This window comes from Chionomys nivalis, chromosome 10 (assembly GCF_950005125.1).
Source record: "Chionomys nivalis chromosome 10, mChiNiv1.1, whole genome shotgun sequence".
In the NCBI taxonomy this organism is placed as follows: domain Eukaryota; kingdom Metazoa; phylum Chordata; class Mammalia; order Rodentia; family Cricetidae; genus Chionomys; species Chionomys nivalis.
The window spans coordinates 79,733,281-79,804,651 of NC_080095.1; the positions used below are offsets into that span (position 1 = coordinate 79,733,281).

A 71,371-nucleotide genomic window follows, 5' to 3' on the forward strand; every position below is an offset into this window, starting at 1 on the left:
AAAGGAATGAAAGTCTGAAATGTGACCATGTTTGCAGTGTATGCACATGGTAACACGACCTTATTTTTCTAGAAAATGAACTCCTTAGACCCATGTGGGTAGCATAAGGAGATGGACCAATGCTCTGACTTGAAATCTGTTATAGACAGCACTGTGCTTACCCTTCAGCCAATGGCTTATTCACTGCAGAGAGGTGCATGGGATTGTGGAGACTTCTAAGTTTGGCCAAAGACATTCTGTTGGCCTTGGTAGTCATTCATTCTCTGTGCCAGTCACACGACACCATAGACTGGGTGAGTTTTAGCAGACAAGTTTACTTTGATAATTTCATGTATGTACGTAAAGTATATAATGCATTCTGGTTATCCCCTTCCCTGTACTGTCTCCCTCCCAGCCCGCCGTTCCCACTTCTGCTGAGCCCCTCATTTCTTTAAATAAGCCCCTCCTACATTCATGTCTTTTTTGTTGCTGAAGTTGTGCCCACTGGGTTCATTTTATTTGTTATTATTTGTTTTGTTTCAGTTGCCTTTAATTTAGAGTTGCTTGCACAAGCATGAGTAGTGTGTGCATGTGTTTACGGATCAAAGCATTTGCCATTGAATATTATGATTTTCCCTCCCCCAGCAACTATTAACTGCCAATAGCTCCATAGGGAGTCCTCCCCCACCCTTGGAGGAATGTTGATGGGGCCCCAGCTTGAGCAGGTCACAGCTGCTGTTGCGAGTGAGTGCCACAGCCGTATTATATACAGATATCAGTGTTTTGCAGTACCACCCACCATCTTCTGGCTCTTACATTCTTTCTGCCCCCTCTTCTGTCACATTCTCTCAGCCTAGAAGTGGGTGATATGTTTTCCTTTAGGGCTAAGAACTCAACCGTCACTTCTTTTCACACCTTTGACCAGTTATCAATCTCTGCAGTAACTGTCAAGTGCGGCAGAAAGCAGCTTCTCTGACCAACCTTAGAGTGGTGTGCTCTATGGGTATGAACTGAGAAGGCATTGGATCTCGTGTCCATTTCACGAAGCTACAGCTGCAGGGCATCTCCCCTTCAGGGCCTATGATCTCCACAGCCTCGGGTATATAACACGAGGCACATATTCCCTCCTATGGAGAGCGGCCCCAAATCCAGACAGAAAGCCGTTGTTTTCCTCCACAACAGTCATGCCACTATTACACCTGTGGATACACGGACCATCTTGCCTGGGAGATTGGTCACATAGCTCACAGCATTCACAGTTGTGTAAGATCGCCGATGCCCTTTCTTCCCTAGGAACCAGCAGAGCACTTTCTGGCTCCATGGAAGCTATCCAGCAGAAAGATTCCTGGTCCATTGAACTTGAGTTCTTTATGTCCTGCAACCAAAGTATCTCACTCTTTTAATAATACCATCAAGGTACAATCACGGGGGCTCCACCGCAATGATGCTATTTAATCTGAATCATATCCCAAAGGTGACGTCACATTATGTTTCTGTCTTCTTCATACCTCACAATGGAGAATCAGTTTAAATGCACAACATCTTGGGGAGACACGAAAGTGTATTCAAGCTGCAGCCGCCTTTGCAGATCTTCAAATTGTGTCACACTCAGACGTCTTTCTTTCTCTCTGGCCTTTCTGCCCCTCCCCCTCTCCTCTTCTCCCTGCTGTTGCACAGGCTTACTCGCATGGTGGTCGACAAGAATTTCCAGACTCCTCTGGCTTCCTGGGTCCCACGCTGAGGTTTTCTTCTCCCACGAACATCCTGAACGCTTAACTCACTCAGTCCTGGCATTTAGACTCTTAGGAGGTATGGAAAGAGTCACAAGACTTTGTCTTTGCCATGGCTTAGAATTATATCACAAACAGCTGGGTATTGTGGCCCATGTCTGCATTTGCAACACCTGGAAGCTGAGGCAGGCTGATCCAGCATGGAGTTAGCTTGGGCAATATGTGTGTGTGTGTGCTTATACACACAGGGAGATAAACAAACATACACCTCTCTCTCTCTCTCTCTCTCTCTCTCTCTCTATCTCCTCTCTATATATTCTGTTAGAAAAACAAAGAAAAATAATAACAATAATGACAAAAACTAGACAGGAAGGAAGAACAAAGAGGAGGTATATGACAAAGAAGAAAGTGAGGAAGGAAATGGGGCAGGAAGGAGGCAGAGGAGAGCAGAGAGAGAGTAGAAGTGAGTTTAGCAATCTCAGTTTTTTGTCTTCTTTTTATTCTGTTAACAAAATGGTTATCTTTTAAAAACACTTCCTACCAGTTCTGATTCTGTAAGAGACTAAGCTGAGCCATGCTACAGAAGGATGGCTGGGATCAGATCTACGGGACGGGGGCTCTGCTACCACAGGCTTTCACTGCTCTGCTGAGAGTGGCATATCCAGTTCTTCATGAAAGGCTCGTGTGCTTCCTACCAAGACACATTTTCAAAGCCTGCCTTCAGTTTCGCTTAACAACTCAGCTGACATAAAACATGCCAGTTTTAAACAGTGGCCAAACAATGACTTAAAACAGGGTTTCTTTTTTGTGTACGTGTACTTTGTGTGAGTGTGCATGCATGTGGACGCCAGAGGACAACCTCAGGTATACTCCTCGGTCACCATCCACCTCCTTGGCCTTAGTGACCTCATTTGCTATGCAGGCAGACTGGCTGACTCGTGAGCCCCAGGAATCCATCTGCCTGTCTTTACCTGCTCAGTGCCAAGTGAATTTCCTTTTAGTACACTTTTGTTTGATCTGTGTTATTTTTAGCTATGTGAATGTGTGTATGTATAAGTATGTGCACTTGAACGCAGGTGTCCACTGAAGCCAGAGGCAATGGATCCCTGGAGCTGGAGTTACAGGTGGTTATGAGTGCTGGGAACCGGATCCTGTCCTCTGCAAGAGTCTTACGCGCTCTTCACTGCTGTTCTTCAACCTCTCCACGTCTGTCTTCTTTCTTTTTGGCGATGGATTCGGTTACTTAGGGTAGTCTCCAAGTCATAATGCCCCTGATTTTGCTTCCCCAGAGTTGAGATTACAGATATGTACTACCAAGACTGGCTTCTAAATACAATGTTCTGGATCATACAAATGTTTCCGAATTTTTAAATTATGTGTGAAATATGTAGAGAAGATTGAGACTGAAGTAGATATTTACGCCTTGAAAATTGTTCACCCTTTATTTTGATTGGTGTCTCAGATTTTCTTGATACTTCTTTGCAAACTTCTGGATTCTATCTATCTATCTATCTATCTATCTATCTATCTATCTATCTATCATCTATCTATCTAACTTAAAACAGGGTCTCCCTAAACAGCTTTGACTGTCCTGGAACTCACTGAGATCTGCTTGCCTCTGCCTCAGGAGTCCTGAAATTTAAGACACATGCCACCATACAGATGCACACCACCACACAAGGCTTAAACTTCCAAATATTAAAAAAAGAAAGTGGAATTAAAAGTATAGTTTGGAGTTGAGGGTCACTTCCCATACTAATTAAAAAAAACATTTCTGGGAGTATATACAAGATTGAGAAGGATTACAGAAGACAAGGAACCCATGAGGTTTGTATGTGAGGCCAAAGGACGTGTAAAGATGCTAGAAGAGGGAGCAGAGGGAAGCTATTTTCATTAACTTGTTTAAATAAATATTTTTTGACCCATACATTCATGTAATAGTGTGAAGCTTTTCATTTTTTTATATTTGAGGATTTTATGTTTGAGTGTTTTGTCTGCATGTGTGTGTGTGTGTGTGTGTGTACCATGAGCACGCCTGATGCCCACTGAGGTCAAAAGAGGACATTGGATTCCCTGGGACTGGAGTTACAGCTGGGAGTGATATTTGGGTGCTGGGGTCCCTGCAAGAGCAGTAGGTGCTGCTCTTAACCGCTGAGCCAACTCTTAAGGCCCTTGAAAGTCTCTTTATGAAATCTTCAATTGGTAGAAAGCACTATGAAATAGCTAAGCCTTTACTACCAGCTAAGTTAACAGCAAGAACACAGCAGCGGTGCTTAAATCACATTAGCTGTGAACCGAGATTATCTGACGTGACATTTTATTCTGTGCAATGGTCTGTCAAAAAGTGCTTGCTATACTTCTAATATTCTAGTTAGAGGCAAGGAACCAGAATTCAAGATGCTGCAAATAACGTGAAAATAAACTAACTGCATCTGTTATTGAAAGCCTTCCCCAGCTCTTATTTATGCAAAACGCATTTTAAAATTCAGGACCCTACCACACGAATAAAGAATGATTCTTGATTGCTTTTGCAGATGTATTCATACGGCTTATTATGGTTTCTCAGATCCCTAGAAGAATAAGTCCTCTTGACCTGAAATCTGTCACAATTCTAGGCCACATTTCTTACCTACGTTGAGAGAAACAGGTTTCTGTTTGCTCCTTTTAGACTTCCACTCACTTTTTTCCTCTTATTGCTTCACCCTCATTCTCTGTAAATCTTTCATTCTTGCCGTCTTTTTTCATTCAAACGACGCCAGGTGCTTTTTTTTTTTTTTAATTATCTCATTCAAAATGGTGCCACGTCACCCACCGGGCAAGCGTGGAGAGAGGTGCTGTCATTTCTCCTGCCCGCGTGCCAGCGTGGAGCCCCGCCCTCTGCTGCTCACATGCTCCGGGGTGGAAATGACACAGAGGCCACTGTCACGAGCCCGGGGCCCGGTTCCCTTCAGGACGGTCCAGACCCCCTCCCCCTCCGCAGAGCTGCCCCGCCCCTCCCGGATCCGGGTCGGCCGAGCGCATTTATTTGCATATTTCTACCTTTGTTCCCTTGCTCTGGCCAATCAGAGTGTGGGACGAGGCGGGGCGGAGGGGCGGGGCGTACGCCCGGCGGAGCTGCTGCGGCCGCAGGTTGCAGAGTGGGTGGGAGCCGCTGCGGGCGCGGCACTGCAGCGCCAATCCTGAACCCCGAACCCCGAGCTCAGCACCCAGCCCCGGCCGCAGGCCCCGGAGGCTAGGATCCAGCGGGTACCTTCCCGGCCCAGCCGAGGACGTTTCGACCCCCAAGGCGCCCACCAACCCACGCGCCACGATGGTGTGCGGGGGCTTCTCGTGCTCCAAGAACTGCCTGTGCGCGCTCAACCTGCTGTACACCGTGAGTAGCCCCGCGCCCGGGGTGTCACCTGCGGGGGCCTCCAGCCTCCTCCCGGCGAGGCTGGCCAACTGCACCCCATCCCTCGCCCCTTGCTGGCTTCCCACGCCCACAGGCTCGCCCGCGGCCGCCCCCCCCTCCGCCCAGGACCCCGATCCCTGCTTGTCGCAGTCTCCGCCCGTCTTTCATTGTGTCGCTCGCCCCTCGCCCGACTCTCTGCAGCCCTTCCCGCTCACGCATCTCTTCCCAGGATCCCATCCCCATCCCTCCAACCGTACGCTCCCGGCTGGCTATGCCATCTGGAGCGTGATCGGAGGCTGAAGAACAGCCCAAGCTTGGAGGACAGTTTGGGGGGTGGGATAACGTGGCCTGGGGTGGAGCAGGCGGCCTGTGGATGGCGCCCTTCTGGCTCTGCTCTGAGCACTGTGGTTTGAATGGAGGCTGCCAAGGGGGTTCACAGGATGTCCGTGGCTTCCGAAGTTTGTTTCGTGCTTACATAAAGTCTCATTGTTGATGTTCCTGCCAGTGAGGTTCCAGCTTGATGCTTTTCCCATGCCTTCTTCCCTTCTCCCTCTTTATCAATATTCAAACTCCATTTCAGGCGAAGTCCTTCAGTACACACACACACACACACACACACACACACACGCGCGCGCGCGCGCGCGCACACTCACACTCCACCACATAAGTCGTTTGTTCGTTTTCTCTCCCTGCTTATCAGCTCATGCCTCCCAGTTTTCACGTTGAAAGCTCGTTTTGATTTTTGAGGCGTAATTCTGGCCGAACAGGAGGAAGACGAGGTGACGTTTATTGACACCCGTCTACACCCCAGCCTTCTCCATGTACATTTGTCATTCTGTTATTTTTCTGTGTCTACATTTTCTAACGGTAAAGACCAAAATATATTTTCGTAGCTGGTAGTCAGTGGGTCTGGAGTGGAACCGAGCTGTGGAATCTCGATTTTCCCATAAGCTGTCTCCACTGTGTGGACGAAACTTCCTCTTGGCCATCTCACGCCGTCGCAGACTTGCTGTTCCCTTCTATAAATACACCTGGTGCTTGCAGCACCCACCCTGAAAACAAACCCAGCTCCCCTGTGTTAGCTGAGCCAGGCCATCTGGGGCAGCTTAGGTTACATCCATGGGCGAGAGAGGCTGACTGCTCGGGGTTAAGGGCAGACACAACCGTTCATTTTTCCCTTTCTTCTTTTGGTGTGTGTCTGAACATGATGTCAGGGCTTTGAAGGTAGGCCAGAAATAGACATCAATGGCGTAAGCTTTTCTGGCTAGCTCTGAGGCATCTAGACAACATGTTCACAAATGGTAGACTCGGCAGAAAGAGACTAGAACACGGGGTGATATAGCTCCTTGTAATTGGAGCTTCATGTCAAGGCGTATATCGAAATCCACAAGTCTCACGTGAGGTATGCATACCATGTTGCTTATTAAGTAAATTCCCATCCATTCTTCCACCGTTTTCTCTGCTTAGCATGAACGATATGCGTCACATTCTATTTTGTGCCCCATCCCCCTCCTGCTTCGGTGATTCAGTCATGTGTTTACCTGATTCTCCATCTTCCTGTGCCTGCGTACACACAGTGCAATGGCCGCTTCAGTGCTGCCTTGGCTGCCTGTGTGCATCAATGGGCAGTATATCCATTTTTAAAAGCAGGAAGGGTTTTTCAATGCCAACTGCCATTGCTTTCAAGGTGCATTGTTTCTAGCTGTCATGTCATGAACACCAGGAAAAAGAGAAGCTGATTGGAAAGGGATATGTTACGATTATTTAATATATGTCTTAAGCTATTGACCTCCAAAATGTGTTTTATTGATTTTTAACAGGTGTACAGTGAAACTTAATTAATTGGAATTCATAGGACTATAAATGTGGTTAGCGTTTTAAAATCCTAACTATTTTAAACAAAGGGACAGTTCTTAATATAAATTATCTGCCTGTCTCGTAGACATTGCAAATAGGTTATAATACAGTAAGTTCCAGGGGAGGTGAATGAGAGGGAGAGTGGGACGAGACCTTAAACAGTAGAAAACCCTCCTGCAGCTATCGGTTAAGTTCTGTGTCCTCACTGCCTCCCTCCACATTTTAAGAAGTTTTAAAAAATGTGGTAGCCGGCAGAGTTGAGCTTGGTTCCTGGGAGGTGTTTTTTTTAGGGCAGGAATAAAAAGATCCTTTGTAGGTTCGCCTCCGGCCCTGGTAACTGCCTCTATGGTCTGCTCAATGCTGAGAGATTAAATATGAGGTCATTTCTCAAAGTGTTCGACCAGGCCTGCCGGTGGGAGTGGCAGGTGGAAGGTTCCTGGCTGAGTTAGATGTCACTGCTGTTCTGAAGCATTTCCTGAGGAACCTGGGGCTCTAGCAAAGCCGTGTGTATCCTCAAGGGATCCAGCTAGCCGGACCTCGGTCAGTATGGCCACTTCAGAAAGAGAAAGCAGGTCCCTAAAACAACTTGGAAGGAACATCGCCTCATTTGCCTCGGGAATTCAGTGACCCTCTGGAGGCTAATGGTGGGTTTTTGTGCTTTTCTGCCATGGTTCTTTAAACTAGGGGGGGGGGTTCCCCAGTGCTGGAACAACCTAGGGTTAATGTGGTGTATGTAAATAATCTGTAGTGTTGATGAAAGGGGAAGCCCAGCCGTGTTGTAAGGCGAGGGCCCCTTGCAGCAGGACTTCCTGTGTGTAGAGATGACGAGTTTCTGTATCCACAGTGTTGCTGTGTGCGCCTGCTGTGTGTTGTCATTAGCCCGGAAATGCGGTGCAAGCGAAATAGGGTCTCCAGTAAGGATGCTTTAGTGAAGACTGTTTCACTTTCTGCATGCGGTTGAGGACGGTATTCTGCCAGTCTCGCACTCCACTAAAACCCCTGGCAAATGGATCTAGAAGCCCTGTGTGAACACATACTTGCCCTCTATGAAGGCTCGATTTGGGCATATCACATGGTGTGTAAGAGCTGAGACACCTTAAACTTTAGGACCGAGTGAAGTCTTGCTGAGCTAGGAATCAAGAAGGGGTGTTTAAACTGAGGAAATGAAGGAGTAGCTTGGGAGTCTCTTTCATTTCTTCAGGACATACATATAAATTAAAATTAGTTTGGGAAATTAATTGCTTTATTTATTTATTTTGAGACAGAGTACTGACCAGTCTGGTCTTGATCTGTGTAGCTCAGGCTGCCATCAAACTTGGAGTCTTCCTGCCTCAGCTTCTTTTTCCTTTCAAATTATTTAGCCGTTTATGAAATAGTTAATCAAATACATAACCTCCTACTAATGCAGAATTCCAAAAGTTCAAGGGTGGCAGGGTAAGTTTTGCTTTCAGTTATGAAACAGTTATGAATCGCTTATTTTATCTCATTCAAATGACTGTCTCCAGGTTCCATTGCAAGACCAGGAAGGTTTTCAGATCTGTGCATGATGCCGGCCGTTCAGAATTCCAACTGAAAAGCACAATTTCAGATTCCCTAGAATCTACAGTTCCTGATGCTTCATTTTGGCAATGAATCTCACTTGAACCTCAATGAGACCCTCACTCCAATGCTTGTGTTCAAAGCCACTGACTCGGGTTCTGGAGTGCCAGGGTGAAAATCTATCGCCAGCTGCATTTTTACATTCATGTGTTTATTTATTTACCTTCATGTGTCTGAGTGTTTATGGACATGTATGTCTGTGTATCATGTATGTTCTCAGTGCCTGAAGAGGCATGGGGTCCCCTGGAACCACAGTTGCACATGGTTGGAGCCACCATGTTGGGTGCTGGGAATTGAACCTGGATCCTCTGCAAGAGGAGCCAGTGCCTTCAACCACTAAGCCATCTCTCTAGCCTCTAAATATGTTATAGCTGAAAATATTTTGATAAGTGTTGAAAAACAGTTTTTAAAACTACACATTGTTATTTGTGGGAAATTGTAAGAAATGTGAAGTGAATGTATTAAAATACATAACATATTGGAATTTTTTCTGCACGGTACTGGCAACTAATTCCAGGGCTTAAAACATTAAGTAACGGGCGATGGTGGTGCACGCCTTTAATCCCAGCACTCGGGAGGCAGAGGCAGGTGGATCTCTGTGAGTTCGAGACCAGCCTGGTCTACAGAGCTAGTTCCAGGACAGGCTCCAAAGCCACAGAGAAACCCTGTCTCGAAAAACCAAAAAAAAAAAAAAAAAAAAAAAAAAAACAAAAACAAAAACAAAAACAAAAACATTAAGTAATTGGATAGATGACTTTGTAAAATAGAATCAAACAGAAAAATATGACAAGAAGTGTTTTTATTATACTCGGGCCTTTTAGAGATGCCCTGCTGTGCTGACAAGATGCCTCAGCAGATAAAGGAAGGCATCTGACAGCCAGAGCTTGATACCCTGAACCCACGTGGTGGAAGGAGAGAAGGAACTCCTACAGTCTGTAGGAATGGTGTAGTATCGTTAATAATCATATTGTGATTTAAATTATAGGTAGCATGGTTTGATATATAATATAAATGGTTTAGTATATATGGATTTTAACTTCAGAAAGTAGCATAAAGTTAAAATCAGAAAGAAATTTTGTAAGTTGTGTGTGTGTGTGCACGCACGTGTGTGCGTGTGTGTTTTTCTAAAATCTTCCCAGGTTTTTCTCTTTCACCATTTCTTAATTTGTGAGTCTTGACTGCTTAGCTCAGGGTGGCCTTGCAACTGGTCACCATCCCCCTGCCTCAGCCTCCCGTGGGATTGCCACCGTTCCTTGCCATGTCCAGCTGAGTTCTTTTACTTACTTTCCTTGGTAAGTAACCCACTTCACAGTTTTCCCTTCTACATCTTTGCTTGTTTTGAGAAGAGTTCCCCTGACATATCAAACAGTATACTGATTGTTGTACCATGTCTAACATGAGTGCTGGCTTAGAAGAGCCCGAGGACCTGAGTGTGGTCCCTGGGACGCTTGCCGTGGAGCGAGAGAACCAATTCCTGCACATTGTCCTCCTCTGACCTCCATGTGTGCTCCGCGGCACATGTGCACTATGTCCACCCCACACAACGGATGGATGAATGAATAGATGTAATTAAGAAATAAAATTGAGATCTATTTTATAATAAAATGGAAAAAGTTCATAAACTGGTAGGAGAAAAGTGTCACCTGGTTTACTCAGGAAGCCAGCTCGTCCAGCACTACCCTAAACCACACAGCACACTTTTTTGTTTTATTTTTTGTTGTTTTATCTGTAGCCTCTTTATTTGCTAATTGATGATGATTTCATTCTTCCTTCACGGAACTGTGATGACAGTAAAATAACCTAGACCGTGTGAAACACTTCGGCGTGGTAAAGAAATAGAACTAAATCCTTACAGCTTCAAGAATGAAAGGTGAATTATTCAAAACTTTTGAACTATAAACTTGTGCGCTATAACGAAGGATTTTTCAAGGCATTGGGTTTTGACAGACACATAAGTCAGTGTGCTCCAGGGAAGCAATTCATAGCCTCAAATAAAAACAATGGTCTTTTACTTGTAAGAAGATAACGGCTGGTATGTGTTGGCTATAAACATAGAATTACACTTTGTAGATTATTTTCTATTTCTATTAAATGTGTATATGTGCGCCTCATGTACGCAAGGCAAGTATTCTACCAGCTGAGCTTTACCCCCAGCTTTTGGGGTTTATATTTAGCTATATTTAATTAAATATATATTTAAATATTTAATATAAATTTATATTTAATATAAAATATATGTAGATATCTTTACATTTAGTATAGGTTTTAGTACTATTCTAGTCATTAGAATTCTAGCAAATTGTAGTTTTTATTCCCAAGTAAAACTATTACTTCAGCTAAGGAGAGTCTTAACTGAAATTGCTTTGAAATGGTTGCATTTAGCATTTTTCAAAATTCCGATCATTTTAAAAATGACTCTAATTTGTTTATTTTGCTTTGCTTATTTATTCATTTATTTATTTAGAGACAAGGTCTCACTGTGCAGTCTTGGCTGGCTTACAGCTCACTATGTAGAGCAAGCTGGCTTCCAACTCATAGAGAGTCGCCTGCCTCTGACTCCCCAGTGCTGGGATTAAAGGTGTGAGCCACCATCATACCCAGCCTCATTTTCCATTTATGCATCAGGATCGTGCTATGTAGCTTGAGACATTCAAATTTAATTTTTTCTGGCTTCTGTCACTCATGCTGGTTTATAGGCATGTGCCACCATACCTGGCTCTTCAAATTACTCTGATATTTTGATTTATGATTAGATGTGTGTAGTAATACCCTGTTATTCAAGCCACTATAGGTCCACTTGGTCCTTGATACTCACCACTGAGTTCACAGTTCAGAGTGAAGCAAAGTTACTCTCTCCATTAAATTGCAAAGGCCAGATGTACTTGACAAGAGTCAAGTGTGAGTTAGGAGAGGGCTGTACCTAAGTGCATTGCCTGTACGTGGATTTGGGGCTTTGAAGCCACGGAGCCTGACACTAAGTTCAGTTTGTTCTTTTGGACTCATTTTCCTTACCCACAAATTCTTTTCTTGAGGGTTGTTGTTTTTTTTTTTTTTTTTTTTTTTTGGTATTTTGTTTAGGCTTACACACAAATGATCTAAGAAGATAGAACACTTATCCTTAGGTCACAAGGACATTGGACTTCAGGCATAGGCCATTAGTCATTGTAACCGTCTTGTTTGTGAAGTTTCTGAAAAAAGGAGTGCAATTCTTTTGTAGTATTCTGGTTAGTGATGCCAGAATTCCTGGCTGTCAGCCAGCCAGAAACAGCAGTCAGAATCAGGAGAGGAACAGAGAGGGTTTTTCTTTTCTCTTGGCCACCTGCTTCTGAACCAGTAGTCTCCTCAGTGTGAAGCAGGTTACAGATGTGCAGACAGAAGCACTGAGGGTCTCCTCAGAGTGAAAAGCTTACAGTTGTGCCTGCAGAAGCACCGAGGGTCTCCTCAGAGTGAAACAGGGTACAGATGTGCAGACAGAATCACCCAGGGTCTCCTCAGAGTGAAACAGGGTACAGATGTGCACACAGAAGCACCAAGGGTCTCCTCAGTGTGAAACAGGGTACAGATGTGCACGCAGAAGCACCAAGGGTCTCCTCAGTGTGAAACAGGGTACAGATGTGCACGCAGAAGCACCCAGGGTCTCCTCAGTGTGAAACAGGGTACAGATGTGCACGCAGAAGCACCCAGGGTCTCCTCAGTGTGAAACAGGGTACAGATGTGCACGCAGAAGCACCCAGGGTCTCCTCAGTGTGAAACAGGGTACAGATGTGCACACAGAAGCACGGAGGAAATTCATAAAGCTATTGCTGAAACAGCAGCTTAGGATAAACGTGTTTTCAGCCAAAGTGAAAGAACAAATTCTGGGCATGCTTTGAGGGTGGGGCCAAGATGATTTCTCATGGATTGACAATGGGGTACCAGAGAAAGAGGCAAGTGACAGAGGCCAAGTGGTTGTGGCCCAGACCCTGCCAAGATGGCATTGGGTTGGCAGGACCAGAGAAGGTTCAGTATTAGGTGTGAGGTCAGAGATTCTCAGGCAGTTGTTAGCGAGCCTTTGAGACTCAGCACTGGACTCAGCGGAGAGGGCTACCAGGAGGTACCCCTTAAGGTACCATGAGCATCAGGGTGGCCGTAGCAGAGCCACAATGGGATGAAGGCAGTCAGTGCATGGACTCTGGGAAGGAGTTGGGGGAGGAAGAGCTGGAAGAGATTGTGATGGAGTTGGTTGCTGGAGCGGCTGAAAGGAGCAGTGCCGAGGAGAGGGGCTTGAGCCTGTGTGTCAGGTGGTGCTGACAAAGGAACTAAAACTAAATTAGCTGTCATTTTGTGCCTTCCTGCCAGCCTTGGATGACTTGGCACCGGGGATTGAGCCCGGGGCTGGCTGTGTATGAACCGCCGTGCATGCTAGACAGCTCCTCTTCCAACTGTGCTCCACCCCAGGCACTAATTATTGTATTTAACACAAAGAAGTCATCGAAAAGCACTGTCCATCCTCTCCTTTTCTTACAATAACAACAGTAAGCCCACGTCTCCACCATTTCTTAGCTGACCACACAGTGCAGCCCAGCATTAGTTCCTGAGCACAGAGGTCAACAAGGGGCTGTTTTGCCAGTATCCCCACCTCTGTTTTGTAACCGCTGTAGAAGAAACAAAGGGGATGGAGTTTCATTGGCAGCTGAGGGTGCCATTTCAAAATAATTGGCCTTGGAAAATGATTAAGCCAGGGTCCCTTACTTTTGGTTCTTTCATATCCTTTCGTTAGAGGAGTCAGGTGCGTTGTGTTTTCTTGCCTGCTACCTCAGCTCACAAAGAATGGCTGCTTTTTGTTTATTTTGAGACAAAGTCTCACCGTGTAGCTCTGGCTGGCCTGAGCAGGTTGGATTAAAGGTCAGAGATCTGCCTGCCTTTGCCTCCTGAGTGCTGGGATTGAAGGTGTGTGCCACACCAAGCCAGCTGAGGAGCCAGCCACCCTTTTTTCCCTCCCTCCCTCCCGTCCTCCCTCCCTCCATACTTATTTTGTGTGTGTGTGTGTGTGTGTGTATGCGTGTTTGTGTACCTCCTGTGTGCAGCAGTATACGGAGGCCAGAGGGTCTCAGATCCCCTAGAAAGGGAGCTGCAGATGGTTGTGAACCACCGTGTCGGTGCTGGAAATCAAACCCGGATCCTCTGGAAGAGCAACACGTGCTCTTAGCCAGTGAGCCACATCTCCAGCTCTACTTTTTAATTTTTTTTAATTATTTATTATTTTTTAAAAATTTGATTGTATTTTTTGTGTCGTGGTGTTTTGCCCCCATGTATGACTGTGTGTCATGGCATGCCTGGTGTCTGAGGAGGAGATTGGGAAAGGATATCAGGGTTCCTGGTCCTAGAATTACAGATGGTCCTGACCCTTCAGGTGGGGTTATTGGGAACCAAATCTGGTCCTCTGCGAGAGCAGCAAGTTTCTTTAGTCCCTGAGCCTTCTCTCCAGCCTCTTGTTTGTTCTGAGACAGAGCTTTCGTATGTAATGCTGGATGACCTGGAATTCAATAGGTAGGCCAGGCTAGCATCAATTACATGGTACTTACCTTGCCTCTGTCTTTGAAATGCTGGGGTTACAGGTACATACATATTACCATGTCTGGCCATCAGAATATCCCTTTTGTTTTAGAGCTAACAAAACATTTTTTAAAAAGATTTATTTATTTATTTATTATATATACAGTGTTCAGCCTCCATGTATGTCTGCAGGCCAGAAGAGGGCACCAGATCTCATTACAGATGGTTGTGAGCCACCATGTGGTTGCTGGGATTTGAACTCAGGACCTCTGGAAGAACATTCAGTGCTCTTAACCTCTGAGCCATCTCTCCAGCCCCCTAACAAGACATTTTGAATAATAGCAACAGCTAATCTATTTCTGATGATCAAAAGAAGTAACTGACTTAGAAATACTTCTAATCCTGTCTTCATCTTGTTCTTGAACAGGGTGGATATTTGAATATTTGAGGAAAGAATGTACTTTTATGTATTGCACGTACAAAGAATAATCTGGAACATGGTTGGACTGAGTTTCTTTCCCTTCAATAGTGTATAGATTGAAGAATAAACATTTCCCAGTACACTGATGAGGAGCAGTGAGAATTCCGTCATCCAGCAGTTTGCTCTGCCACCTCTTCTGCTCTAGGCGTTTAGCCAAATGCTGGGAATATAAAATATATATATCATATGCTTTGACTTTAGGCCACCTGAAGTGTTTAGGGCGCCTTTAAGGACACCAAAGCTGGCTGGGGCTGGAGAGCGGAAGGTAATGACTAACCTCCAGAGGCAGTCACACCTTTTGCATCTCAGGATTTAGAGAGCATAGGAGTACAGACTTAATATTAAAAGAAGATAGGCATGATGCCAGCATAGGAATGACTTATTCTGCCTGCCTTCAAAGAGCAATTAAACATCAATTAGTGTCTGTGGTGGTTTGAATGAGAATGGCCCCCCATAGACTCATATATTTGAATGCTTTGTCCCCAGTTGGTGGAACTGTTTGGGAAGGATTAGGAGGTGTGGCCTTGTTGGAGGAGTCATGCCATTGGGATGAGCATTGAGGTTCCAAAAGCGCTGGCTGTTCCCAGTTAGCCTCTCTCTCTCTCCTTCCTACTTTATGATAAGGATGTAAGCTCTCAGCTGCTGCCCTAGTGCCATGCCTGCCTGTCTGCTGTCATGCTCACCACCATGATGGTCACTAACACTCTGACACTGTAAGCCCTCGATAGACTCTTTCTTCTAGAGGCTGCCTTGTCTCCTCATAACAAGAGAAAAGTAGCTGTGATGGTGTCTTAGTCCATTTTCTGTGGCTGTTAGAGAATATAACGGACTAGGCAATCAATAAAGAAAAAAGGGCTCCTCACAGCTTCTATAGGGTTACCTACAGCTCCTAATCCATCATCAAGGCCCTACCTTCAGGACCACGCCTATCCTGAATCACTTTCCGAAAGCTCCTTTTCCAGTGAAGGTCGGACACATTGGTGCTGTTCTCTGGGCTGTGCTGTCTTGAGCTTCCGCTGACGATGTGTCCCTTAGCGTGCAGTGGTGGCACCTGGGAATCCTCCTCTGGGGATTTGTCGGGGGGAGCTGTGCTAGATTTAGACACTTTCCTAGTCTTGTGCTGTGACCCTTTCCCATCATAGCCCTTTTAATTCCCTTTAAAGCTCTCTTTGTATATCAAATTTTCTTTGTTTTAAAGGGAAAACAGGAAAGGTTGGTGCTTCCTGCTCATAAAAACAGCACCATCAAGGAGTTAACAGGGCCGTAATCTGTTTTTATCAGCATTTTGTCTCCCAGAGGAAGGAAGCTATTTGTCATGGCTCTAAATTTACTTTCTGATACAATTGCTTTCATAAGAAAACTGTTATTATTCTTGAACAAGAGTCTTTGTAGTTTCTTTGTCTCCCAAGGTACGGTGACAGGCTTGGATTTTTTAATTATGCAGCTACCGTTCATTTCATTTGAAGCTGTAATTTTTAGATTACTAACTTGGACTCATAACCTCATTCCCCTGAAACTGTAAGCCAATGGTAACGTTTAATTATCATGGCTGAGAGAGATAAGTTGTTTCATTATTATATTGGAAAGGCTCCTTTTTCATAAAGGTTAAACAGTGATAATCTATCTTAGAAGTCCATTAAATATCTTTAAGTGCTGTTTCTATCCTGAGAAATTAATTGTGACTGTTAGGTGGGTTTTAGTTTTGATATGTCAGAAACGCCACTCACAAGCCAATATGTCCTTTTCAGATTGTTTATATTATAGGTCTTTCATTTGTGTGTGGGTTTTATTTTGCTACCCTATTTTTCTTTTATTTTTTTAAAAAAACTTTTTTTGGTTTTTTTCAGACAGGATTTCTCTGTGTAACAGCTCTAGCTATGTAGACCAGGCTGGAACTCGCTCTGTAGACCAGGGCTGGCCTTAACCTCATAAAGGTCAACCTGCCTCTGTCTCCCAAGAGCTGGGATTAAAGGCATACACCACCACTACCGGCTCTTTTACTACTATTTTTAAAGATTTATTTTTGTTTTTAATTATATGGATGTGACAGTGTCTGAGTGTGAATTTGAACAAATTCATGTAGAGCCCACAGAGGTCAGAAGAAGACATTGAATTCTCTAGGGTGTGAGCTGCCTAACGGTGCTGTAAACTGAACATGGGTCCTCGGAAAGAGCAGTGTTAACTCTTAACTTCTGAGCCATCTCCTCCTCTTCCTCTTCTTCCTCTTCTTCTTCCTCTTCTTCTTCCTCTTCTTCTTCCTCTTCTTCTTCCTCTTCCTCCTCTTCCTCTTCCTCCTCTTCCTCTTCCTCTTCCTCTTCCTCTTCCTCTTCCTCTTCCTCTTCCTCTTCCTCTTCCTCTTCTTCTTCTTCTTCTTCTTCTTCTTCTTCTTCTTCTTCTTCTCTTATTTTATGTGTCTGAGTGTTTTGTCTGCAGTATGTATGTGGCTCCACCTGTGGCCTCCAGAAGAGGGTGTTGAGTCCTTGGAACTGAAGTTATGACAGTTTGAACTGTCGTGTGGGAAGCAAACCTGAGCCCTCTGCAAGAACAACAATACTCTTCCTTATCTGCTGAGCCGTTTCTCCAGCACCTATTTTGTGTTTTAATCAGAGAAGGTGATGAGTTTAAATAAGTTCATGGTCATACTGTCTCATATGAAGAGTCGGTTTGGCATTTGAGGATTGAATCTACATTCTTTTTGCCTTTGGGAATATCCCTTACAAATGATGATTTCTGTCTGTGTGTTTGTGCTTGTGTGTGCAGGAGAGGGGACTAGGGTGTGTCTGGTTCACATTTCATACTGTTCAGGTATGACGGACCTGGAGATCTCATTTGTTTATCTCTGTGCTGACAACCTAACTTAGAACCTACGTGTACAGGGCAAGCACTGCCACTGGGCGGTCAGTAAGTTATTGCCGGTGGCCTTCCGGTATATGTCTCTTTTGTTCGTTTCCTTTTCCTCAGTAGGAATGACGTGTGAAAGGAATCTGGATGGCACTGGACAACTCCTAGGTGGGGATCAGCAGCTGTACGGATGAGGCAGGATGCTCTGATTGATAGGAAGAAGCAAAGCAGAAGGATTTTGAGTTGGTGCACACATAAGAAAGTACTATTAACATTTCATAGTTTATTAACTAGGCGCTTCATATACACAGACGATAGCATGATGGAGTCCTGTGAACTTAATAGCTGGATTTTAGAGATGCCCAGTGTCCTGCCATGACATCTTCGCTAAGAAGTGATGTTAGTGGAACTGACAGTCACTCTGCACCCCTTTTACCTACCCCGTTTCTGTAAGCAGGCACTATCTTGAAATCCACACCTGGCGTGACATGCCCATTTATGACTTAGACAACAGCTCTTAAGCCGCAGGAAATTGTGTTGCTAGTTTGTGTTTGGAAATTGACGTATTTCATCAAGATTTCTATAATACTTGATTTAGCTTTGGTTTTTGTAGTTTATTGATTGCATTGGAAGAGATTCAGATCACTTGTATTCTATTGTGTGATTACACAGGGTTTTGGATGCCTAGTCGTAGGTGTGGGGTTGAGTCCATTGGTTTCCTGGTTTACACAAGGGTGTAGCAGTGTCCTGTGAGGGCCTAGTGGGCAAAATGAGTCTCGAGGATTAACCTGAACGCAGAATTGCTAGGCTGGTGAGAGATCCAGGGCTCCTGCCAAATTCCAACTCTACCCTCCTGCCTGGAGGTCAATTTTGGAATTTAGTACGTGTGAGATTGTGTTTGCTCTACTATTTATGATTTTGTTTGTTGATTGGCTTTCCATCAGCCTCGGGAGCCTCTATTATTGTGTCTTCCTCATAGACTCATAGATTTCTTTTTTCTTAGGTCTTTTGAGAATTTCAGCTGATAAAAAGCTTCTCTTTTTAAGATCCGGGCTGTTTGGGGGTTGGGATCTGCCCCTGTCTCTCATGAGTCATTTTGGTTTGCTTCTCTGAGGTTTTCCTCGCCCCTCGGTCATTCCAGCTGGTGATTAGCTTCCATCTGAGCCATTTGGCACGCGGGTTCCTGCACGAATGGGGTAGGGTATATTTCAAGGCCTCGAGGATGGGCTGTTTCGTTTCATGACTTTTGAAGCTATCCAGAGGTCTTTGCAGTCTCCCTTACAGTACTTTACCTTGAGAAAAAAGCTTTCTGCATCGCAGCTGTGCGTGGGAACTGGTTCCACTTCCCAGTTCAGCGTGGCCTGAACCCAGAATCTCCTTTAGACTCTGCCCTTCTCGGACCCTATGCCCCAGTGGGCTGCTCTCCACCAGCTGGGCCAGGGCAGCTAAGACTTTCAGTTCTCCTTGCTTTGAGGGTCTATGGGGTTTCATGTAGTTTCTCTGTGTATGTTAAAAACCCTTTTCATTTGTTTGAAATATAGCTCGGCAGGAAGGATTGCGGTTTTATTTTAATTAATCAGTCAGTTAACTTGCATGTCTTTGTAATGAGTGAATGGGTGTGGGCCAGAGCCACTGTGCTGCAGGGACTTGTTCTCTCCTTCACTGTGACTCCCAGGGGAGGCTAGGGAGTAAGCTCAGGCTTGAGCAAGCAAGGGCTTAGGACTGCTGAGCAAGCCCACACCTACAGTCACCTCTAAAAAAGGTTTTAAATTTTTTATTTATTTGTTTGTTTGTTTTTTGAGACAGGGTTTCGCTGTAGCTATCAAGCCTGTCCTGGAACTAGCTCTTGTAGACCAGGCTGGCCTCGAACTCACAGAGATTTGCCTGCCTCTGCCTCCCGAGTGCTGGGATTAAAGGCATGCGCCACCATCGCCCAGCAAAATTTTTATTTATTTATGTCGCACATATTTTGTCTGTGTGTATGTACCACATATGCACACTAGGTGCCCCTAGAAGGCACCCGAGGGCATAGGGTCTCCTGGCACTGGAGCTACAGGTTGTGATCTGTCTTATGGGTGCTGTGGGTGGAACCAGGGTCCTCTGAAGAGCCGCCAGTCCTCTGAATGGCTGAGCCATCCTGCCATCCCCACCGCCTCCCACCCCCTCAAGAGGTAGGGTCTTATAATCAAGGTCTGACTGTTAGCTTGGCGCTTGTTGTCTAATCTGCTTGGTCTTGAACTCTTGGAACTCCTCCTACCTCAGTTTCCCTAGTTCTGGGATTGCAGCTGTGGCCATCATGCCCCATGGGAAGGATTCATATTTCAGAACTGCCCGTGGTAAGTCGAGTAAGGCTTGTCCTCAAAGGCCCTGCATAATCCTGGGTTCAGATGTGTCTGTAATATGCTTCTGAGGCTTTTCCCATTGTTCTGATCAGGCAAACTTTCAAAACCACTGCAGGTTTCCTGTTGTTAACAAACTACTGCACCTGTAGCGGCCTGCAACAACAGGATGTACTCTCCGCACCAGACATCAGAAGTTGCTGCAGATGGTAGAATCTGCTTCCTAGAGTCTAGTCCTTGCTTCCCTTAGCCTAGAATGCTCCTCTGCCTTCAACGCTAGCAGCATGCCATCACAAGCCTCCCAGACTGCACTCTGCTTCACTCAGCAAAGTCCTCCATGATGTGAACCCTCCTCCCGCCTCCTCCAAGGACTCTGGAACTATTTAAGTCTTATTTAGATAATCCAGACTAAACCTATCTTGAGATGTCAATTGAATCCTGTCTTCAAAGTCCTCTTGGCCAATCTCCTCGTGCTGTGGACATTGGCCTTTGAACTGGGCATTATGGTGTATTCCTGTAGTCACAGAGGATTGCTTGAGTCTGGGAGGGACGTGGGAGCCAGCTGGGACATCAAGGGAACACCTCATCTCATAAAGAGGAATGTGCTGGGATTAAAGGCGTGCACCACCATCGCTCGGGAGGCAGAGACAGGCGGATCTCTGTGAGTTCGAGGCCAGCCTGGTCTACAAGAGCTAGTTCCAGGACAGGAACCAAAAGTTACGGAGAAACCCTGTCTCGAAAAATCCAAAAAAAATAAATAAAAATAAATAAATAAATAAATAAATAAATAAAAATAAAATAAAATAAAGAGGAATGTGCTTTAATGTACTTTTTTTTGTCTGCATTCTTTGGCTTATTATGTTCACCTCGGTGTGTGTTTTTTAATCTATAGTATGACACACTTTATAAAAACCTCTAACAGCAATTACTTGTCCTCTTGTGAACTTTCATTTGTTTTTCTACTGACTTTTAGAGCAAAAGTCAGTGAATGACAGCCTGCAAACCACCTTAATTCAGGCACACATGGTGTTTTTATTGTAATGATGTTATATTTATTTATCAACAAATATCATTACCGTAAAATTATATTTATTCATTTTAACAGTTTGCTTCATATGTGTCTCTGTGTGTGTGTATAGTATGATAGTAGGATATTAGAGACAGATGTTAGGATTCAACCCGAAGGTCAGAAAAGCACTGGCTCTTACCTCTACCTCAGTCCAAAATGGCGATTCTGCCTCCAGGAATCTCAGAATGAGGCTGTGTCTGAGAGCTGTCTCCTCCCATTTTATATTCCTCTCTAGGGCTGGGATGAAGGGTGTGCACCACTACCCCTGGTCTGTAAGGCTGACCAGTGGGGCTGTTTCACTCTCTGATCTTCAGGCAAGCTTTATTTATTAAAATACAAATGAAACATCACTACGTGTGTGTGCATGTGCACCCCAACACGTATGTACAGTTCAGAGACCAGTTTCCAGGATGGCAGGAGTTCTCTCTCCACTCTGGGAGCCTGGCAATGACCTCAGGTTGTCTGGCGTGGCAGCAGTCACCCTGACTGGCCGAGTCATCGTCTTGTTGGCCTGGATTCACATTTTTAAATAATCTGAAAAAAATAATCAAAGGAAGAAAAATACTTTGATACATGAAAATTCATGGACTGTCTGAGAAGAAAGTGTTGATGGTTGAGCTGGCACAAACATGTCATCTCAGTACGTGGGAAGCCAGGGCAAGAGAACCCTGATTTTGAGGCTAGCCTGAGCTCCCTGACCTATGCTTGCCATTCTAAAATCTTTTCAACAAAAATGAAACTAAATCTAAACAGACAGCAACACAACTCCTAAACAAAACAAAACCTCAGAACCCCAGCTAAATAAAACTAAAAGATGGCGGTGCTGTCAACACGGCCCTGCTCTTCCGTTTGTACTGTGTGCCTCCATGATTGTACCATATTGGAACTGAATGATCACGGCAGGGCTGTGATCTGCACAACCAGGTTATGTAAGAGGAAATTTTCAACTTCTGTTCTGTCGTATGCCCCATCTTTACATCTCTCACTTATTTTTTAGTTTAATGCTTAAGAATACTTAACTTTTAATATTCTTAATTTTTAAAATTCCCATTAATAAAGATTTGGCATGATCTTGGAAGGATCATGTGCATATATGTATGCCACCCAGGGTGCGTGTGGAGCTCAGAGGGCAGCTTCTGGAGTGTCCTCACCTTCCTCCTGGCTGAGGTCGTGTCTCTTTGGTTTCTGTTGCTGGGCTGTGTATTCCATGCTGTGTGGCCCGAGTGCTTCCGGCTGACTCTCTTGTCTCCCATCTGAGCAGTGCTCACAGCGGATGCCGTTACTTTTGTCATTGTCTGTCCAGGAGCAGACTTGGGTGTCCGGCTCATGTGGCAAGTGCTTTTACCTGCTGAACCACGTTCCTCGCCCAGAAGTTTTGTTTTTAATGTTGAATGAAGCGCAGATTGGTCTTCTTGTCCCTTGAGTTACTGAATTAGTAAACCAGACTCCTTCTCCATAACTTGGTGTTAGCAGAGGGGCTGGGGATGGTGAGAAGTCTGTATTACCATGGACACAGGCTGTGGTGCCCACCTGTTGGTCAAACGCCAGTCTAGGCACTGCCATAAGAATATCTTGTATGGCGCACGCCTTTAATCCCAGCACCTGGGAGGCAGAGGCAGGCGGATCTCTGTGAGTTCGAGACCATCCTGGTCTACAGAGCTAGTTCCAGGACAGGAACCAAAACCACAGAGAAACCCTGTCTCGAAAAACCAAAAAAAAAAAAAAAAAAAAAAGAATATCTTGTAACTATGACCAGAATTTACAGTCAGTAGATTAAACAAATCAAACCACCCTCCAGAGTGTGGGTGTGAATCAGACCGCCCTCCAGAGTGTGGGTGTGAATCAGACCGCCCTCCAGAGTGTGGGTGTGAAGTCCTTACATCAACTGGCGTTTCCCAAGGAATAAAGGTGCCCTGTCCAGATTTCTGCCTGGTCAGTCACAGATGTTTCAAACCTCTCCTGTCTGAGCCTCCCTTTCTTCTGATGCATAGAAACAGATGCGTAGATTAGAGAGCTACTCCGATGTGTGTGCTTGTGGAATGCTTGCAGTCTGTGCCTCATCCCGAGATACAGCGATGATGCTAAGCCAGGAAGAAGTGAGGCCCTTCCTCACACCTTCCTGATGCGCCCGCTTTTACCGGCTGTGAAAGGAAGTTTGCTTGATTTGGGCGTTACAAAGTCAGAAAGAAGATTCCCTCGTAAAGGGGCAGAGGGCCTTTTCTCAGTTCTCCATCGTTTAAAATTGTGAGGTGACTGTGAGAAGCTACGCAACACAACTGCCAAGGAACAGCAGCTGAGGAGGGAGGTGGGACTTGAGGGAATGCTTGCCTTGTTCCCTGTGTACTAGCCACAGTGATGGAGGCCGTGAGTTCCCCGCCCCCGGAAACTGGTTCTGTGGTCCCACAGATGATTTCTTTTGTTCTTGGGTTTTGGCTCTTTAACCAAGATTCTAGAAAGAAAATGTTTTGGATAAAAATACAAATAGATGAACACTATCAATTTTGTTTTTATCTCTACATATGTAAATATCCTTTTTTTAAAAACCAGTTCATATAAAGCATCTTTAGTATTGTTTAACTCATAAAAAATGATACATATTAGCAGAAAAATTCAAGTGATAAATTGTATATTGATAAACAGAGCTTACCAAGTCTTTTAGTAATATGATGCTAGAAAAATCTAGTTTTGAATTTTGATTTTTCCTAACTGGGCATCACACTGCCACATTAGCCCAGGAGACGAATGACCGCACGTGTACAAAGGTTCTCTACCCTGCTCTACAAACCCCCTCCACCCTTCTCTGAAACCCGCTCAAGCTAGCTGTGCCTTCTGTGGGTTAATTATAATCCCTGTGTAGTTTACCATTTATTTGTTTTTGTTTCTGTTTTTTTAAGCGATTGTAGGTGTGAGTTTTGTAACCCCTGTTACACACGGGTGTGCTCGCTCTACTGATTTTCTTTGACAGACCTGTAAATGAAATGGCTGAGTATGTCATGCTTTCTTCTTGCCCAGATGGCATTTCCTTTTAAATAGCTAAGCTCTCCTGCCCTGCTTTCATCTGGATGGCTTTAATGGCTTCTTGTGCCTCTGTATTTTAACATACTTGACGTTGACTGCAATGAACTTCCAGAGTAGTTCTGCAAACAGTTTTCACGTGTTCTCCAGGGCTCAGGCCTGTAAGTTCCAAGGGAGATGGGAGCACAGGAGTCCTTCCTTGCGAATGCCTCTTGCTCCTGGAGAGACCAATGTGGGAACAGATGGTAGAGTGAGGAAGGAAACAATAGCTTCCTATTCCAGGAGCACAGCTTGCTGGGAAGGGAGGACTGGCTGAGCCGTTTGGGGAGGAGTGGGAGGACAGAGGGGGCTGCAGGCCCACTGGGTTGTGAAGGAAAAGAAAAATAAGAACACATACGAACAGCTCAGAATCACGGGCTGAGATTGCTGCCTAGTATTACATGTGCTGGTACTGAGCAAGCAAGCTTCCAGTTGTTCACGTGCAAACCTTGTAATCACATGACCTCTGAGACACCATCGTTGCCTTCTGGGTTAGTGTCTTTTTTAAAAAAGCATAATTGAGGGTTAGATTAAATTAATTAATACAACAGTATCCATGGAGGCTTGTGTGTTTCCGTCAGCTTTCTGTATCTAAGGGTTTCACATTCATGGATTCAGTCACCTGGGTCAAAAATTGCTTCATGAGCACAGATTTTCTTGTCCCGTCGCTTAGCCTTGACATTGCTTTAGCTAGTCTGTCACCCAGAGGTGGTTTGATGCTTACAGGAGGATGTTACAAGTTATACATTGTGACAACTGTTTCTATGAAGCTTGAATTTGGTGTATGTGGTGGCGGGTTCTGGAACCAGCACCCTGGGGATCGTGAGGGACACACCCTGGGGATCGTGAGGGACGCCCGCCATGCTATGAACGTGACTAAGATGTAGACGCCTGACAGCGCTGGCGCTGCGTAACTGAATGGCGCTGTGTAACTGAACCTCCGTGTCTCCCCAGCTGGTCAGCCTGCTGCTCATCGGGATTGCCGCTTGGGGCATTGGCTTTGGGCTAATCTCCAGTCTCCGAGTGGTGGGCGTGGTCATCGCCGTGGGCATCTTCCTGTTCCTGATTGCGTTGGTGGGGCTGATTGGCGCTGTGAAACATCATCAGGTGTTGCTGTTTTTTGTATCCTTTTTAAAAACGAGGATTTTTACCTCCATCAGGTGACGTTCTCACTCATTATTGGTTATATTTTAATGGTTGCTACTAATTTAATATCATTCATTGCTACGAAGCCACCCTTAGGAGGACAATGTACGAATAATATGTGTGAAGAGAAAGCCTTATGTTTACTTATGCCCCACCCTTCCCCATCACGTCATTTTGAGTTCTGTGGACGGAGCTGCAGGCCTGCTTTTCGGGCCACCCGGCTCCCGCACAGCTAGCTTTCCACCCGAAATAACAACACGGAAACTGTATTCTTCTAAACACTGCCTGGCCCATTAGTTCCAGCCTCTTAATGACTAATTGTCACACCTTGATTAACCCATCTCTAATAATCTGTGTAGCACCACCAGGTGGTGGCTTACCGGGAAAGATTCAGCATGTCTGCCCTGGCGGCTGGTTCCATGGCGTCTGACCCAGAGAGGAGAGGCATGGCAATTGTCTCACTTCCCTTTTCCTCCCAGCATTCTGTTCTGTTTACTCCACCTACTTAATTTTCTGTTCTATCAAAGGACCAAGGCAGTTTCTTTATTAACCAATGAAAATAACAATAGACAGATGACCTTCCCACATCAGAGTTCTACTAGCTGGGCATAATTCTGATTTTCCTGCAAATGTTCAGAGTTGAACTGAACTCATTTCGTTACTTCTAGGCCTTCCTAACACATTAATTTTTGGTTAAGAATTTTACAGTATTTTATTCTCTAGATTTAGTTGTCTATATCTGTTTTTTTATTTTAGAGGTTTCAGAATTTGTATTTTATTTTGAATGTGAGTTTTTCAAAATCTAATTCTCCTCTTTCTTTTTGAGACAGGCTCTCTGTAGACTGGACTGACCTCAGGCTTGGACAGTCCTGTCTCTGTTCCTTAGGCTGTGGGATTACAAGTGTATCCCACCATGCCTGCTGTATGTAATTATTCATATCTGTCTAATGAATTGGTATTTATAGTGTATTAGGAAAATGATACAGTGTATCACTTTAAACTCTAGGTGAATTGCTTAGAGTGGACTGTCAACATGCCTGCTGTATGATCTTACGCAGCATTTGCAGTGTCCCTAGCAGCAGGTAAAGGCACTTGCTGCCAAATCTGAGGACCAGAGTTCAATCCCCAGAACCCACACGGTGGTCGGAGAGAACCGACTCCTGCAAGTTGTCCTCTGCTGAACAGCGTGGCACAGGCAGATATACTCGTGTGTGTGCCCCTGCCATAAGATAAGGATAATAACAAAAGATAAATAAAAGTAAAATTGTCCTTAACTTGTAACTCTCAGTACATGATCATTCTCCTGCTCGTATTTATTGTTCAGTTCTCCGTGTCTTGTGCTTGCTTAGCGCTGAATCAGGACCAACAGGTAAGTAAGATTTTTTATTATTATTATTTTTCTTGTTGAGACAGGGTCTCACTGTGTAGCTCTGACTGTCCTAGAACTGTAGACCAGGTTGGCCTCGAACTCACAGACATCTGCCTACCTCTGCCTCCTTAGTGCTGGTATCAAAGCCTTGCATCATTGCTCCCAACGGAGTGAAGTTTTTATTTTATTTTACTTTATTATGCAACATAGCACAAATATGAAAAAGATGGGAGGGAGGAAATGATTGGAGAATAAACATTTCTTTGTAGCACAATTAATAAAATCCCAGAGACAGAAATTGGGGTTCAACCTGAAAGTCAGAAGAGCAAAACAGCCAGCCACTGGCTCTTACCTCTACCTCAGTCTGAAATGGCGATCCTGCCTCCAGGAATCTCAGAATGAGACTGAGACTGAGAGCTGTCTCCTTCCTCCTTATAATCTTCTCTAGGACTGGGATTAAAGGCGTGCACCACTATTGCCTGGTTTCTATGACAACTAGTGTGGCTACAGGGATTAAAGGTGTGTACTGCCAATGCCTGGTCTGTAAGGCTGACCAGTGCGGCTGTTTTACTCTCTGAACTTCGGGCAAGCTTTATTTATTAAAATACAAATGAAATGCCACTACATTTCTTCTTGCCAGCAGTGCCATTTTACCCGCGCTCCCTAACTTTCTTGCTCCTGCATGGCTGCTGGGGCGGTGCTCTCAGGTCTTGGTGATTTCTGCCCTTAAAGAAGACTTAACCCTCACTGGGTGGAAACTGCTGTTCTCAAAAGGTGGCTCCTCTTCCCCAGCGGCTCCAAAGTGTCCATGGTTACCTTGTAGCAGTTATTCTTTTAAAACTCTTTTTGTAAAGAAAAAAATGGGTATCTGAGTTGGAGCAAGGGAAACTTTGTATTGTTACACTTAGAGACTTATGCCTTTGAAGCAAGTCCTGTTCTAAATTGCTTGTAAAAGCCCAGGACCTTTTCGTTCATAGGATAGAAGTGTTCTGCAGACCTAGGCATGCGATTTTGAAAAGGTGTGCTAGTTTTATAGAAACTGTTCCATGCCCGCTCCACTTCTACCCACAGGCTCTCGGTGTCTGTGTTCTGTGCTGGGATGATGTGTTTTCATGCGTCTGTGAACTGTTTCTAGGGCCAACTGCTGGAGGTCGGATGGAACAATACGGCAAGTGCTCGAAACGACCTCCAGAGGAACTTGAACTGCTGTGGCTTCCGAAGCTACAACCCAAATGACACCTGCCCGGCTGTAAGTCCAAACTGTATAATTCTGTTTGTTTTCCTTGAATGTGTTCCCTACAGTTTAATAGGGATTCACAAAGAAGAAGAGGCCTTTCGATGCTGAATTATATTTCAGGACTGTTTGGCTAATGCCTCTGCTCCACTTTTCATAGGTACAAATGTTACGTTTGCCCGTTCTGTGTCTGGTGAGATGCGCCACACTTATTTTCTTGCCTGTAATTCTTCCTCATTCAGCTCCTTCCTATAAAAAACTGTGAGGGAAACATGATCACTCTCGGAGATTTCTGTCTTTGTAGTTTACAAGAGAAGGGTCTGTATTAAATCGCTCTCTTAACTAGCCCGACACCTCCAAGGTAGAAGACCACCCTCCCCTCTTTCCCTTCCTCCGCCTCACAATTTCTCACTCTTTCTGTTTGGATTTGAGCTACTTACTGATGGACCAATGGGATCCATACTTCTGTTTTCTATCAGACTGGTCCACGTAACTCAACCCCAGTCCTGTAGGATAGGCTCAGGGCTTGGCTCATCTAGAACATTCATATTTTGGGGCAACTCCTCTTACAAACTATCTAAAGCCTAAGCTGTATGTCTCTCTTCATGGAGGCCTTTGTGAGACTGTTTCTCTGTATGGGTCTGTATCCATTGCTATGAAACATGTGATCACAAAACTTATGGCCTAAGACAGCTGTCTGTTTATCCTCTCCGCTTTCCACGGGAGTCCAGGTGTGGTTAGCTGAGTCTCCTGCTCCTATGTCTTAGTTTGTTCTCCAGACGCTGTGATAAAAACTCCTGCCGAAAGCAGCTCAAGGAAGAACAGGATTAATCTCGCTTGTAGTTCCAGGTTCTGTTCTGTCGTTGTGGGAACGTCACACAGCAGGAGCTCGGGGAGTTGGTCCCATGGCAACCATTGTCAGGTGGGGAGAACAAGGAACGCATGCGCACTCCTGCTCCGTTCACGTTCTCCCCTTCCCTGTCTAGGGAGAATGGTTGCATCCATGACGAAGGTGGTTCCTGCCACATTTTAACATATTCATGTTCATAGCATATTCAAGACAACCCCTCGCAGGTGACTCTAGCTGTCATGCTGACTGTTAACACTGGACTCTCACGGTGCTGAAGTGAGGTGTCGGTGGAGACTGGAATTCATGCGAGACTCGGCGTCCTCGCCTTGCTCAGGGGACAGGCTGTAGGCTCATTGTTCTCGTAGGATTGTCCTGTTTGCTGGTGGCTGTCAGCTGTGGCCTTGGTCACCACTGTGAAGGGGCACTATGACCAAGAGAGCCGTACTAGAGAAAGTGTTTAGTTGGGGGCTTGCTTACAGTTTCAGAGACTTATTCCATTATCACCGTGGAGGGGGACAATGTGGCTTACAGGCATGGTGCTGGAAAAGGAGGTGAGAGTGAAATTTGATGTGCAGGTGTGTGTGCGCGTATGTGCGTACGTGCATGTGTGTATGTGTGTGTGTGTGTGTGTGTGTGTATATATATATATATATATATATATATATATAGAGAGAGAGAGAGAGAGAGAGAGAGAGAGATAACTGGGCTTAGCATGGCTCCAACATACCCTTAATGACATACTTCCTCCTAATCCCCATATCCTTTCAAACAGTTCCAATCCCTGGTGACCAAGCATTCCGATGTATGAGCCTATAGGGAAACATACTTATTTCAGCCACCACAGCTGGGTATCTGACCACGCATGCAAGTCAGTGTGAGGATCTCTGGGCTGGTGGGATGGAGTCTTACACAGTGCAGTCTAGACGTCTAACCCATCCCATTTATAGTTCCCAGAAGGGGGCGGAGCCTACAGAAGTCTAGACGTCCACCCATCCCATTTATAATTCACAGAAGGGGGCGGAGCCTACAGAGCACGTGCAGGAAATGGCCATCTTGGAAATCTATACACAATTTAAAATCCATCCTCAGGCTGGATGTAGCGCCCTAGCCCTGAAGCTTGTTCGTGTGTAGTGTTAGTTCTTACATGTTTTATTTCCTATACACGTACTATGAAGTAACAGGTCCTGTCTTTTCTTTCGGCAGAGCTGTGCTAAAATGACACACAAGTGCTTACCGTGCGCCCCCATCATCGAAGCGTATGCTGGAGAGGTTTTGAGATTCGTTGGCGGCATTGGCCTCTTCTTCAGCTTCACAGAGGTTGGTCCTCCCCCTTGGTCGGAGGGAGTTCTGGTTTGTAGTCAGGACACAGCATTGCATTTCAGCATAACATCTGACACTAGAAAGCTCCCTTTCACTGAGGTCACTCAGTGTGGACGGAACACCCCCAGCTTGGAATCAGACATCTGGCAAACCCATCGTGGACTCTGTAATGGGTGCCATTCTTGACCTGCTTACCCCTGTAAACTGTAAAAAATAAAGAAATTAGGCTGGGTGGCTCTGGGCTTTCTTCTCTTTCTAGACTTACACGATAAATTATAGTTTAATTTCATCATAAGTAGAACATTAGTGTTATTTAATACATGTTAATATATAATATTATAATCCACACATATGCATATATGCATGTAACGGTTTGCTTTTAATTATCACCTCTATTGCTGGGTGGTGGTGGTACATGCCTTTATCCCCAGCACTTGAGAGACAGAGACAGGCAGATCTCTTGAGTTCAAGGTCAACCTGGCATACAGAGTGAGTTCCAAAACAGCCAGGGCTGCACAGAAAAACCCTGTCTCAGAAAACAAAACAAAACTGGAAGAAATCTGGGAATGGGAGTCGTGAGACGATCTTTCCCGGAGAAGAGCTCGCTGGTGGGTTATCCAGTATGAAATGGTCAGCCCTGAAAACATACATAGAATAACATACATGGACTGAGAAGGTTATGTTTAGGAATACGCATGCGCGCGGGCACACACACACACACACACACACACACGCACACACACACAGGCACACACGCAAGAACAACTAATGAAAGAAGAGGCCATGAATGTGAAGGAAAACAGGCAGAGAAGGATATATGGGAAGGTTTGGAGAGAAGAAAGGAAGGGAGAAATGTAATTGTATTATAGTCTCAAAAGTAAAAATGTATAAAAATTGTGTTACTTTCAACTAAAAAAATTGCCTCTGAATCTGAAAGGATAAAAGGTGGCGGGAAGCGGTCCCTGTGGTGGGCCCTGCCAGTGCGCACTGCCGAGAAATTACACCCAGAAACAGATCTAGCACAAGAGGTTTATTGGGCGAGGGAGAGAGGAGAGAGAGAGAGAGAGAGAGAGCAGAAGGCCATCTCAGAGTCTAGTCTCTGTCCTCTTGTCTGATCTCTGCTCCCTCACCTTGCCCACGTCAGCTCCCTCTTATCAGGGCCACAGTGACTGCACCCTCGAGCCCACCTGGAAGACCCCTCGTAGCAAAATGACACCGTCAAAGGCCCCTTTACCTCAGAACGTGTTCTGGACAGCACGCAGTCCACCGCAGGTCTCGTATTTCGGTGTGATCAGGGCCTGCCCTTTAATTTGTCTGAAGTCTCTCCTCTGAGCAAAAAGCAAGCAAAAGTGATTCAGAAGTTTCAGTTATTCTGTTGATTAACTCAATCTATAGAGCACTTAGTTTTTCTTCTTTTAATTCCAGATCCTGGGTGTTTGGCTGACCTACAGGTACAGAAACCAGAAAGACCCTCGCGCCAACCCAAGTGCTTTCCTTTGAGGAGAGAATAAGGAAAAGTTTTCCTGTGTTGATCTTGCTCCCTTTCTCTAATCTTAAGTTAAGCTTCTTTGTTCATCTGACAGAGCAAACAGTATCTGAAAACTACATTACCAACAGTGGAATTAAATATTTTCACTCTTAAAGTTTCTCTAAACGTGTTTTGTTGACATTGCTGAAAAAGCAGTTGAAATTCATGGTGTCCCCGACCCTCAGTGGTCCCTGTAATCTGCTGTTCTTGGTGTCTGGCACTGTCCACTGTGGCCTTTCCTGCTGTAAAACTGTGTATGGCACCCCTGGGGAAGTGGTCCTGCACCCCGACATCTGGATCTTCCCGGGATAACTGCAGGGAGCGCCGCGCGCTGTGCAGGTAGCTCCCGCCGAAGACAGTTGAAGCTGATGAAGTCGATGAGGCAGAGGGTCTGTTGTGTTCAGTTCCATAGGCAACATCTAAGTTCCCTGTACCTTTTGTCTTTTCAGGAAAGCTGCACTGTAGAGACAAGTGTTAGCATAGAAGTGATCGTTTAGTTCTCGTAGTCCGTCACGATTACATTTGCGTAGTCTAGAAGTAGCTGTGTCTTTAGAAAACTGAAGTTTAGTTTTTGACTTTTATACTCAAGGGCAAAGGAGGTGACACCATTTGGGAAGTGTTCTGGTGTGTGACAGCCTTTGAAATGGGATGAGCTTGAGGAAGATAGTGTATATTTGCATAATCTAACATCCTTTTGTTTTAAATAATTTGAAGTTTAAAACACTGTATTTGTAAGCAACTTGCAATCACTACGTTGGCCCATGTAACAAAAAGATATTTGATTATCTTAAATAACCTTGTCTTGATATTTCTTGGTATTGTGACAGTGAGTTGTCAAATGCAAACATATTTAAATGTGCTACCTCCCATAAGTTGAGAGAGAAATCGTGTTTGTGGCTTGTATGTTACATTAAAAATTAAAAGCTGGAACCCTTTCTTGGTGTTTGGGTTTTGAATCAAAAGAAGGTACTGGGAGCACTGATAACCAAGGTAAGTCAGTGTCCTCTGTCTTTCTCTGATGGCATCTACTGTACCCCAAAATAGTGTTTAACCAAGGTAAGTCAGTGTCCTCCGTCTCTCTCTGATGGCTTCTACCATACCCCAAAATAGTGTTTAACCAAGGTAAGTCAGTGTCCTCTGTCTACTCTCTGGTGGCCAAAATAGTGTTTGATGGAGCCTTGGGAGCCCCCAGCAATGATGTCTGTTGACAGCTATCCTCAAATTCTTTCTTTGGTTAAAAAAAGAATACTGTATGTGTGCTTGTGTGTGTGTGTATGTGTGTGTATGTGTGTTTGTGTTTAGGTCAGAAGACAGTTGGTAAGAATTGGTTCTCTCCTACCTAAGGGTCCTAGGGATCATACATGGTCATCAGTCTGGGTGGCAAGCACTCTTACTGCTCAACAACCTCCTGGTCCCTGAATGCTTTACTCAACTGTTTGATTGGTTAATATTATCTGCATGATGAGAAAGGTGCTTTTACTTATTTGAAACCAACAAGCGGCCTCCTCCAACAGAAGTCTCTTGTATTTATCTGAGAAGAGTACACACATTATGTCCCATTAGTGACAGTTAATTCCTGGCTTGGTTTGAAGTAGCATGTTGTTGGTGATTTCTCTCTCTCTCTGTCTGGATAAGTTTCAGACCAAGAAGGCCCTCAAGGGCTGACACGCAGATTAATGCACTTTGGAGCACCTTGTTGCTCTGCCTCTTCTGTGATTCTCTGCTGCCAGCAAGTCCTGTACAGAAGTAGACCGCGCTGTCTCTAGGGTGTCATTGCCGAGCACTGTGGCCGCCTGGGCCGAGCTGCTTGTGCCATAAGATGGGGGATGTGATCATGAAATGAGTGTGTTGAATTGTTTTCATTTTCAATCATCCTGTATTTTTCTGTTTCCTCAGCTGCAGTTCAAAATATCTGACAAGGTTCTGGACCCGAGGATACTTGTCTTGGTGTAAAGGGTTGCAGATGGAAAGGCTGTTATGTTGCACAGAGAGTCATACAGCTTGCCTACGCTTTGGTTTGTGCTCTAATTGCAATGTCTTTCTTGTAGTCAGACGGTTAAAAAAACAGGATCTGTTCCCCGCACCCATATTAGTGGCTCACAGTGGTTTGTAACTCCAGTAGCTTCAGGGGGATCTGATGCCTTGGACCCTTTAGGCACCTGCATACATGCACATACCACAACACACACACAGCACACAAAATGAGAAAAATATTTTTTTAAAAAGATTTATTTATTTATTATGTATACAGTATTTTCAGTATTCTGTCTGCATGTATGCCTGCAGGCCGCAAGAGGGCATCAGATCTCATTACAGATGATTGTGAGCCATCATGTGGTTGCTGGGAATTGAACTCAGGACCTTTGGAAGAGTAGGCAATGCTCTTAACCGCTGAGCCATCTTTCCAGCCCCTAAATTTTGTTTTTTATATCAGGGTCTGGCCCTGGTGAGTATTTCTGTTTATTATGGATTTTGTCTTTTGACACAGGGTCTTGCTATATATCTCAGACAGTTTTTGAATTGTTTGTGTAGCCCAGGCTAGCCTCAGACCTAAGGTGATTCTTCTAACGTATGTGCTACTACACCCCGGGTGAATCTTTAGGGTTTTGAAATCGCTGGATTATGTAAGTGAACAATAAGTAATAAGTAGCCAGTCAGAATGTGCATTTTTAAGAGCCGGGACATTCTCTGTCAAATGAATCTGACTTTTTCTTTGCTTGGGATCTGAAGGCGGTGATTATCCACCCCCTTCTATGACACTGCTGGGATTCCTGTTTGTTTCTCATTGAAGACACACATCTGCCATTCCATGGTGTCTCAGCATCTACTGGGAAGCCCTCTGAACAGGTCCATTCCATCCCAGACCAGGAGTGGCTGAGCTGTGAGCCTGCAGAGCCCAGGGAAGGGTCCTGATTGCAGGAGGGGTGCTCCCCTGTGCACCTGCAGCCACAGAGTGTGATGCCCAGAGAGCAGTGCAGATCTCAAGTCACAGCAAAAACTGTGCGGCAAACCCTCCGTTCCCTCCCCTCCAAACCTTTTATCTTCTTGCAGAGGAGCTTATTGCATATGTAGTTCTCTGACTTCCCTGTGTACACATCCCCTTAGAGAAATGGCTGATTGCCCTGTGTACACGACCCCTTAGAGGAATGGCTGATTGCCCTGTGTACACTTTCCCCTTAGAGGAATGTCTGATTGCCCTGTGTACACATCCCCTTAGAGGAATGGCTGATTGCCCTGTATACACGACCCCTTAGAGGAATGACTGATTGCCCTGTGTACACATCCCCTTAGAGGAATGAATGGCTGATTGCCCTGTGTACACGTCCTCTTAGAGGAATGTCTGAATGTCCTGTGTACACGTCCCCTTAGAGAAATGGCTGACTTCCCTGTGTACACATCCCCTTAGAAGAATGTCTGATTGCCCCGTGTACACGTTCCCCTTAGAGGAATGCCTGACTTCCCTGTGTACATTTCCCTTCAGAAGAATGTTCCTTAGATCATTTTTTAAACAACCTTGGTGTGAAAGGTGTAATTTTAGCTCAGGAAATTACTGCTAGTGCAGAGAAAAAAGGGTTCACTGTAATCTCTCCCATCTGAGCTCACCATGGGTGAAGTTCATCTCTGATACTCTGCTCTGGGGACAGCATAGTGTTTGTTGTGAAAACCAGTTCTGCATGCTTAACCTTGAAAATACAGCACCAAAGGGAACCTTCCAGAGAGGGAGAGGAAGCCAGGCATTCAGTTCTCAGGTTTCTCTGAGCCAAGCCCTCCTTCTTCAGTATCCCTAAATATTTGTTTAAACCCTACTTCGGTTAATTCATCACTTTGTAAATACATTAAATATGTGAAGCTATTTGGCTTTTTAGCTGAGAAAATGCTTAGACCGGAGCACATTAAACACATTGTAGCTGTATAGACTCGACTGCTTATGTAGGGATGGTTTTATTGGGGGTGATATCAACATTAAAGAGCAACTTTACAAGGCTTCTAGCTAGTGAGGGGGTTTATGCAGGCAGTGTTTGATGGGAAGAGATGGGAGAGGATGAGGCTAGTGCTATTTTCATTTTCCTTTTAACTTTTGAAGTTAGTTTTTAATTATGTGTATATGTGTTTGCGTGTGGGCTGTGTGCATGTCAGTACAGAGTCCATGCAAGCCAGGAGAGGGTGTTGGATCCCTGGATCTGGAGTCATAGACAGTTCTGAACTGCCTGTTGTGGGTGCTGGAAACTGAACTTGGATCCTCTTGAAGAGCAGCAAGTGCTCTTGACCACCATGGCATTTCTCCAGCCCCATACTGCAGTTTTTCTGGAATGTCTGTCATACCTGGGCACAGTAGTCCTTGAGACGGTTGGAAAGGGGAAAGTCAGACCCCGGCTTTGAATCTGGCTGCTGTCAGTACTTTTCTTAGGGACGACTGTCATGGGGATTCATTCTCCAATAAGTCCTTGAGAGAGTTGCCACGGGCAAAATGTGTCACAGGATGGACTTTGCCTTCTGTGGAGGGCAAAACTTCAGCCTTTGCTTGTTTATTTACTTTTTAAAAATTATTTATATTTTCTATATGAGTACTCTGCATATATACCTGCAAGCCAGAAGATGACATCATATCTTATTACAGATGGTGGTGAGCCACCATGTGGTTGCTGCTAACTGAACACCCGTCCTCTGGAAGAGCAGTTAGTGCTCTTAACAACTGAGCCATCTCTCCAGCCCCTTATTTACTTTCTTATTTCTGTGAAGAGATGCCATGGCCAAGGTGGCATATAAAAGAAAGCATTTAATTAGGGCTTTGCTTACGGTTTCAGAGGATGGTTCCATGGCCATCATGGTGGAGGGCAAGGCACCAGACAGACAGGCACGGTGCAGCAACGCAGAGCTCACGGCTTCTGCAACCTCAAAGCCCACCCGCAGTGACACTTCTCCACCCACAAGGCCACACGGCCTAATGTTAGAGACCAAACGTTCACACTAGCTGATGAGGCCATTCTAATTTGTCTTGCAAACTGGAATGCCACTTCCATTAGGCAGTAAAAGCACCCCTTTGTTCCCCCTTCCCTGGCCCTTAATGATCAAATTTTCTCTTCTACACAGTAACACAGGCCAGGATTTCCACCCTGCTCACCCAGCAGTACTCATGGCACGTCTGAGCTGCAGCTTGTCTCCCCCTCTGTCCACTGACAGACGTGTGGGTTGCTTCCACCTTTACCTGCTGGGAATAGCGCTGAGTGTGGGCACAGGCACATGCCCTGCTTTCAGTTTTGAGTACACACACACACACACACACACACACACACACACACACACACACGTGTTGCCGACCTGGGTTCTCACTTCACGCTTACAGTTTGAGGCACCACTGGCCTGTTTTTCATACCATTTTATGTTCCCATGGTTACTAACATTTTTCTTCAGCCTTTAGACATAAAACAATCTACACTCAGCTCCAGTCTTGTGATTATGTGTCAAATAAATACTCTAGGTACATTTTGACTTGAACTTTAAGCACAGATGGAAGACTATGAATGTTGGGAGTTGGATTTGTGGGAAGAGTGGCCTTGCTGACGTTGCCGTGAGCGAGTTCTACAACACGTGCCCTCGGAGTGGCATCCCCAGCTCTTTTCTTATAGGTTTTGGCTACGCAGATTTCATATTTCCTGTGGTTACAAGTGCAAGATAGGAACTCCAGTTCTTTTTCATGCTCATTATTTTTAAGAGAATTTTAAAGATAGATTTATCTTTATCTTATGTGTGTGTTTTGCCTGTATGTATGTATGTATGTATGTATGTATGTATGTATGATGTATGTATGGGCACCATGAACATTCTCAGTGCCCAGAGAAACCAAAAAAGTGTGTGAGATCTTGGAACTGGAGTCATAGACACTTGTGAGCCACCTTATGGTACTGGGAACCAAACCTGGGTCTTCTGCAATAGTGGTAAGTCCTCTTAACGTCTGAGCCACCTCTCTAGACCCAAACATTTCTTTGTTTGTTGTGTGTGTCTGTGTGTGCATGTGTGTGTGTGCACGCACACACGTGCATGCCAAGGCTCACATGTGGAGGTTAGGGCACAACTTGCAGGAGCTGTTTTTTCCTTCCCCCATGTGGACCCTGGGGATTGAAGTTAGACCCTTAGTGGCAGGTGCTCACTCTCACCTACTGAGCCATCTTTGCCTGCTCCTCTGGAGCTTCCTAAATGCAATAATTTCCCCTTTTCAGCACATGTACGCCTCCTGCTTGTGAGAGGTGGGAGAGCACTCTGGGAGAAATCAACAAGGCCAATCATCTGGTCAGAAAAGGAACTCTGCAGTGATGTTACCCACCCTGAGCACAGAAGGGGTGTGTGTATGTGTGTGTGTGGGGGTGATGGGCAGGGAGTCCCCATGACTATGTGAGATTCAGTGTGGCTAGCCAGGTAAGAGTGAAGCCAGACAAAGTCCTGATCAGACAGGACACACTGCCTGATGCTGTGTGTCCTCCCTTCTCCAGACAGTAGTGACCTCTGACCTCAACCCCACCCGCTGACTCTAACTGCCCTTTGCTTCCTCCTGGTGACAGGCGGAGGAGCTGAGGCAATCAGTCTAAGCCCTCTCAAGACCTGGTTTCTGGCTCCTCCAGATGGCGCCTGCTCAAGGGCACGTCTCGGCTTCTCTAAGGTGTTCTCAGTGTGTGGGCTAAGAACAGGCCCACTAGTGACTGCGCTCTTGGGAGAGGCTCCTGGAGACAGCATCTGATATGCTGGAGGCTTTCTCTGAGATCACCGAGTGGAGAAAAAGCTGCCTATAATCGAGTTTCTAAGTGTGTCCTAGGGGTTTCTAGCTAGTCTGGGAATGGCTGCTTCTACATGAGATTCCATTTTGTGTGGGAGTGGGGTGCCTTCCTGTGTTATCTTTTACAGGAAAGCATGTGCTGTGTAAGCTTCTACAGGGTGAGCTTGTGTCTCATCAGGAATACCCTATAATATGTCAGGATGACAGCAACAGTCTTGATGGCTTCTATCTTAGTTGTCTGAATTAGCTTTGTCTTGTTCCTTTATGAGCATTTTGTGTGTGTCCAATGTTCCTGTTTAGTGAGTAAAACTGAAACCAAATAATCTTTCCTTTCCCTTTTTGCCACCCTTCCACCCTCCCTCCCTCCCTTCCTTTTTTCATTTGAAAAAAATAGTTTGAATTTTGAGACAACACCCCTCTCTGTAGTTCAAACTTGCCTCTAGTTCAGTACAGTGGTCTCACCTCTAAGAAGAGCTTAGCCGCGGACCGCTGTGCTAGGCTGGTCCATCCAGCTAGCTTTTTTATGAAAAACTAAAACAACTCTTCTGGAGTACTCACAAGACTTTATTTTTTAGAAAACCATGCTTCACTGCAGTAGATAAGAATATCTTCCCATGTATGGGTGTTTAAAAAATACATCTGTCGTAACATTCAACTGTGATGTCGTCAGCAGTTCACAGTGCTTCCGCCTTCCCCTCGCTGGGTGCCCTGCACAGCTGGCTCTACAACTCTGTCTTCAGCAGCTTGAGAGCTTTCTTCATGTTGTCCAGCACTGAGGGATGGAAAATCAGGACAAGCAAGTGACCATTAAAAAGGGCATTGTGGTTCAAATGAGTGTGGCCCCCATCGGCTAAAATATTTGAATGCTTGGTCCCTAGTTGGTGAAACTGTTCAGGAAGGACTAGGAGGTGTGGCCTTGTTGGAGGTTTGCCACTGGGGGTAGGCAGGCTTTGAGTTTCAAAAGCCCATGCAGCATGTCAGTGATGATTAGGGTTCGGAAAGGAAGATTCTAGGAGCCCCTGCCAGAGACTAGGACTGGTCCTGAAACAAAATCCAGTTTCTTCCCAGAGGAACCAGTCAGGTGTTACAGTTCTTGAATTGTTGGCCTCATCTGCCATAAATCAGCCTCTTTCCCTCTCCCTCATCTCTCCTCGCCCCTCACTAGTGACACGGTGAATAAGCCACTCTCCCAATCATTTGCCCGTGATCTCAAGTTGGACCCGTGTTTCACCATCACAACACGGACTAAATGATTTCCCTTTTCATTATTTGGGGGGATGGGATCGAAGAAACCCTCTTGTGACTTCTCCCGCATCAGGTCTGTGGCAGAGGGGTTTGTGTGCGGTTGTGAAGGGAGAAAAGTTGAGGGGCAGACGGCGTGCTGCTACGTTCTCCTGGAGGAGCCGGTGCTGCTACTGAATGATTTATCCTTCATTGAGATGCTTACAAAGTGGGCAGTGGAGTGGGGCATAGGGTTTGGGTCGTACTGATTCTCTGGCACCCCTGGGCAGAGGTCAAGCCCACCTCAGTCGGGGCCTCTCCCCGGCACTACAGCAATAGGGATCTCAGACTTACACAGAGCTGTGTCAGAGGGTTCGTAAGCGTAGAGACGGTTTGAGTATCTTCCAGTGATGTCTGCCCTCACTGTCAGGGATGGGTCTGCAAAGATAAAGAACAAGGATGGAACACTTTTTGCTTCCAGGGAGCCTATATTGTGTGCCCATGCCCTGCAGTGTGGTGCCCTGCTTGTCTGTTCTGCTACCCGCCCTGGGAGTTATCACCCTAGCACTGTAGAGCAGTGTAGGAAACATTCAGCAGCCGCATGGTGCTGTTTATGGAAAAGGTTTTCGGCCCTGCCATCCTCAGTGCCCTGAAAGTAAGGACAGTGCTTGTTTTTGTGGTTTTCTTGGTGAAAATGTAGTATTCTGTATTACAGAACTACCGTGAGAATTTAAGGGGTTTTGTTGCTTGATAATTGGATACTTCTAATGCTGGTATCTAGGTATTTTTATCCTCCATGGACGCATTTGAAAGCGAGAGCTGGAATAAAGCCTGTGATTTGCCAGGGAGGGGGTGGTGGTGATGGGAACACAAAAGGTTAACCTGGATCAGATTGATTCTCTTTTTGTTTGTTTATTTTCATTAATTTTTGTTTGCTTGTTTGTTTTGGACAGAATCTCACTCTGTAGCCCAGGCTGGCAAGAATTCCACTATGTACACCAGGTTGGCCCCTGCCTCAGCCTCCCGAGTGCTGGAATTTTGGGTCTGTATCACCATGCACAGTTTATACAATGAAACCCAAGGCTTGTGCATCCTGCATAAGCACCCGCCTACTGCACTGTATCCCCACCCAGTCTTTTTCCTTCTTTAGACAAAAATAATGCAAGTCCCTAAGTACGACAGGGTCAGATAACCACACATCGTGCCTCCACTTTTATTTTTATTTTAATTCTTTGTGGTTAATCAGCTGCATTTTAAAAATAGAGACATTAATTTTCCCTTTTATCCCTCTTTAAATATTCCCCCAGGTTTAATTCCATCTATCAAACTGAGCATGGTGGTGCATGCCAGTAATCCCAGCACTTGGAGCCCGGAGGTAGGAGGATCAGGGACTCAAGGTTATTCTTGGTCACATAAAGAGTTTGAGGCTAGCCTGGACTACATGAAACTGTCTCAAAAAAAAGGCAACAAGGAAACCCCCAAACAATTCAGCCATTCGGTCGCTCTTTTATGTAAGTTGAAACTATGTAACTAACGAGAAAGGACACTTTAAAGGTGTGGTCCATCCAATCCTGAAGAATGGAAAGGGAGTGTGGAGAGGTAGAGACAGCTGGTTTTAAAAGGGGTGGCTGAGGGGCGGGTCTCCGCTCGATGGTAGAACATTTGCCAGGTGTGCACACCACCCTGAGCTGGATGCCTACGACTGAGAAAGAGGGGTGACGAAATGAATGTCCTGAAATAGGGGAGATGGCATGTGAGAGCCAGCTGGATGTTTGCAGTCTGTCTCATCCTGGAGCAGACTATCTTTGTCTCTTCAGAATGCTGGACCAGGACCAACAGATAACGAATTTCCAGAAGCAGAGATTTACTTGTCTGGAGGAAAGAAGTCATTTGTGGAGATAGTAGTTCATTGACACTTTCAGGCGAGAGTGTAATATTGTGGGACTTAGCCCTCTCCTGCCCAGAATGGCATGCTCCTTGCTTGGAGGTTGCTTCTAGTGAAGTGACTGGTGGGGTTGGGGACATGGATGGGAAGGTCTGATGTGGGGGAGAGAGGATGTAGCTGCAGTTGCATAATCTTCAGTGTGTCTTATGTCACTGGGTCCCCCACTTACCCACAAACAGAATTCTGGGGACATACTGGCCATCTGGAGAGAGGTGCTTGTCTGTTGTTTCATACTGAGGTCAAAAAACAAAACAAAACACAGCTGCTTGTTTATTCTTTAGGTATTTTTGAATTTGTTAATGCAAAAATGTGTTGATTAGATTTTCCTGGAGTTAGAAAGGGCACTGTGAGCAGTGAAACCGTTATTAAGAGAAAGCTGGGGGGGGGGGGAGCTGTAAAAGGGCTATAGAATAAACAGAAGGAGGGCTTTAGGGATGAGCCAAGGGGCTCGCAAGGGTGGGGGCACAAACACAAACTACATATGGAAATGTCACAGTGGAATCAATGACCTTTTAAACTAATTTTAAAAACTAATCAGGAAAGAGACTATGTCTCTTGGTGCACCATGGGCCTGAGGCACTGCCAGGGAGTCTCTTCTCCAAAGATTCCACAACAAGCTAGAAGAAGCATCACAGAGTGGAAAGAGCGGCATGTGGTACAGGACCGGAGGCAGGCAGCAAACAGATGTGCTGCTCAGAGAACACAGCAAGCCAAGGAGGGAGACTGGGGGCGCTGTGACTGGATGGGTAGGAGGCCATTGTTACAGAGGAGGAGCATGGCTAAAGCAGGAGGGCTGGTGAGGAGGAAATGAGACTGGAGCTATGGAGCTGACGCCTGGGACACGTGGGTAGATCTGGACAACCAGAGCTCTCCCCCGTGGAGACAAAGAAGTGACAGGAACCAGTGAGCCAGGACTGGAGAAGATGGGCAGAACAGAAAAACCAGTTGCTAAAAACCAGCACAGAAATCCTGACCATTGAGTATATTTTTCAGATAAGATTATTAATTACCACATTAAAACATAAGTGTGCCACACTAAGAAACAGGCTGCGGACGTGGCTCAGTGGTAGAAATTCCTCAGCACGTGCCAGGTGCTGGCCTCAATTTCAGCAAAGCAAAGGTTTCAAAAAAAAGATTATTAACAAAGTAGAGGATCCTAGGTTTTTGATCTGGGAGATAGGCACTTGGAAGAGATGCTTGTTAATGCAGCAAGACTGGGATGCATGGGAAAAGTGAATCAGACATGGAACCCAGAGATGCGGGTGGTGGTAAGGGGACACTTACAACCAGGTTGAGGAGAACAAACTGGTCTGCCAATTTCTGGATTTCCTTATTTTCAGCAAACACTTTCTTTAAAGCTGTAATATAAGAAGAAGAAGGAAAAAAAAAAAGGGTCCTTGAGCATTTATCTCGGTTTTGGTTAGAGCCCTTACTTTCTGTTGTCTTTTAATGTGGATAGTGTTTTTAATACAATACCGACGTTGCCCCTCCAGCAAATAATGTGTGATGTTACTGAATAACTACATTGTAGCAGGCAGGACTTTATATACTAGAAAAAATACCTTGAGTGGAAAAGCACACGCAACTTCCAGAGCTCAGACGTTTATATGGGAATCACAGCATAAACCAGTGAATACCATATATGTAATTTTCATGTATGGATTCATACATAGGGGAAACATAAAGTGAAATAAAGGCTTGAAGAGCTGCTCATTTTTCGTGGCAGATCTCTTCCGGGAGGCGATAGGTACTGAGGTCACAGAGTGGTTTATTTGGGGCACAGGTTGCCCAGACTATCGGAGAGAGGTTACTGCCAGCAGAGGGCGCTGTATGAGCAACAGCCTTGGTGAATAGGGATGAACTGCAATAGTGTGGGAATGTGTGATCCTGACAGGACAGGAAAACCATGCCCTGACCAGATGGGGTCCAGCCTCAAAGGCCACAGCCAGGAACCGGCTTTAATATTGTTTGTGATGAGAAGCCACTGGACTCCATGAAGGAAGCGTCTGATTTGTGTTGAACAGCTCCAGGCTGACTTCTGTGTAGAAGGCAGACTGGTGTGAGCAGCTGTAGTCTTGTGGACAAAGTGTGATGCGGGCTTGGACTAAGGTGGTAGCATGGAGGCAATGCGGAGTGGCTGAAATTGGGCAAGAAGGGCTTCCTAATACCCAGAGACTGGTGGAACATGATCCAAGGAGCCCCCTGTGCTAGAATCACTAGGTGAAGACTGCAATGAGCTTCTTACACCAAATGTGGGGAGCCTGTACAACCAGGCAGGCTGCATGTGTGTGAAGCTGTCTGGAGATTGATTTAATAGGAAACCCATGGGTGTTTGTTGATGTGTCGGATGGAAAAAGACGGAAGAAGTTGAGCATGAACCCCAGCATTTCTTCCTCAAAATATGCTCTAGTAGTTAGTTCAAAACATGGAAATGTTCACATTTCTCTTTAAATATTCTATCTTGTTTTAAAGTATTTAAAATCTTCTTCTTTGTTCAGTGGTGCTAGGCTCTAGGAATGTAAAGATGAACGATCCGAACCCTGACCCAACATAAAAGCCTCTAGAGAAAATGTAGAAGAGCAGATTACCTTGACTGTGTGGACATTCGTCCAGGTGGTGAATTATCATCAAGGGTCTGTTGCTGCAAGAGAGACAGAGATGGGATGTTTAATAGGATGTCATGAACATCTGATAGTCATCACTAGATGGCGCCCACGAGAGGCTCGCGGGCGCTCCATGCCCCCGGCCGCCTTACCTCGTCTTGGATTTGTACAGGGCTTCTTCATAAGTCTGAGTCCAGATGAGTTGATCGCCCCAACCTAGAACAAGAGGAGTTAGTATCGTTAAATCCATTACAATTTCAGGCCCAAAACCTTCTGAAAGTAATGATAAAAACCTGGATAAAATGTCCTTAGTACTAAAGAACAAAAACCTCCGGAGCAAGGAGACCAGATTATTAACTATGCTAAATCTAGAAAGAAATAAAAACAATCCCCACTTATCTTCAGTCTACACAGTTATTACCAGGAGTCAGAGAGTCTCTAGGACTTAAATTGCAGGTGGGAAGCAATAAAAATTAGACTTGTACCTCTGGACAGGGTCTGGGGCAATTTGGGCTTCGAGTCCTTTTTGGTTCCAGCTTTGACGGTGGTGTCTTTGGCAAGAGTGTAGGAGAGGGCCACAAGAAGCAGGAATGCTGACACTGAAATTTTCTCCATGGCAAATCTACACGGGAAAGAAACAGAAAGGAACTGGAATCTGTATAGTGTTTCACAGCAGTGGACAGTGCTGGAAACCAAGCTAAGACTTGAGACCAGAATGGAAAGCAGGAGCTTCCCAGGGAAACTTACCGTGGTGTCTACCCATCTAGTGTCTATCTCCAGTCTCCACTCTCCAGATCAGTGGATGTACAATATTTGTTGTATCTTATCTTATAATAGAATAATATATAGATTTTAAGAAAATATATAACTAGGTAGATGTATACTTTGCAGCTGAGGAAATACACGTTTAAAGTCATACTAAAAAGGCATATTACTGGTAGGTAATTTGGTGGTACCTCTGCTTCGCTCTTCCCTGATTTCTCACTGTGTAGATGAAGTCTCTAAAGTTCAGAGAGATGAGAAGATTTTGAGGATGAGTTCAGAGCGGAAGTGCCAGCTCCCATCTCCCCTCCCTGAAACAGGCACCTAAAGCATAGACATCTTTGCCCTTCTGAGGAAGTGGACACATTGTCCTTGAAGAATGGATATGAATGATATGCTCACATTCTTACTTCATTTAGAGCATTCTAGCTTTGCTGCTTCTCAGAAGACTCATTCCTTTCCCTACTGGGGGATCTGCTCAAATGGTATTTGTTATGAACAAACTAAGACTCATACAATGAACATTCTCTGCTGTTGTCTGGGTCTATGTGGCAGGGGAGGGCATACATGCCAGTGCACAGATGTGCTCTGTGATGTGCACGACACAGAGAATAAAACCCAGGCTTTCTTAAATTCCCCTTTCTCTTCTTCTGCTATTTGACAGTTAACTACTAGGAAAAGCTGCAGCAGATGATCACAAATAGGGCTTTAAATGAGCAGACACATTGCATGAGAGGAGGAAGGAAGGCCATGTAGGTTGTTTTGCACTCAAAGTACCCATGGGTCATACCATGGGCTGCAGCAGCAGACTTCAATTCTAGAAAAGCCTGATGCTAAAGTTTCCCAGAAAACAATGCAGAGCTTCAGAACCCCCTGCTAGTGTCTGGATAGTTCTTGATGAAGTCCAATAGACACAACAAACAAAGCAGGGCAGACGGTCATGGTTTAACTGCTAAGAGGGAAAGATCCTTATCATTCGTGAACTTGAACAGAAACTCTTGCTAGACACCTGATGATTAAAAAGAAGTCCCTGTTACCAACCCAAGTGATGCCTTAAATTAAACTGGCCACGGTTATCTGAGCCATAGTGTACAGACACACAGCAGCTCAGAAGATACGAGCTAAAGTAGGGATACCAGGTCATAAATTTCTACATTCCTCAGGATGCAGGAGTGCTAATAACAACTTTTGTCTCCCACAATTCTGCAATCGCAACTCAAGCATACTAGAAGCTAGCGGTGCCCGGCAGCTCTCCTAGTATTGTGTCTTCTGTTCAATATTTAACAATGGATGAGGTGCCTCATGTGAGGATTATTGCGTTTCTGGGATACAAGCTGATTCAGAAGTATAGATGAACTTCTTTTACGTTATCAACAAATATCGAATACATATTGTTTGTATAAGCATTTGCATATATCAAAAATATAAAGTAAATTGGTGGCTAAGTGCTGCATTTAATCCATTGCCAATTCTTGCTGTGCAAATGTCTCATAGGACTCCCTGCAATAGCCGTGCAGATCACGGGCTGGCACTAGTGATGTCACGGGTGTTTTATGACAGGATGCTTCAAGGAAGGCTAACATAACTGCTGTACAAACATCCCACTCTGAGATGGCTTGCTGGGATCCACTCTACTGAGCTCTCATGATGAAAACGGTCTGTTCTGCAAAGATTCTACTCTACAAACATCTGCATAAGCCCCTCAGAGCCCACAGAGCCCGATAATTGAAGTCTTTGCAAAGTTTTGCTAATTCGCGGCCCTCCCCACCCTGGACTACTGATTCTCTGGAACTGGCGTCGTTCACCGTCGCTCTGTCCCCATCTTGTGTTAGTGAATGTCCTTGCTGGAGGTTCCTGTGACTCTGTCTCTGTTACTTCAGAAAGTGCCCAGCTCTCCCCTCTGATAGTCTTAAAAACTGCAGAAGTAAAGAAAAAACGTTTCCTGCTTTGCAATAATATATTCCCAGGAGGGGAATCTGAGCTGAGTCTTCAGCGTGGAGGAGCCCGTGGCCTTTACCTTACGTAGTGGGAGAGGAGTAGGGACTGGCGCAGGATGTCCTGCACCCTAACACAGGTTTGAAAACTCTTCAGTTCACCCACCCACCCACCCACAAACCTCCAGTTTCCTGATGGGCAAGGCGCCACCCTGAGCCTAGGCAGGAACACGATACTCCGCTACTTTTGGTCAAAGAAAGGCCTCAGCAAGCCTCCGTGGCTTGGCTGATACTCCTTCCAAAGCCTGCTTTCTGCCCTGGGAACCTTGCTCGGATCTTGTCGGTTGACTGCCTGCATCTGTGCGCAGCAATCAAAGGCCGTAGCTTACTCTAGCAGGTGCGCCGCCAAAGCCATTGTCAGTTGTCTTACCTGGGCTCCCCACCCTTCTGCGATGTGTGAGCTGCCCGGGTTGCCGTCCAAGCTTCTGAGTGTGCCAGCAGAGCCCTGAGCCTCTATTTATGGGCAGCGCACACCCCAATCCCACCCACTAATCCTGTTTCCACAAGCTGCTAACTCAGAAGCAAACTTTCCTTCTCCTAAGCAATTGTCTTTTCTGAGCTGAAAAATTCGTTGTTTAAAAAGTATTCATAGCACAAGCTTTTTTTCTTTCTTTCTTTTTCTTTTTTGTAAGCATACTGTTAGTGAAAGTATTATTATCAGTAGTTTTGGAGAAGCTGGGCAGTGGGCCAAGTCCAGGTAAGCGCTAAATGAAGACATCTGATTTGTCTGAAGGTTGATTTGTCTGTATGTGATTGGATGGAAGTTGAGGTTAATAGATATTCATTTCCTCCCTCTGCATTTATTGAGCTTAAAAATGATGATTCACAATTCCAACCCTTCTTACAGTCAAAGAGCTGGCCGTATTCGGTTACCACAATCACAGATTATTTTGCACAGTGTACCTGCCTCTTTCAAAGAATGCTTTAACTACAGGTAAAAGAAACACAAATCATCTACCCATGGACTAGATCAGATTTTAAGAGGTTATTGAAGAGAAAAGGATAGGTTAACACTGTGAGCTAATAATTGACCTGCTGATGAGTGTGTGTGTGTGTGTGAGAGTGTGTGTGTGTGTGTGTGCAACAAGTTTCCTCCAAGGAGTTTAAAGATACTCCAGAGATATTTTTTATTTAGTGGTAAACTTTTCTGTTAGGCAGACAAACAGGAAACCACTTACCTCGTTTTTTTCATACAAATGTCCAGAATTCACCCCTCTTCAAATATCTAATTGCTGAGAAATTAAAAACTGGAATTCAAATCTTCTCTTAGAAAAATTAGGTTCTGTGCTTTGCTCACAAATTCATACGCAATTCTTAAAAAACTCAGAACAGAGGATCTTCAGCGGGAAAGAGCCTGAGGGATGAACTGTCTGCAGAGTAACTGTTGAAATGAATTAACTTTCCCATGCCTAAAAATATTTCAGCAGAGGCTTGGATTCTGTTGGCTAGCGACTCTCAAAATAATTGTCTTTGCCTCTGATTTTTACAAAAGTCTACATAGACCATTTTTTAAAGCTTTATTAAAAAAAAAACTGATTTGCGCTAAAGCCTTGAGACTAGAATTGCTCTCACACAGGCTATTACTATTTAGCCCTTAGTTCAATTCAAACCTCCATGTTACAGATTTTACAATGAAGACACCAAGCAAGCAAGCAAACAAGGGTTTTCTGAAGGCCCTGTAACCAGTTGTGGGCACAGCTCGGAGCAAAGCCAGGGCTTGTGGATTCCATCATCCTGGAAATTGGAAGGTGGATGGGATTGAGCGGCGAGGTTTCAGTCAGCAACCTGCTTCCCCTTGCTGGTTGTTGATGTCAGAGATGGCATTGAATGCCTCTGAAACTACACTCTGTGTGTCTGCAGTGGGGGAACACACCCCATCTGAGTGACATACACAATGTGAGTGTAGAGTGGACTAAGGGAGGAGAAGGGACTTGGCATGTTAGACTCTTAGGATTGCTTCTACAGGAACAGTCCAGCCCTGGAGGCGAATGCACCAGAGATTCTCACGGTTCTAGAGACTCCCTGTCCCCATTGGTGTGTCAGCAGGGTTAGGGTCTTCTAAGACTTCTGTCCTTAGCCTGTAAACGAAATCTTCATGTGCCTATACCCGGTCTTCCCTCTGTCCCCATCTGTGACCTAATTTTCAGTCATATTTGATCTGAACCCAGTCTAATGACCTGTTTCAACTCAATTGTTAGTACTTTATTTACTTACTGTGGTACTTAGGTTCAAACTGAGAGCCTTGCCCAAGTTTAGCAAGTGTTCCTCTGCAGAACCACACTGTGAGAACTTAGCCTAATTCGTCTCTAAGACCCCTCTATGTACAGTCACCTTCTGAGGTACTGAGGACTTCAACACATGGATTCTTCTGAGACACATCTCGGTCAAATCTCTTGATAATTAAAGGCACCTGTGATTTGATAAAATTCATTGTAATTCTCTAACAGTGCCTAATCTCATGCTGGTAAAGAACTTGTGTTTGCCGTGGTGGTGATGGTACAGGAAGGAGGAAGTGATTATTATGACATCCTGCATACCCTGTGGCATCCTAGGTGCAGCCATTCCGAAGTGCAGCAAATGTCTACGGAGCTTTGAGATGGGCAGGGGAGGGTTGTGCTTTTATGCTAAGGCATAGTTGTGCGGCCACCCTTTGTCATGTTGTAAAAGTAAGCTATCGCTTTGTACATAGTTTTGATAATAACTGAGTTATGTCAGGATTTCTATGAGTAGGACTTGATAATTCCAAATACGTAGAACTAAGGTTGATAACAATGATGCTTAGGGCTACCACAATGAGGGTGTTTATGTCTGAAATGTTTGTGCTGTCAGTTTAAAGAGTTTTATAAACCATATCTTTCTTTTTTTCAAGAAAGAACTTTATTATTTTCTAGCTTTCTTTTCATTTGTTCTTTGTGTCTTATCGTGTAACCTGATCTTGTCCATTTCCCTATCCTTTCATATCCTCCTTCGGCCCTTGCAACCCCACTCCCAAAATAAAATACAATGAAATTTAAGAGATAAAAAAGAACAAAAAAAAAGGAAAAATTGGTCTTATCTGGAAGCTCTAGTGTGAGACACTGAGACATGCAGTAAACCCCTTTATCCATATTTCTTTACGTGCAAGAGTTTATTGCAAAGAATCTGTTTCTGCTATGCTATCCTACACTATTGCTGCTGGGCCCTCACAGGACTCCTCCTGGATATCTTGTTCTACCCTGTGTCAGGGTCCTGCAGCTTTGGTTCCAGGACTGGCCCCTTCACATGCCCCAGGAGATCACAGATGGGGTGGCACAACTCATAACCCTGGTTCTGGGCCATGAGGGGCGTGAGGGAGCAGGAAGGAGAGGGCATCTCTCCCTTGTTGCACCCAAATCCTAGTCAGTAGGGTCAGCTCTACTGTGCTACCCAGGCAAGGGTCCACTTTCCCGATGCTGCAGTTGGTGAGGGAGAAAGTCAGCTTCCTCACCCACAATCGTATTTCTAAGTAGGTTACTTCTTATTTTGGATAAAATCTGAAAACGCATAACAACCAGCCATTATTGAGTGTCTAGTGTATTGTTTCACTTATTATTTATTGTATGTGTGTGTCATGGCCTCCCCCCCTTCTACTTTATTTGAGATAAGGTCTGTCTTGTTCACGGCTGAATAAACTAGGGAATTCCCCTGCCTCTACCCCCATCTGGTTTTAGATTAGCTGAATTACAGGCATCTGTGGAACAGCCTCAGCTTCTGTGCAGGTTCTGGAAACTCAAGTGTTAGGCTTGTGTGACCAACGCCTGATCCACTAACCCATCACCCCAGCCTACGTTTTTAGCCTTCATCATAGAGTCAACAATCCTATGCTAGACATTAAAATATAAAAGTAGAGAAGTTATGGTCTGTTAGGGAGTTAGACAGGAACAGGCGAAGATAGTTAAAATTTAGGGGGATTCCACCAGAATGTCCTGGGGAGAGCAAATGGAAGCTCATGATATTGCCCCTGCCTTCAGTTACTAATAATTAATCTGATTGAAGGAAAAGGATAGAACCACATGAAATATTAACCATCCACATAAGACAAGCATGAAGAAGGACCAGGAAGTGGTGCGGACTTCAGCAATTGCCTTTCAGAGGGTGTAAAGCCATCTATTAGGATGCTCAAATTAGTGGTAAAGACCAAGATTTGTCTTTGAAACGGTGGTGAAAATTTGCACGGGGTATTTATTGGATTAGTCTGGCTGGAGAGAGCCCATCTGATTAGCTCAGACAGAAACATGTCTTAGGGCTGTTTGCCTGAGTGAGACCTTTTACTATATTATTAATGTATAGCAATATGAACATTTGTTCATATTTGTTCATATTACTATACTATTCAGACTTCCCTTCATGAGGAATTGTGTGGTGGTTGAAAAGCAAGCTGTCAGTGTGATTTGATTGGAGTTCAAACCTAGCTGGATGGCATCGCACACCTTATTAACCGAGGGGCATGATGGAGTCTCTGTGCTTTGGCCATCCAGTCTGGGAAATGCGCTAGCAGGTCATACTTTATAGGATATGAAAAAGATTGTAAAGAGATAAATTTGGTGCTGCACGCATGGCTCAGACTTTAACAGCATTTGCTGCACACAGCAGCTCCCGGCCATCTGCAACTTCAGTCCCAGGAGATCCAACGTCCTCTTCCGGCCTCCACTGGCACCAGGTACACACGTGGGACACAGTCATACACACAAGAAAAGCATCCATACAAATACAATGAGATAAAGACATGTTTATGAAAAGAAATAAAGTCAATAGCATATAGTAGGTAATCAATATATTATTAATAAATAATGTATAATTCACCTCCAGACTGTCAGCTCCAGTACTCAAGAATTTTAATTACTTTAAAATGATTGTTACTCCTAGTATTATTGTGTGACTACTAGTATTATTGTGTGACTACTAGTATTATTGTGTTACTACCAGTATTATTGTGTTACTGCTAGTATTATTGTGTTACTACCAGTATTATTGTGTGACTACCAGTATTATTGTGTGACTACCAGTATTATTGTGTGACTACTAGTATTATTGTGTGACTACTAGTATTATTGTGTGACTACTAGTATTATTGTGTGACTACTAGTATTATTGTGTGACTGCTAGCATTATTGTGTGACTGCTAGTATTATTGCGTGACTACTAGTATTATTGCGTGACTACTAGTATTATTGCGTGACTACTAGTATTATTGTGTGACTACCAGTATTATTGTGTTACTGCTAGTATTATTGTGTTACTACCAGTATTATTGTGTGACTACTAGTATTATTGTGTGACTACCAGTATTATTGTGTGACTACCAGTATTATTGTGTGACTACCAGTATTATTGTGTGACTACCAGTATTATTGTGTGACTACTAGTATTATTGTGTGACTACCAGCATTATTGTGTGACTACTAGTATTATTGCGTGACTACTAGTATTATTATGTGACTACTAGCATTATTGTGTGACTACTAGTATTATTGCGTGACTACTAGCATTATTGCGTGACTACTAGTATTATTGTGTGACTACTAGTATTATTCTGTGACTACTAGCATTATTGCGTGACTACTAGTATTAATGTGTGACTACTAGTATTATTGTGTGACTACTAGCATTATTGCGTTACTACCAGTATTATTGTGTGACTACTAGTATTATTGTGTGACTACTAGCATTATTGCATCACTACTAGTATTATTGTGTGACTACTAGCATTATTGCATCACTACTAGTATTATTGTGTGACTACTAGCATTATTGTGTGACTACTAGTATTATTGTGTGACTACTAGTATTATTGTGTGACTACTAGTATTATTGTGTGACTCCTAGTATTATTATGTGACTACTAGTATTATTGTGTGACTACTAGTATTATTGTGCGACTGCTAGTATTATTGTGTGACTGCTAGTATTATTGTGTGACTACTAGTATTATTGTGTGACTGCTAGTATTATTGTGTTACTACTAGTATTATTGTGTTACTACTAGCATTATTATGTGACTACTAGCATATTGTGTGACTACTAGTATTATTGTGTGACTATTAGCATATTGTGTGACTACTAGCATTATTGCGTGACTACTAGTATTATTGTGTGACTACTAGCATTATTGTGTTACTACTAGTATTATTGTGTGACTACTAGTATTATTGTGTGACTACTAGTATTATTGTGTGACTCCTAGTATTATTATGTGACTACTAGTATTATTGTGTGACTACTAGTATTATTGTGTGACTACTAGCATTATTGTGTTACTACCAGTATTATTGTGTGACTACTAGTATTGCTGTTGTTGGTTGGTTGAGTGTGTGTGTATGTGTGGGTGTTTTCAGAGGTTGGAAGAGAGCATTGGATCTCTTGGAACCGGAGATACAGCCAGTCATGAGCTGCCTGATGTGGGTGCTGGGAACTGAACTCAGAATCGCTGGAAAAGCAGCAAGAGCTCTCTTAATCCAAGAGCTTCCCATGCAGACTCTCAGCCACTTTAGGGTTGAGGCGTGTCCCAAGGCTTAAATGTTCAACACATCATTATTTGCCACAGTAATAACTTTGCTGGACTTCATAATTTTCCTAAAAATAAAGTTGATCAGATAATGAGTCACAAGTAGGCCAAAGGCAGAGCTAACAAGAGAGAGGACCCACAGGTCCCTGTCGCTGCTGCTGAGAAACCCAATGTTTCTTTCAGTTCATCCAGTCACCTTTCAATGCCAGGACTGTAGACGCACTGAAGTTACTGCAATGTTTTCAGAGCTTAGTAGGACACCCCATTTACAGATGCAATGTCACCCACCATCCCTTTCACACCTGTGATAATCTAGAGAGGAACAGGGTTACTTCTGTGTTGAGTCAAGGTTCCTTGATTTGGACGTGACCTTCTTCTTGACCCCCAGTAATATACTGCTCCATGCACTGTTGTGATTTGGGACCATAATGACAGTCAGTGGCTGACATTCATGTTGCACAACATATGAATTTCTTATGGCAGAATGTGGACCAGGAGGTCCAGCGTTAAACTGTGGCAGTGACCCCTCACTCGAGAGGCAGAGAAAGGGGCTATTTCCAGAGTACCGATATAGAAAAGGGACAGAAAGCCCACAGAATGTGCTATGGCTCCAAGTCCCAGCTTCAAAGGACTGGAGAGGCACAGAGCAGGAACCAGTGAGATGCAGGGATGGGTAGCTCAATGCCAGACACGTGAGAATATCCTCGGCTAGGTAACAATCAGTTGCCTTAAGTCTGAATCGATGTATGCTGTGTGGGCTGAAGTCATGGAAGACAAAATCATGTGGAGCAGTGTGTTCTTGGGCATCAGAATGGCTGCCGAGGACGGCCTGCGGGTAAGCCTGATCTTGACTGTAATCACTGAGAATATCGACTTTCTTTCTGAAAAGTACCATGATTTCAACAATAAATAATATAGTCTTGATCAAATATGTAAACTTAAGCTATTTGTGCATTGTGGTGTGTGTGTAGAAGCGTGTACTACGGCATGACCTTGGATGTCAGAAGAGTCTGTTCTCTTTCTACCATGTGTGTTCCAAGGGTCAAACTCAGGTTTTTAGTCTTGGCAGCAAACACATTTACCCGAACACTCCACCTTGCTAGCCTGAAATCTGTAGACTTGTTAGGAGAACTGTTCTTATTTTTGTAGAAAGATGGTTTAACAATTATCCCACTGGGTTCTGTTCCATTCTGAATCCAGTCTGGGATTCCTGCCATGTCCGTGGTTGCCAAGTTAGCAACTCTTGTTCTCATGTTGAAGTTCTCAGGGAGGCCACAATGTTAGAGTTTGACACTCAACTCTTCTCTTGACTTATAAAATAATCTAATATTTATTCTTGGCTATCCCAGAACTTTTACACCTTGTCCTGAGCTGGAAGGGACCCTCTTTTCACTGCTTCCCAAGTCTCTGAGCATTTCATTTATAAGACAGACAGGTAGCATCTTTTAGAATTTGAAAGCATCCCAGCAGATGCTTGGAATTCCCACCAGATGCTGTGCTCCTAATGAAGCCCAGCAGGTTTGAATCTGGGCCTATTAATGACCTTGGCTGCATATGAGAGGCAGCACAGTGCACATTAAGGCAACGTGTCCTTAGCAGTTGGAGTCTGCCCTGGAGTTGACATTGTTAGCAAATACACTCCTTGGGGTGGGGCGCTGAACAAGCAGAGCGGCTGTCAGGGACTCTCACTCCTTTATGCCTGCAGTGACTGTGGGAAGACCGGTACTGCCGTGTTGTAGCGCGGCTTTGACTTCAGTTTTATGAGGTTTCCCACCTTTCTATCCATTTGTCCGTCCGTCCGTCCGTCCGTCTGTCCGTCTGTCCGTCCGTCCATCCGTTCGTCTGTCCGTCCGTCCGTCCATCCATCCACCTTGCTTCTTTAAAAGATGTCATAATTTTCCTATCCAGTATCATGTGCTTGTTTTGTGGTTATGACTGACGTTTTCTGTATTATCCTCTAGCCCCGTATAGTAAAATGCCATGTACCATCAAATATTGGTAAACGAATACCAACATAGTATGGAAACGACAGGTATATCATATATCAATGCTACCTGGACAAATATAACATATGAAATAAGATGTTATGTAGTACATATTTGTGGTTTGAAGTCTTTTTTTTTCTTCTTTTTGAGACAGGGTCTTGTGTAACCCACGCTAACGTCAAACTTACCACGTAGCACAGGATGACCTTGTATTACTTATCCTGTTGCATCTACTTTCCAAGGTGGTAAAGGTGTGTAACACCATGCCATGCATGCAAGTATTTTTTGTTGTTTGTGAAACGGGTATAAGTAATTTTTCAAGACCTCATTACCTGTGTGCATAATATTTCTTAGAAGATCAAACTAACTTTTCAGCAACCCATGATTCTAAATTTGTTTCCGTGGTGTGTATTTATGTTTATCTCTAATTCCATTTTTCTGATATGTTTATCTCTGCTGATTCTGCAAGTGAGAGAACTGGCTTAAAAAATTGAGCTTGGATGACTTTTGGATTAAATGGCTAGTGATAACAACAACAAAAATCGCAAGGTTGACCATTGGGTAACAGGTATTGGCTGCTTTCTAAAAATTAATATTTTACCGTGTGTGTGTGTGTGTGCTCATGCTGTGGTATGCTTGTGGGGCTAAGAGCACAGCTTACGGGAATCTCTTCTCTCCTCCCACTATGTGGGCCCCCAGGCTTGACCACAAGCACCTTTACCTACTGGAACCAGCATAACAGGGTGCAATTAGGTCTGGGTGTGCTCAGCGATCTACAGTGACCCCACTGGTGAGTGTACCAAAAAACTAGAAGAAAGAATTTTGAATGTTGCTGCCATAAGTAATAAATACTTAAGACAGATATTCAATCTGATTGTATAATGCATGCATATACCCAAAACATCACATGGTAGGTACCATATGTGTGTGTGTGATTTTAATGTATCAGTTAAATTAATTTTAAAAGAAATATACTCCTTTATTCACAAGTTGATCTTTTCAGAACTCTTTCTGTCCAAGTTTTGTATTTCATCCCTGATGTTGAATACCAATGAAAGGGTAACACGTCTGTGTTCCTCAGAGTGCTCCTGTTTGCCTGTTTCCGTGAGTCACCCTGTAATAGCCTTGCTCTGTCCTCAGCAGTTGGCCAGCCCAGAAAGCAAACAGAACTTCTCACATTTATTTTCTTTAAGACCTCGTCATCATTTCAAGCCTGAGCTTTCCTCTGTTCACTGTATAGGAAAAGGTTCCATTTGCTTATTACCCTTGTCCTCTAGACTCTGCATGATGGAGGAAAAGGAGTCTCAACCAGGGGACATTTAGGATGTCATTTTAGAAATGGCTCTTCATTACAGTTAAGTCAGTTTTCCATTGTTCCCATCTTACGCTGTGTTGCCAGATGAAAGGCAAGTAATTCTACTAATTACTGTAAATGCTAAGAAATTTGTTGAATTTGATAGCTTTCTAAGACCACCAATATAACTGATTACTTCAACGGCACAAAATGTAGATTTTCTATAAAATTTTTCCATATGAAATAATTGAGCTCTTTTAAAAATACAAGAATGAGCACTAACAACATGATTTCTGTTATTTTAATCAAGAAATTATTAGCAGGAGATTTGATTTTAATATTCTAAACAAATACACAGATTTTTATCTACTTCCCTGTTACATGTACTTCAATACTTTCTTTGCTTCCCATGTCCTGTAAGATCTCATCTTTGCCTCTCATGATCCCTAATTCCATGATTGGCAACCATACACATGTAAGAACACACACCTGTGCTATGTGTGTGTGTACATGCATATATGCACATATGCAAAGCTTTAAATTTAGATTCTGTGTGTAAGAGAAAACATATAGTATTCATCTTCCCGAGTCTGCCTTATTTTGCTTAATGTAATGACCTCCAGTTGCATCAATTTACCTAAAAATCACCATTCAGTTTTCCTATGGCTGTGTAGCATTCCATTGTCTATCTGTACTCTATTTTCTTTATCATCTCAGGTTCTCAATGTTTAAAGTTTGCACTCAGATTTCTTTAGGAAACTGGACCTAATGACTTCCAGGTGACAGCGAAAGGAAATTAAACTGTGAAAGCTGCTGAGGATTCCCGAAAGCAAGTATCCAATGTTTCAGATTATCCTCAAAATCTATAGCTATTTCCATGCTTGTGACAGTAAGGCAAGAGAATTGTAACTTCTGGGCTGGCTTGGGCTGCACTGTAAGACCCAGGCTTCAGACAAACATAAAACAGATATGGAAGAACTGAAGCCGTGATTTCTGTGTTTGTCCCTTAGTGTTTATCTTCTCGCTATTGCTGGGGATGGAACCTGGGACCTCGCGCATGGTAGGCAGATGTTTAACGACCGTCTCTCTCTCACACACACACACACACACACACACACACACATGCACACTCACACGCACACACGCACACATACACACCAATCCCTGTGGGGATTGGTTTTTTGAATGAGAGCATTCTCTTTGTTTTGCAGCTTGGTTGTCTTGCTCAGGGCCTTTCAGTACTATTTTTTCACCATTTTTTTTTTTACATAAATTAACCCATTAATTTAGTTGGCTGTGCACGATGAGTAGGCTTGGGTGTCAAATGGTAGCACTTTTACTGGTCTTTCGGTTCCCTCAGTCTTCTGATGGCGGACTTCACTGTGACGGCAGCAGTCGTGTTGGAGGTCCAGGCCCCGCCAGCCACTGTTTTCCTGCAGGAACCACAGTGCCAGATGCCGACGGCTCATCTCTTCATCTTGGTCTTGCCACAGAAGGAGCACGTGTACTTGGCGTGCTGGCTGATTTCAATTTTCTTCACCATTTTCCGGAGGGAGGCACCATAGCGGGTCCCATATTTCCCGACGATCCCGACCTTCTTGGTGCGTTTTGCCATGTCGCCAGAACCTAAGCCAAGCACGGAGAGCTTTTCACCATTTTTTAACATAAATTTCTTCACAAGCATTTGCCCATTGAAGTCACATGGAAAATTAACTATAACCATAGTGTGGAGAGCGGATGAAACAATTTCTAAACCAAGGTATGAATTTCAAGGGAGAATTTCTTCATCCAAACAATTGCAGTTAGAAGCAAAAGTAGAACCCGTGTTTTGTGGTGTGTGCTGTGCCCTTCCTAAACCTTTTGAACAGTACATGCAACTGCACTTTGGCAAGACTGCTGCCCTTTGTGGACTGACTACATGTTCTGAGACAGAACAAACTGGTAGCCATGTATAAAGTCAGTTAATATTTACTCAGGCAAGCGTGATCCAAGACAGAGCAAACTTCAGGATGAGTCCTTACTGAACATGATACAAGAACAATAGTACATGCTCTCACATCTTGTTACTTCGAAACACCACAAGTTTCAGGGGAACTAAAGACCAAAATGAGGGCACAGTTTTGGAAAAGGAGCCTTTCCCTGGGAGCTGTGCATGCCACTCTGAGGCTCTGATTTGTAGCTCCCTCCCTTTCACAAGGTACCATGCAGGAACATTTCAGACTAGGCAACAATGCCGCAAAGATTTGTCAAGCCCAGAAAGAGTAAGCTATCACTATGAAAGAGTGTCCACAGGGCAATTTCTGCCAACGTTCCGGGTGCTGGCTGAATCTGAAGTGTTTTGTAATCGTTTCCAACCGCAGTTCAGCAGCAGTGACAGGGACACACAAGTACAATGCTCTGTCTGTCTTGACACCGGAAGTACAAGAGAACAGTTCCAGGAAATACAAAAGAAAGCAATTCCTGGATTGTTCATGAACTCAGCGCTTAATGCAAAAGGAAGAGAAATAAGACGGGGCTTCCAACAGCTACGATGACCTAATGAGACCCCTTGACCATCTTTGCCCACAGAATCTCAGATAGAAAGCATGTCTTGGAAGCTTGTCTGGAAGCTGGGTGCCTTGTGACAAAGGAGCTATTTAAGGAGCCTCCCAGGCTGGTCGTCTGTGAGCACACTGCCCCGGAACTCTGGAGAGAACTCTTGTACCTTGCCATTGATAGAATCTGGGCAGGATGCTGTCCTTCTAATATCCCAGGGTTCCCTTTCATTAAATGAAAAATGTCCTCCTGGTATCTCAGGATCATTTTCCACTTCCCACCCAGACCCCTGACCTGTTTACTTCAACATATTTAAAATTCAGTTTTCACTTCTAGGAGTTTTATTGGAATTGTTATCAATCCACCTGCCTATTAGAATCTTTTTTACAAGGCGCTGTTCCTTATAAACATTTCCTTCGTGAATTATTCATTAGTAGTAGTAGTACTGCTTAAGAAACTCATTGCCTTTGCTGTTTTGCTTTCCATGGTAGACGCGTTTCATGCAGCATGCTATGCTTTTGGTCTGCGAGCTCATCTAGAGGATTATCTTCTGTGGGAGTGCAGTATGTGGGGTTGCAGACAAGTTTCTGGAGGGCCTTTGGGCATTTTTTTTTAACAGTAGTGGGGATTGAAGCTAGTACCTCGTGCACTCAAGGCAAGAGCTCTACCACTGAACCACATTGCAGCCCTGTACAGAGCCTTTGTTCTAGTCCCAGGCAGATATCTGAATGGTATTTCTGGCCCATAGCAGTTTATTTTCTGGTTTCTATAGGAGATTCCCCATTAAGAAGGACCTGGAAGAACCATTTTTATATGTGCACCAAGGACAGACTAAAAATTTTACTGACCTTTCATAGGAATATATCTTACTGCATTTTTATTGCATTTATAGGTTTCTTGGCCAGTAGGTGGTATTTTCCAGACTCCGTCTCTCATACAGAGTTTCAGTAGAGATGAAGTTAACTCTAATGTCTTTACTTCCGCCAGAATCTTGCTAACTCATTTGCCCTTGATTTGGACAGGATGGGAGTTGGGGCTGGTGAGGGAATGGTGTTGGGTCTGTATTTAGGCCATTGTCTCTCCTTTCAAGCAAATCCCTTAGTCCTTCATTGACAGTTTTGAATAGTCTCTGGAACTGTCCATCGGAGTAGATCAGATCATAAACACAGTTTCCTGTAATAGTCAGGCCTGAATTGATTTGTGTGAGAGCAACTCCTGATGCGATTGCCTTAACTATTTGTTCCCTTCCAGGGAAGAAGCAGAAAGATGGCAGGAAGAGTGAGTGCTGTCTGAGGAGTGGTTATTTCCATGGTAACATGGGAGTGGCTTTGTTTGGAGTCTTGGTGGGGACAGCCCTGCCTGGTCTTTGCCCACAGCGACCTTGGAAAGGAAGACTAGGTGGGGAGTAGATAAGGGGGGGACCAGTGGGAAAGCCTGAGCAAGTCAGGTGGTGATGTCAAAGCTGTAGAGCAGCAGATGGGTGCCAAGGCAGAGGCTTGGTCCAGGGTGGGTGGAATGCAACAGCACCCCGTTCTTCCTGTGTTAGTTTCCTGCTTTTATGTATTTCCCTTGAAATGAGACATGATAACATTCATGATATGTTTGCACTACTGTAAACATTGAGGAAGAGAAAGGCCAGTGATACAGATGGTAAGTTATATTGCTCAGGATGTCTTATCTTGATTTCAGGAAAACTCATTGTCTGAAACTTGGCATTTTTTTTTTAAATATGCCCAATACAACACCCAATGTGTGTGCATGAATATGTGGGTATGATATACCTATTTGCTTCTGTATTATTGGCGATGAATATTTAGTAAAGTGAGGGGAATCTCACTCCCTCACAAAGCGGTTAGGGTGCCTGCCGTTTCAGGTACTTTCCTAATCATAGGGCATTCAGCCATGAACAAGCAGTAAAATCCACGGCCTTACAGAAGTTACTCTCGGGAAAGAGAGAAGGATGGTGAAACGGGCTTATAATGACTTGTGGATGTATGAGGGGGAGACAAGCAAGACAGAGAAAGAAAAGTGAGTCGGGGTGGGGGCAGTGTCATGGGTGGAAGGTATCTGTAATTTATTTTTTAATTTTATTTTCAAAAACATCACAAAATAAAATGTAGTTAGATAAAACTAAAACTACCCCATCAAAGTTGGTCAGACAATCCAACAGAGGGAAAAGAGCCCAAGAGAAGACACAAGAATCAGAGACCTACTCACTGTCACCCTCAGGAATCCCATAAAAACACGAGGCTGGAAGCCGTAGTCTATATGCGTGAACCGGCGCATCCTCAGTCTCTGTGAGTTCGTGGAACTTTGTTAATGCTGATTTAGAGGGCCAGCTTTCTTGGTGTCCTCCATCCCCTCTGGCTTTTATCTTCCTTCTATCTCCTGGGGGTGGGCTCCCTGAGCTCTGAGGGGAGGGATTTGATGGAGATGTTCCAAGGTCCCTCTTTCTCTCCATGTCTGGCTGTGGGTCCCTGTGTCTATAATTCTGAGTGTTTTGGGAAGCATTCATGTAAAAGAAGAGGTTGTCAGACAGGCAGAGGAAGGAGCACCAAGAAGCAGCAATGTATGTCCATGGAGCCGGGCACTGGGTTGAAGCCATATAGCTGGAAGCTGGGAGAGCAGGAGCACAACCAAAGAACTGGAATGGCTAATGCCATTGTCAAACAGAACATGACCATAGGTAGGTGAACCCGGTGTTACCTCTGGGAGTGACAGAGCCTAGAAAATTTTTCCTTTAAACCTGTCCCATCTTGTTCTATAGCAAACCTAGTCTTTCTTGTATCCCAGTAAACACCCCTGCAGAATCCGTGGGTTCTGTCCTGTATCCCTACAGCATCCCAGAAGCATTTTCAGAGCCTGTCCTGTATCTGCAACATCCCTGAATCATCCTTGTAGCCTGTCCTGTATCCCAGCAGGACTTTACAGCATCCTTGTAGCCTGTCCTGTATCCCAGCAGGACTCTACAGCATCCTTGTAGCCTGTCCTGCATCCTAGTCGCACCCCTACAACATCCTCAGTCCACCTGGGAAGCCCCTGGATCATTTGAAAAGCTAGTTCTTGTACAGAACATGGCTGACTGATTTACGATAGTCACCCACATTGTATATCTAAGATGCTTGAAGATACACTTCATTCAAGATGCAAACTTCATTTGATTCTGGCACACAGAAGATTATTTTTGCTGTTAAGTGTGGCATTGTGCTAGGTACCTCAGTGAGTTATAAAGATGATTGACATATCAGGGAACTTAATATCCAAGAGAGGGGAGGGTAGGATGGGCACAAAGCAATCACTAAACTTCCCTAAAGATTGAGCTCCAGATATAGTTACTGTCTTCATGGCTTCCCTAAAGAGTGAGCTCCAGGCATAATTACTGTCTTCATGGCTTCCCTAAAGAGCAAGTTCCAGACGTGGGCACTGTCTTCATTGCTTCCCTAAAGATTGAGCTCCAGATTAAGTTACTGTCTTCATTGCTTCCCTAAAGAGTGAGCTCCAGACATAGGTACCGTCTTCCTTGCTTCCCTAAAAGGTGAGCTCCAGACGTGGGCACTGTTTTCATTGCTCTTTCCCCTACTGTGATAAAGCACCCTTGGAAAGCACCTTGGGAAAAGAGCTTCGGCTCCCAGTTTGGAAGGACAATATACAGTGGTGGAGAAGCCAGGGTTTCATGCAGCTGTGACACCAGTGCCCTGCTGGGCAGTGTGATAAATGTTTCTGCACCTGATTTTGAGCTTTGCTGTTAGCCAAGTACCCTTTTGGTAAATTACCTATTTTCTCTGTAGCTCATCTTTTTCATGGGTACATGAAGTAGTGGATAATGTGCTAAGTGTTTCAGAAGAACATCTAAATGAACATTTATAGTTTCTTAAGAATGGTGCATGAAACCTACACCAGTAGCTTCCAGATGTTTGCCTAATGCTCAGAAGAAACTTTTCACAGGAAATCCATGGTGTTAAACGCATAGAGTAGGAACTATTCTGTATAGGAGTTGAGCTACCTAGTTTACCTCTTTTTGACAGTATTGTCTGAGATTCTGTAAAATGCCTTGGGCATTCTTAATTTGCAAATATACAGTCATTTATCAGTATCCCCCAGAGATGGTTTTGAAACCCATACCAACACCCAAATCTGGGAGTGTTGACAGAGGTTTCTGTCCCTCCTGGTCCTGTAGCTATTCAGTCGCAAAGAAACACACAGAGATCTACATTAATTATAAACTGGTTGGCCTATTAGCTCAGGCTTCTTATTAACTCATATCTTACATCTTAACCCACAATTCTTGTTTGTGTCAGGCACGTGGCTTGGTGCCTTTATCAGCGAGGCATCTCATCTTGCTTCCTCTGCATCTGGGTGACTGCTGCAGATTCAGCCTTTTCTCTTCCCAGAATTCTCCTGTTCTGGTTGCCCCACCTCTACTTCCTGACTGGTCATCCTGTCTATACTTCTTGCCTGGCTACTGGTCAATCAGCATTTTATTAAAATACAAGTGACAAATCTTTACAAAGTACAAGACCATTGTCGTACAGCATGGGAGTGCTCAAGTCTCTTACAAAGAATCATCTAATCATTGAATGTGACCTGTGTGTAAACTCCCTTTGACTCTAAGTCATTTTTAGGTACCTTGTAATACCTATACTATGCGTGGAACTGCAACTGGTGGTTACATTGTGGTTACTGTGTATGAACTCTGCAGATGGGAGTTTCATTGGGGTGACTGTGCATGGAATCTGCAGATGGGGGTCACACTGGGCTTACCATGCATGGACTCTGAAGATGGCAGTTAAACTGGGTGACCATGCATGGGCTCTGCAGATGGCAGTTACACTGGGTGACCATGCTGGGTGACCATGCCTGGGCTCTGCAGATGGGGTTACACTGGGTGACCATGCCTGGGCTCTGCAGATGGGGGTTACACTGGGTGACCATGCCTGGGCTCTGCAGATGGGGTTACACTGGGTGACCATGCCTGGGCTCTGCAGATGGGGTTACACTGGGTGACCATGCCTGGGCTCTGCAGATGGGGGTTACACTGGGTGACCATGCATGGACTCTGCAGATGGCAGTTAACCTGGGTGACCATGCCTGGGCTCTGCAGATGGGGGTTACACTGGGTGACCATGCATGGGCTCTGCAGATGGGGTTACACTGGGTGACCATGCCTGGGCTCTGCAGATGGGGTTACACTGGGTGACCATGCCTGGGCTCTGCAGATGGGGGTTACACTGGGTGACCATGCCTGGGCTCTGCAGATGGGGGTTACACTGGGTGACCATGCCTGGGCTCTGCAGATGGCAGTTAACCTGGGTGACCATGCATGGGCTCTGCAGATGGCAGTTAAACTGGGTGACCATGCATGGACTCTGCAGATGGGGGTTACACTGCGTGACCATGCATAGGCTCTGCAGATGGGGGTTACACTGGGTGACCATGCATGGGCTCTGCAGATGGGGTTACACTGGGTGACCAGGCATGGGCTCTGCAGATGGCAGTTAACCTGGGTGACCATGCATGGACTCTGTAGATGGGGGTTACACTGGGTGACCATGCAGGTGGCAGTTACACTGGGATTTATACAACAATGGCAAAAAAAAAAGTCTGCACATGTTCAGTATAGTTTTTTGTTTTTCAAATATTTTCTATCTGTGGTTGTCTGACTTGTAAAAGCAGAGTCTGTGAAGGCTTCTTTGAAACACACACAGAGACACACCCACAGACACATAGACACACAGACAGACACACAGACCCACAGATACACAGACAGGAAGACCCACAGACCCAAAGACACAAACACACACATACACACAGGCACATAGACATACAGACACACTGACACACACACAGACACACACACACACACAGACAAACAGACATACACATGACACACACACAGACACACACATACAGACATACACACTATAGTAGCCTGTAAGTTTCCCAAATTTTGGCCAAAAGTTTTTGTGCTCTCTCCTCCCTATGCTCCTACATAGAAGCTGAGCCAAATTTCGATAGCAGCTACAAGTGACTTTTTCCTATTTAAACTCGGGCATGGTGTGGGTATGAACTGTGAGTCACCTTTTTCTCAGATTACAGATGTTAGGTATACGTGGACAAGCCTGCAATAATAGCATAAGTTATTAAGAAATGAAAGACTTTGATTCCTCTTGTGACCTATGTTATAGTTTTTAAAGCCCTAGAAAGGCTTAAAAATTCTATATAGACGTAGGTGACATTAGGATATACACTTGAATTTTGAATACCTAGACAGCACAGTTTTTAAATATGCAACCATTGTCTTGCTTTTAATTATTCCTAGTTCTTAAATATTCTATAAAGGGGAAGATAGATTGGAAGATTCCTAAGTAGCGTAGAGGCTGCCCCGGCTCCAGGACATGTAGGGTCTCTCTGCCCATTGAAAAGCTAGGCGGGCCAAAGCTTTCTACTGTCAGTTCTCCAATCACAGTTGTGAAATTGTGTACTGAGAAAGACCAGCCAGGGGAGGAAGCCAAGCCACTGGTTGAAATAACAGGTAACATTTTTTTAGTTCTTAGTGGGTTCCGTGCACTGTTCGTAGGATATTTCAAATGCTTGCCCACTACTCTTCTAAACATTCACTGCGTTACCCATGATTCCACCTCCCATTTACCCACGAGAGAGAAAAGCTACAGAGAAAGCAGCCATGTGTAGGGAAGAACAAAAACTAAGTAGGCTTACTATGAGCGAAGCCTGGGGAGACTCAGTTGATATGGTCAATGAGTTCCTAAAGGTGGCAGGAAAGAGACGGGAGCGGTGGGGATGCAGGGGAAGAATAGGCTGGAAGGGGTTTCCTTAACGAGAAGATAGACAGTCTCCTCGGACAGCAGAAAGACATTTGGAGGAGGGAGGGAGAGGGCGATGCAATTCACTAAGGTGGATGTTCATCACTACAAGTGAAAGTGATTCTATCATAAGTAGAAATTGGGCATTGGCAAACGAAGACTCAGGATGATAGTAGTGATGGGGAGGGACCCAGTCAACGTGAGCCAATGACCGTAGTGATGGGGGGGGACCCAGTCAACGTGAGCCAATGACCGTAGTGATGGGGGGGACTCAGTCAACGTGAGCCAATGACCGTCCAGCTCCACTGTGGGCCTGAGATCAGGATTCTGAGATGGCCTCAGGCAGCCGGGGCTTACGACCTTTCTTCAGAAAACCAAATTGGTCTTGAGTTACAGGAGTCATATGCGAACTAGTCTTCACTTACTGACGTCCTCCATTTTTCAAAAGTTAAGAATTTTAGTTGACTGTGATATTTACTTATGTAATTCGTATTAGTGTGAGGAAAAGATGACAACCAATTATTTTCATAGTTTAGCAAAGAGTAATGATGAGACTTTAGTAGGAATAAGAGGGGAGGGTACTGGAGAAAGACAAAGGAAAACTTTAGTATTACCATAGGGATGTTTTTCAGTGTGTCCTGGTGGTAGATTCAAAGTCATTACTTATTCATATTAATTAATTAGGAGCCATCAATTTTAAGTTTCCACAGGGTAAATTATGTTTGGAGGACAATTCTGTTTAAATATTAAAATGTTATTCAACTTAATGGCTGACTTGCCATTTGACTAAAACTGCAAGGACACATTGGTGGTGGCCCTTCATAGCTGGTATACATGTTGGGGCCTCAGCCTCTTCCTCTCCAAAGAGTGTGATGGTAACAAGCCACACAGGGTTGCTAAGGGGAAAATAAACAGTGAGCTTGTAAAGGGTTGGCTAAATATTAAAAGCTCCACAAATACCTTTAGTGCCACTGTACAGGAAGGACCCGTGACCTTTCAGATAATGTTTTTAAGTTTCTGAGAGAGGAGAATGAATGGCTAACAAAGCAGGCATTGCCACCGGGAATCAGGCCCCGATACACTATCACTAAGCAGGCTAGGTTTTAGTGAGTCTTTCCTTTTGAGGAAACACAAACCCTTTAGAATTTACCAATAGCCCTAGCCTCCTGAAGCGGACCGTCACCTACAAACAAAGGGCTATTGAGCAAGGACTCACTATGACTTACTAAGGATCGGCAACATGGTGGATGAGAGAAGAAATGGCCATTAACATATATCTAGTTCATTGGTAGTGAGCTTCATGATACACGATTCAGCCAGACCAGTTGAACTCAAGCTCCTGGGCATCTAGAAGATGTTCTTGCACATTGGTTGCTTCAGTGAATATGTTTCTGATATGTTCTACTGTGCTATCACGGGTCTACCAATTGGTGTGAAACTCTCTGGTTTCCTCTGCATCCAAAGACGACCATGAGCTTCGTATGAATTTGGAGATGAAGACTGAATTTTGAGCCTATAACCCACAAGCAGAATAAGAGGTGTGCCTAGTGGAGTGACAGCATCTTTTCTAAGTGCCACAGATTGCATTCACGGAGCAGTTTTAGGTTCATTTCTCTCGGCCGATTCCATATCCTTTTCTGAAGGATAAGCTGAAAGTTCAGAAGTTCTCCCTTACCTGACATACTTCAATTGGGATTCTGCAAAGATGTTCAGAAGTGAGACTAACCAGCTCAGAGTTTCCTGTTCTTTTCTTTCTTGAGAATGGTCCTCTGAGGATGCAGCTCAGTGAGGAGTGTGTGCTTAGCATGCCCAAAGCCCCAGGTTCGATTCCAGCACTGCATGTGTGTGGTGTTGCATGTCTATAACTCCAGCAGGAGACCATCCTTGACTGCCGAATGGTGAATTTCAGGCCAGCCTGGGCTCCATGAAACCTCTTCTCCAAAAAGAGAAAGTTTGCTACAAAAACAGATGAATACATAAGCAAAACGTGAGGATAACCCTTCTTTTAAAACTGAGTCACAGTGGCAAGAGCCCGTGTCAAACATAAGTTTGAGAAAGATTATGCCACATGAACTAGAATAATAGCAATGGCCAGCTCTCACTGTGGACCAGGCTTTCACCATCAAATCGATCACTCAGATAGGGTAAAAAAAAATTGGGAAGTGATGAACATTTAATTCAGCTTGGTTCCTGAGTTTCAGATAATGAGCAATGGGAATTTCGATAACTAGAGTTTGCTGAGTTATTGAGTTACTAAAGTTTTATAGTGAGCGTGCTTATAGCTTTGTTTTATTTTATACTGGAGCAAACTGAAGCCCAGGGAAGTAAGTTCACTTTCCGGGGGCCAAACAACTGGTCGGTTTTAGATACTGGCCGTGGCTTCTACCCAGGAAATCTGGCTTCCAAGAAAGTTCTTATTTGTTTTTCTATCCTGTCTTTCATTAAAATCTCCAATTATTTACCAAGAAATTTAGAGCCTTCACTTCAAAATAGAAAGGAAAAGAAAACCATCAAAGCCCTAGCCCCTAGAATATGGAAGCGAGACACGAGACTGGTCTGAAGACGTGTGAGTGAATTTCGTTAGACAGAATGACATTCACCTGACTAATGCTTTTACTTGAAAATCTGGGAGCCAAAGATGTGTATTCTCTAAAGTATCTGCTGCCCAGAAGCCCTGTTTATTTTAACGTTGTAAAGTACTTAGCCCAGCTGGATTCCATGTTTACTACCCTGCCTCCATTCCTTGTGTCTGGAATTGCAGCTCTAGGGTGCAGATTGAACAGATTCCGCTTCATTCAGCAAGTTAAGCAGAAGAAAACAGCTTATTATTGCTGTGCCCCCTAAACAGTACTTGCTAGACATGATTACCCTCTGGAGACTGGTTCTACGGCTGGATAAGCCTGGAAATCACGGTATAATGGTGTGCCTGCAGAGGATTGGACATTAGCATCTTGAAAGCCCTTTGAAGTTCTGCAAGAAGAAAGTCTGTTTAATTTTGCCTAGCCAAGCTTTCTTTTAGGTGATTTCAATGAAAGGTGTTTGTAAGGGTTTTTTCATCAACATTTAATAAACCACCCAGCATCATCTTGTGGGGACAGAAGCATTCCAGGGGACAAACTTCAGGAGCTCTTGAATTGAGAACTACAATATAGCACCAACAGAGATCTATTGCTGAATGCAACCACTGCTTTGTTGCTATGGTAACCAGTTCTCAGAAGGTGGAGCTGCACACTTCAGAGTTCGCGCTTCAGGGTGCACTCATTTTCTTGGTACACCTTGTATCGATTTGCTCTCAAGACCACTGTTGGGGTAGGTGACACTATCATTTCTCTTAGACGTCACATAAAGGAAAAAGTAGCTTCAAAAGACAATGTCATCCCGGCTCCTCAGATGTTCAGAGCTATGCTGGCTGACGAGTCTGTGTTATCCCACCCTGCAAGGAAAGGCTGTGATTAGTGAAATAGTCTAGGTATTCACAAGTCGGGGCTGCTATACTCCTGGCATACAAATATTTGAAGAATGTTCCAGAAAGTGAAGAGAAACTCAACCACTGCACCCAAATCTGCCTATAAAACTTGATTCTTCAGTTAAAGATATTTTTGTATACAAAATTGTTTAATCCCTCCACAAATCCCAATGCATGAATGATTCCTACTCAAGCATCTCATTAGAATCTTCCTGTACAATATTTGAACTTAGTTCCTGGCTAGTGTGACCCTCCTGCTCCTACTTCATGAGAGGGAGACAGATTTCTGTTCTGTTCTGCTTTTGCTAGCCATTGCTTTGACCTATTCTCTCAGCCACACATCCTAATTTCTTTAGGTTGCCTAGAATGCTGTCTTAATTAGTTTTCTATTGTCTTAGTTAGTTTTCTATTGCTTTGGCAAAGACACAACCAAAAGGGAAGGGAAAGGTTTATTTGGCTTACATATCTGGGGTTACAGACCATTGAGGAAGCAGGAACCTGGATGCCGGAACTGAAGAAGAGGGCATGGAGGAGTGTTACTTACTGTCCAGCCCTCCATGGCTCGCTCAGCCTGCTTTCTTTTCCTACACAAGACCCTTGCCCTGGTGTGGCACTGCCCCCAGTGTGCTGGGTCCTCCCACATGATGTGTCAGTCAGGAAAATGGACTGCCGTCTTGTCCACATGTCAGTCTGATGAAGGTGCTTTCTCAATTGAAGCTACCTCTTACAACTGACCGTGACTTGTGTCAGGTTGAGAAAAACAAAATAAACAACAACAAAACAACCCAGTCAGCACAGTTGTCTAGTCTTGGCATTCTAATTCCTGTTAGAAATTGTTTTGTCTTGAACTTGGACTTTCCTCTGTGACCAACTTTTCTCCTTTTAATAGAACACTGTGAAAAAATCTTGCAATACAATTCTTTGTGTAGTCATAATCTGCAATATTCTGGGTGTGTGGGGCCAGTCAGAGACAGTCTTACCCTTTGGCACAGACACTTACAGGTGAGGTAATAGCTGCCTTGCAGGGCTTGTTTTAAGGATTAATGATTGTTTATTTACAAGATGTCTGCTCTGTAACAGGTACCCAATAAATGAACTATATTAACATTATTAGTGTTAATAGTAGGCGTATGACAATCTCTTTGAAAAGTCTTCACATTACTGCAGCTGGCGGCTTTCTGCCAAAGCATGACGTAATATCGACTGCGCATATGGGAGATGGAAGGTTGCACACAAGCCAACAGGATTCAAGAACCTCAGCTCTTGCTTAATCCAGAGCCATAGACTCTGAAAAAATTGGTCTCTTGTTTTCAAAGCCAATCTTTTAAGGATGTGAACAACCAGTTATCTGAAATTTCTTTTGCTGAAGAATGCTATCTCCATTTCATTTTAATTCTGTGATTTTGATTTTGTTTTTTAAATAATGTATTTACTTTTGCTTTATTTGTATTGAAACATATGTCTTTGAGGGTGACAGATCTTGGAGTAAGAGACAGTTGTTAGCTGCCAGGTGGGTGCTGGGAATTGAACCCCAGTCTTCTGGAAGAGCACATTGTGCCTAGATGCTGAGCCATCTCTCCAGCCTTGTTTGTTTTAAGACAGAATTTTCCTATATAACCTGATGGTTGGTGTGTGTGTGAAAATCATGATCCTGCTGCCTCATCTTCTTGACTGTCTGGCTTTTTAAAAATTGTTTTCCTTTTGATGACCTTGGTTGAAGGGGAAAAGAGAGGTAGGGAGGGGAGCAGAGAAAAATGTAGAGCTCAATAAAAATAAATAAAAATGGAAAAAATTTAAAAAAATTAAATAGGAAAAGTACTTAGAAATTAAAAATAACTAAAATAATGGGCATCTAAAAAAGTAAAGAAAACAGTGAGAAAATGGAATTAAAGCAATGTCAAGTGTCAGGTCAGGAGAGGGAAAAGACAATCTTGAGCTGAACACTTTTAATAATACCTGTTAAAATTTAAATGCTACATTGTTGTTGTTGTTGTTTGAATCTATGACCCTCAAGCATCCAAATCAAGTGCTTTACCACTGAACTACAGAGAGCCTCAGCCCTCTTTACTTCCTGTTTTGATGAAGGGTTCCCTAAGCTTCCTAGGCTGGTGCTGAACTCTCTCTGTGTCCG

General features: G+C 44.3%; 2 protein-coding genes and 1 pseudogene across 2 annotated transcripts; 1 reads left to right on the forward strand and 2 right to left on the reverse strand.

Moving 5' to 3' along the window:
* The first annotated feature begins 4,804 nt into the window (after positions 1-4,804).
* Tspan13 (tetraspanin 13) lies at positions 4,805-32,257 on the forward strand. The gene is made up of 6 exons (XM_057783199.1): positions 4,805-5,082; positions 24,830-24,997; positions 26,310-26,390; positions 27,526-27,639; positions 29,678-29,791; positions 31,220-32,257. The coding sequence occupies exons 1-6, from the start codon at positions 5,020-5,022 to the stop codon at positions 31,292-31,294; spliced, it is 615 nt and encodes a 204-aa protein (XP_057639182.1). The 5' UTR covers positions 4,805-5,019; the 3' UTR covers positions 31,295-32,257.
* A 6,547-nt stretch (positions 32,258-38,804) lies between these two features.
* On the reverse strand, positions 38,805-44,475 carry Agr2 (anterior gradient 2, protein disulphide isomerase family member). The gene is made up of 7 exons (XM_057783251.1): positions 44,346-44,475; positions 44,013-44,076; positions 43,846-43,898; positions 42,542-42,615; positions 41,427-41,490; positions 39,667-39,750; positions 38,805-38,863 (listed from the first exon to the last, which is right to left on the reverse strand). Exons 1-7 carry the CDS (start codon positions 44,473-44,475, stop codon positions 38,814-38,816), a joined length of 519 nt encoding a protein of 172 aa, XP_057639234.1. The 3' UTR covers positions 38,805-38,813.
* A 13,279-nt stretch (positions 44,476-57,754) lies between these two features.
* Positions 57,755-58,033, reverse strand: LOC130883075 (60S ribosomal protein L37a-like; annotated as a pseudogene).
* Between the last annotated feature and the right edge of the window lie 13,338 nt (positions 58,034-71,371).

What these genes read in the sequence shown, in the direction of transcription:
- Tspan13 (XM_057783199.1), top strand. Translation starts at nt 5,020, where the DNA reads ATGGTGTGCGGGGGCTTCTCGTGCTCCAAGAACTGCCTGTGCGCGCTC. An exon ending in ATCAGGTGTTGCTGTTTTTT is followed by an intron (nt 24,998 to 26,309) that starts GTATCCTTTTTA and finishes TGTAACTCTCAG; the next exon opens with TACATGATCATTCTCCTGCT. An exon ending in CAAATGACACCTGCCCGGCT is followed by an intron (nt 27,640 to 29,677) that starts GTAAGTCCAAAC and finishes TTCTTTCGGCAG; the next exon opens with AGCTGTGCTAAAATGACACA.
- Agr2 (XM_057783251.1), bottom strand. Translation starts at nt 44,475, where the DNA reads ATGGAGAAAATTTCAGTGTCAGCATTCCTGCTTCTTGTGGCCCTCTCC. An exon ending in CTGTACAAATCCAAGACGAG is followed by an intron (nt 43,899 to 44,012) that starts GTAAGGCGGCCG and finishes TCTCTCTTGCAG; the next exon opens with CAACAGACCCTTGATGATAA. An exon ending in CGAATGTCCACACAGTCAAG is followed by an intron (nt 42,616 to 43,845) that starts GTAATCTGCTCT and finishes CTTATATTACAG; the next exon opens with CTTTAAAGAAAGTGTTTGCT.